This window comes from Numida meleagris, chromosome 2 (assembly GCF_002078875.1).
Source record: "Numida meleagris isolate 19003 breed g44 Domestic line chromosome 2, NumMel1.0, whole genome shotgun sequence".
Classification (NCBI taxonomy): Eukaryota; Metazoa; Chordata; class Aves; order Galliformes; family Numididae; genus Numida; species Numida meleagris.
In genome coordinates, this window is record NC_034410.1 from 86,184,792 (window position 1) to 86,252,013 (window position 67,222).

The 67,222-nt window shown below is 37.8% G+C and overlaps 1 long non-coding RNA gene across 2 annotated transcripts; it reads right to left on the bottom strand.

The window, feature by feature from the left end:
* Window positions 49,911-55,130, bottom strand: LOC110394927. 2 transcript variants are annotated; one of them, XR_002436030.1, is made up of 4 exons: window positions 55,094-55,123; window positions 54,953-55,023; window positions 52,301-52,411; window positions 49,911-50,208 (listed from the first exon to the last, which is right to left on the bottom strand). It is a non-coding gene; the product is annotated as an uncharacterized LOC110394927 (long non-coding RNA). The 2 variants fall into 2 exon arrangements; XR_002436031.1 differs by lacking the exon at window positions 54,953-55,023 and having other exon boundaries at window positions 55,094-55,130.

The following is a 67,222-nucleotide window of genomic DNA, read 5'->3' on the forward strand; positions in this document are numbered from 1 at the left end:
CAAGAAAGTATGGTCATATAAAAAAAAAAACCAAACAATTTGAAAATGGGCACATCTCAGTCCATACAACTGCTTCAAAAATCCTTCCAAATAAACTTTGGAAGAATTTACTGTAGCCCCAGAATGAAATTTCAAAGAACTCTGAAGAAGAGCATAATAGCTTCAGAACCAGTCCCAGAAAACAAAACACAGTGTATTTTAACTCTTTCAAGATTTGTATTTTTTTTTTAAATAAGAAACTAAAGAACATAATAAAGTCAGTTTGGTAGAATAAAATCAGGTCTTTTACAATGGAATGCACTATCAGTGGCCATAATGAGTAAAGATGTAAATGTCTCCACAGAACATCAGAACTTCCGGTACAATATCTCAAGGCATAAAAGTTAGAAACAATCACTTCTGTACTGAAGAGATTTGTTAAGAGCTCACTTGAGAAGACTGAGTAGACCACCTCATTTTTTCTGCTAGCAAAAAAGAGGAGAAAATGATGAATCAAGTGGAAGAGGCAACTTCATGACTTTTTTTGTTAGATTATGTTTGTGAGTTTATAGACATTTAGCAATTAACCCCATTTTTACATCTTGGAGAAAGCAGATCAAATTTGCCTGTGGTCATATAGGAAAATGAAGGAAGAGCTAAGAGCAGGACTTAAACCTCCTGAAGTACATATCACCCAGTCACAGTGCGCGCAGACTTCTGAGACTATGTGGAATAAAACTGAGAAACACCACAGCACCACAACACAGGAAGGAGGCTCAAGGAAGAGGTGGCATCACTAGTACCACAATTAACTACGTGCTACATGCAGAGTGGAGGTAAGTGAGATATGGCTAGATAGGAAGACCAGAGGTGATGTACACAGAGAGCTTCTGCGAGGAATCTACTGCATAATGCTGGATTGGGAGAAATGATGAGCATTTCCACCTTGAAGGGTGAAACAAAAATCAGAAACAATAAACAGCAATTTAGAGCTATTGCCAACAATTTCTGAAGATTCTGAAACACTCAAATAATGACCCCAAATCTAAGAGTATGTCTAATAGGAAGCTTTTCTAGTGTGTTGTGGTTTTTTTGTTTGTTTTTTCAAAAAAAATTACTGAAAAAAAATCACATTTTAATGCATCAGTCTTTTCTTGAAACCAAAGAAACCAGATTTACTGGTTCTCACTATCAGATTCCTCTTTCCCATCCATTATTCTCCATTAAATTTCCAACTGATAACGTGGAAGTGGAATTCAATAGGAAAATTGTGAAAATTCAAAAAACTCCAAAAAATCAATACTGGCAAAGAGAAATAAGAAGCAAGTGTTTTTCAGCTGCAAAGAAGTGAGCAGTGTGATGTGCTAGCCACCCTGCCCACCTACAGATCTCACAGAGTCATAGAATCATAAAAGTTGGAAAAGAACACTGAGACCATCCAGTCCAACCCACCCCCACCATGCCCACTGACCACGTCCCTCAGTGCCACATCCACACGGTTCTTGAACACTTCCAGGGGCGGTGACCCCACCACCTCCCTGGGCAGTGCAGCACCGCTCTTTATTGAGAAGAAATTGTTCCTACTATCCAGCCTGAACCTCCCCTGGCACAACCTGAGGCCATTCCCTCGCCTCATCACAGTTTGTAATTTTGTTTATTTAAGGCAGTGTACTGTGGCCAAAGGACACAAAGCTTGTTTCTTATCCAGCTCACAGAACAGTTTGTTCAGGACAGTAATTCAGCTCCAGGCGTTTTTGTTAACTCCAGCATTTCCTCAGCAATTTCAAAACACTTTTAGGAACTGTTAGTAACAAAGTAACTGTTTCACTGTTTTGAAGTGAAACAAGGCAGACTGTTTAGTTTCAGCTGCATTAGATGTTGTGATCACAGACTTTTTGTACTGGTGGCACAAGTAATACTAACAACCACAACAAAAAAATCCAGAGAAGCAAAGTATTCATTCGTCCGGGCAATTATATTCTGCTAATCACAGCAGTGGGAACAATTTAGAGATTTAAGATCAGGATTCACCACAATTCCTGTAGAAGACACAATGTAGGTGTCACAATGGTACAGAATCATTTCTGCATCCATAAAAAACTTGTGGTTGGATGAAAGCTGTTTTAAGTAAGACATCTGACCTTAATTTAACTACTTAGAGACAAAAATTCCACATTTATTGGTAGTATTTGCCAATATTTATTTTTTCTTAAAAATGTATGCATAGGTTCTGTTGTTTCCCCCAGCTGTACACACTGCACTTTCCACCTTTCGGATTTTGCGAGAATTGTGTCCGCTTGTTTCAGAAGCCCAGCAGGTAAATACTTCTGCCAATCAAAACAAGAGAGCATCGGAGGTGCTCTGTGCACCTTTGACATGAAAATCTCCCCTGAAACAAAACTTTTACATCATTTTGAAGATTAATTTTAATATCATGTTTCTCACATTTCCTGTTTTCCAAATAACACTTCGCTCATAGTTTTCAGGAACCTAACTGAATGTCTGTATGAAATATCTAAATTATATCTGAATTGAATTACCACACATATAGCACAATTAATTTTGTATTTATTATTACAATTCTAGATAACTATCCACTCACTGGAATTTATTTTTCTAAGATCAGATTTTGTGTACACTGTGAAGCACTCCACTGGTAAAAGAAAATTTTCCCTATTCAGTATGAACAAGCCCTGTGAGACATAACAAGGCAGGAAAAATCTCTCTGCTTCACTTAAGAAATGAAAATGTTCCCTAGTGCAATAAAAATCTTTTCTTGTGAACTGCATCAAATATTTTCTTATTTCCTTTAAAATATTTTGGTATATGTATAAAGAAACTCAAGCAATAGTTAAAGGTAATTAGACTAGAAAGCTTCAAGAAAAAAAAGAGCTCTTCCGCAGGAAGGCAAACTTGATGCTATTTCATCATATCAGCATAAGTGTGGTTTACATTAGAAAATTGTGGGCGTGTGCTTTCTGATTTTATGGGACAATCAAGTGAATTTGTTGAACCAAAATAATTTTAAGCTTAGATCATGATAACTTTGGAATGCTAACTTTCCAACTGGAATCTGTTTATTAATGGAATCTACTGTGTTACCCTTCAAATTAAAAAAAAAGGAAAAGAAAAAAGAAAAAAGAAAAAAGAAAAAAAGAGGAACACATTTTCCTGGCTCAGTTTCACTTTTATAAGGGAGACCTGTGAGACTTAATGTCGTTGTCAAATGTGAGTCTGCTGACTACTTCCAGGAGAACAGGACATAGCTATATGCAACTTTCTTTATGATCCTGGAGCACTCTAAGAGGCTTTTGTTTTTCACAGACTTAAATTCATTTTACAGTATTTACTGCGTACCCAGATTGGACTAAAAACTCTCTTTTGAACTCCTAAATATTTAGTTCCTTTCAGAACTTGTGTCTTAAAAAAATAAATCTCGTAAGTGTTGCTGAAAACTCTGGGAATCTATGAGAACAGTATCCTGTCCAAGTGTACTAGAGAAGTGTGATATATTAAACCTGACAGGATGATGTTCATTAATCTTTGAAATGTAGTCGGGACACTGGTAATTCCAAGAGGCATTACATTAAAATGAAAAGCCCCCTTATGGCAAATGAAGGTGGTTTTTTGTTTCCTGTCATCATCCATTTGTAACTGCCAATAGCCGCTAGTCAAATCAATGCACCTGATAAATATTGCTTGGCTGAGGAAATCTAAAGAATCATCATTTCTTAGCAGTGGGTATTTATCTTGTTTTCTTACTGCATTTATTCTTCAGCAGTACTGTATTCTGAAAACGCTCTCGTACCATTTGGCTTCTCAGCAATTAACGTTGGCCTAAGGGCAAATTGAGGCAGAGATGGTTTCAGACCAAAGCATACACCACAGCTGTTGCTTTACCACTCTTCCTCACAGAGGAAGAGGTTTCTGGACAGAAATTCATGATGTCTTTATTCACTATCTGCCTCTCAGCTGTATGGTAGCATTGGGGAGAAACTGGAACAGAAAAGCTTTATTTCCTTTTCAACTCTAGAAAAAAGAAAACAAAATGAAATACTGCATCTACAGCATGACTCTCAAAATGAACCCATATACCAGAAGCACGTGAAGACTGGATCTAGTCAACAATTCACCTCTCCCTCACATTTAAATTATTATGTTATAAAAATTCAAGGGGAAAAGAGGAAAGTGTTAAACTGTGTACTTTTAAACCTTTAACTTCAAATAATGACTACAAATCATTAGCTACAAATCATATGATTTGTAAAAGAAATGTAGACAAATGAATGGGGACAAAAGGTATGCATACTCAGTACAGTCTTTAAAATTTTCTGTTTTGGCCTGTAGCATATAAAATACAAAGTTTAAGGCTTATCCCTATTTCTCCCCAATAAGTATTTCTAGCTCTTGCTTATGAAAAGACAGTATTCTTCAGAAGGGCCCATTTACTTTGATTGCTCACTTATTTCACGTCTAACCTGTGATCCACACGCTAGGACAATCCAAAATGGGTGACCACATTTTATGAGTGGGCATATCCACTGGACAGAGCTTGCTCTAAATGAAAGTGTTAAGATAACTTCACCTAGCTATTCTATAATAACTGCTTCTGGCAGAGTTTAAAAATGCTGATATGCATTTGTGTATTTTTCTTTAATGGCAAGATTCCCAAAACATTTCCTTCAGTGACATGCAAAAACTTCTACAAGATGTGAACTTTTCATCAGGGGAAGCTGAAAAGTTATTCAGTTTAATAACAAAAAGAAACACTCTCTTGCAATTTATTGGTGGCATTTATTTGCCAGATACACAAAGAAGCAGAGAAAGCAGTACTTTGAATGCTGTTCTGAAGTATAAGATCAATGGCCTTCTCTGCCAGAAATTTCCTATTTGATCTTGGGCAAACCAATCTCAACACAAGTTATCCATTTATATAATGAGATAACAGTTTCACCCTATGATAGAGCAGTGGTGTGAATATACAGATATTATAGAACATGAGACCCACAGCTAGCAGCTCTGATATCTGTGAGACTACCAAAAATATAATACCTAAAAAAAATAATCACAGAATCACAGAATCGCAGGGGTTGGAAGGGACTTCAAGAGATCATCAAGTCCAACCCCCGACTAAAACAGGTACCCTACAGTAAGTCACACAGGTAAGCATCCAAATGGCTCTCAAATATCTCCATAGAAGGAGACTCCACAAACTCTCTGGGCAACCTGTCCCAGTGCTCCGTCACCCTTACCGTAAAGAATGTCTTAAGGGGAAGTTGTTTGGCAACAGAACAAGATATGATGTGCCAAATTTGCTAACACTCTCAGTCTATAGTTGGTTATATCCAATGGCAAATCCAACATCACTCTTCTGCCTCAAGATAAAAAATGCATGAAAACTGAGTTTTGCCTCATTATCACAAGTAGGTTTTGATCCTTGACCTCTACATCAGTTGAGCTGGACATGCTTTTATTCTGAGCTATACTTTAACTTGAGTTTTCACAAGCAGATGTGGCTGAGGTTTTTTACACATACTCCTAAAAAGGCTTCATATAGCAAAATACTCCATGCATAACTTGAATCATGAAAAAAATGTCATTGAACTCAATCCATATGCCTTCTATTTCAAGTTACGCCTATGTATGTGCCCTTTAACTGAAGACAGGGGTGCCCTTTCCTTTAATCCAGTTACACCACTCCATGGAGAAGGATAATATCTTGACTGAAGAACCAAGACCAAATATTTCAGCACACACGGTATGTTTTACCTGCAAGCAAATGGCAGGTTAAAGAAGGGCAAAGAAGACTACACTGTAGCCTGGTATCACACAAGCATGCAAGAGGAAAGCTGCCAGAGAACCATTTATGCTCTGCTTCCAATCCTGCACATCACAAACATAATATTAACATAGACAATATCGTGCACATGGGCCATGAAATAGCTATTGAAAGATATCCTACCACACTTAGAAAGAGGAGGAAGGAAGGACTCATGAATTTTATTAGAAATAACCAATATTAATAGCATATACTTATATAAATGCATCATATTTTAACATTGTTTGGCAAAGTCTTGCATTTTTGTCATTACTGCCTTTCAATGTGCTTTATCATACCAATGGCCAGGAATGCTATTATTATCTCTGCCATAAATATTAATTTATATAACTCTCTGTAGGAAGATTTAAGATCAGGCTTAAATACAAACAATACAAACTTACACCACTCCACTGCTCTCCCTGACTCTGTGAGAACTGGTGGCTGGCTCAGTGTCTCAGCAGCTGGTTTTAGTGAAGATGCCTTTAGAAATCCAGCCACAGCTGGATTGGCATCGACTATCTTGCTCACATCCTCATTTTCAGTCAGAAATAGCCTGCTCCTATGTTTGACAATATATATTTCACATTCGGTAATTATTCCTCATCACATTATCATAATGTACCATGTCCTAAGGGCAACAGTCCTTTGAGATTCAGTTATCTTGGCCTCTCCCATTAATACAGGCCTACTGGCTGTTTTACATGATTGAGGTTTGACTCACAGAAATACAAATAACATAAATTTAGGCCACTGGCTTTTTAATCTCCCCTTGGCTCCCCAGCAAGGCAAATGACAATATTCTAATCTGTTTTCCATTATAATTAAAGCTCTCATTTAGTTTATGGTTTTATAATTGGAGTACCACACCTCAAGAAAAATCACAGGTCCTTTCCAGTTTGCAAGCAAATCAGGGCAATTCTGCACATAACAAAAGAAGCTATCAGCAGTAACAGCAAAGATATTCATGTAGATGGAGAGGAGACAGGGCTCATAAAGACTCTCATTTCCAAGGTGATGAAAAGTACGACTACACAGTGCAAGTGAACAAATAATAGCACAGAGCAGACCCCAAATTAGCTCATATCTGGTGCAGTAAAAGAAAGCACTACCCCACAAGTGCAGCAGAAGAATCAGCATGCCCCAGTGTGCAATCCGGTTAGTCCTACTATCAGGGCAGCTCTGTAGCCAGCTCACCTGACACCAGCAATGGGTAACGAGGCCATGCTCCATGACATGATTTAAACATGCTCATCACAGTAAAAGTAGTTTGGGAATTTATCATAGCACTTCACTGAAACTGGATCTTTCCAAGAAGGTAAAGTTTTTATGTTGACTTTGGAGAACTCTTTGTTGGCTCTGACTGGGGAGATGAAGTCAGCTGAAAAGATGTCTCTTAACAACAGGGAACTATGAACAAGTGCTCTCAGCTGACAAAGACAAGCAGCAGAAATATGTCAAAGTCTGAGCTACATATCCTGTACCAAACAACTGTGTTTTTGCTCAGAATGAGGTATTTTAGATGTTAACAACACCAGGAGACTAAAGACTGTGTTTGTTCTTTCTGCTGTGAGTCATTAATGGTATTCCAAAACAGGAAAATTTCAGTCAGACCATTATCAACCTAAACACACAGTGCTGGTTAAACAGAACACAATCTGAAATATTCTAATCACCCACAAATAGGGTGACACAGTCCCAAAGAAGAAGAATGCAATAATAGAGACTTTGTTTTTCCAAAGTCCAAAAGGATCAGTAAAAGAAACTTAGGTAAGCAACAGCGAAGTGACACAAAGATACTCTGGTATATACTTTGGGAGAATTGAGGATGAGACTGAACTGTAGAACAGTAGTTAGGATTACAGTACGTGGCAAAAATAACCATCCATCAGCATGGGAAAAATGGGCATGGTAACAGCAGATAACAACACTCTGAACTGAAGTTAAAGGACTTCCAATTCTTTCAGGAGACTCAGAGCTCCTAGATTCCACGAGGGCCAGGACAAGTGTCTGCCAAGGGAAATACCATTGTATCGGCATCTCTGGGGGGATTTTCGACCTGCATTTTTTCAAGTAGCTGTGCTTTTTCCAAGCTGCTGATGTATACTCAAAGCTGGTGTTTAGTGAAGCAGATGCTATTATAAAAGACAGGTGAGCTAGTTTCTATGAGGGAACACTGAGAAGCACATCTTTATTAGAGTAAACCAGCCCCTGGTATCATGAGATTATTCCATGTATCAGAACATTGTCCCAGCAAGGATAATGATGGTGGGGTTTGTGCTGTATGTCTCTTCAAACCCCAACTTTAGAAACCAAGATATGACTGCGTGACATAGCAGCTAATTGCTGCTTACTGCCAAGCACACATTTTGACATCTAACATCCACACACCATATGTCATTTTCTATGCCCTTACTTTCTCACTTATTTTAAGTTTAAAAGAGATCATAGATGTCATTCCTTATCCAACTTTTGGTTTAGGCAAAATGTTTCCATATTTTTTTCCTTTTAGTTCTCAGTGGTATCAGTTTGGGTATTATTTACATGATGAATAATTATGAAAAGCTTTTGGAAGAAAGCTATTTCACTTTGCTTCAAGAAAAGAGATTAAAATCATTTCAACTCCAAGGCTGTTGGCCAACAGTCAAAGAACTACACTAGGAGTTGAATATGACTTTGTTGCCAGAGGAGCATATTTTTAAAAGAATTACACGAGAAATATACTACCTGCCACAAATACCATAGGAGGTGTCATGAAGATTGAGAATTTTCAAAGGAGAAATTAGATACATGTACCCACTGCACAAGAGCTGTCCACCAGAGAAAGCTGGTCTTGAGACAGTTCAGTGCTTCTCTGCAAAAAAAGTTATTTAATTTTTTCTAGGAATACTAAAGGAAAAAAGAAAAGATTCATCTTTTCAAATAGAAAATTTAACTATCTACCAATAAAAGTTAAAATTGGAATTATGTCACACAGACAGGAGAAAAGAGCCTTGAATTCTTCTATTCCCTTTTTTTTTTCTTGATTTGAAATAAAATAAAATAAATGAGAAATAAGTATTTTTACTTAGTTTATTTATTGTTATTCTGCAACTTCCTCAAACTGTAAGATGCTCTGAAATTGCAGAGCAGTAAAAGAAAAAAAGAAGAAATAGACTAAATCACAGATATTATCAATTTCATTGCAAGAAGAAAGATAAGGATGAGAAAATAACATGTTAGGCCTGCATAATTTTGATGTTCCCATTTCATCTGAGTCGGTAGTGTTTCCCTCAAATGGAAAAAAATATTAAAGATAAAAGTTGCTCTATTTATATCATGTTAAAGGTAAAAATTTTGAAGTTGTTTCTATTTTGGAGAAATTGTTCTGCCATTTTTCAACACAATCTACTAACATGTTATCTGGCTTCATCAAATGCATGAAAGAACTAGGAAGAGAAGAGGCTTTAACAGGTTTTCTCAAAAGCAGTCAAGTATTTCTGAAGACTGTGTATGTCAATAACATAAGCAATACTTACTACTTGAGTCAGAACAAGTGGCTGCAAATCAGCCTTTATAACCCTAAAATCTTACTACCAGCTACTGGCTGAGTGGAACCCTGTTAACTGAGTCAAACAGTTTTATTGAAGCTTAGAGGTTATATACCCCAGTGAAACTGCTCTCAGGCTCCAGTTTTTGCCAGACAGAATGTGATACCTCAATTTACCACTGAGCCAAAAGGAATTTAGAAGGGAAGCAAACTCCAATCATGCTAATTTTGTCACTGTAAAAATGTCATAGAAGCTGAACATCCTTCATTTTTTGTAACACATTTATGAAGCAATTTGCCAAACTTCACTACTGTTTCACAGAGAAGGCAGTAATTTGTACAAGCTAATTTACAATACAATCTGCAAAAATTACACACTTATTAAAGATTGTATGCAAATTATTCTTTTTTATTTAAAAAAAAAAGAAGGCAGCATGTTTATGTTTAAAGCAGAAATCGCTAGCTTTTGGAATAGAGTAGAAGGCAATCAAACATAAAATCCAATGTAAGTCGACAGTGCTTAATACCGAATATTTGAGCCATGAAATCTTAAAGCAGATGAGACAAAAAAAAACCCCACACATTACAACCCTGAAAAATGTAGACATGAACATGTACTTCAGAATTCACAGAACACTACTGTATCTGTAGAGTCTATGTTATAGGGATGGGATATTATCTGTATTTCGTAAAAAGCCTCATTAATGTAATTATCTTGTGCAACTAGGTGTGATATGTTTGGAATTAACTCATATGCAGGTAGTGGATGTCAACACTAGAAAGCCTCAGGATATCCTGAAAGTAGAGAACTTATCCGGTCAACAGTAACTTACTTTGTTGTAAAATTGCATAGAAGACTGGTGCAATAAATGGTTGCAGTATTATTTAAATCTTACACGGAATTTCAAAAATTTCTTATTAAGTCGAGCCAAAATCATAAGTAAGGTTTTACTAATATGTGGGCTAAGCTGAAGCACGTGAAGTACAGGAGTCCTAACATAAGTGAAAAACATTAAACACAGGAATTGGTAAAAAGAAATATCAAGAATGATGGCAAAAAGGATTATCTTTTCTATCTTCCTCTTTTTAAGGAAAAGAATAATTGGCAAATGAAGTAGCAATACAAAATAATTTTATGTTAGAAACTTGTCAGAGTTCTGGATCTATGTACATGTACATTTTGTAGGCAGTAAATAATTAAATAAATAAGTATTAATCAAATCTGGAGATAGATTTTCCATGGTAGAAACTTCTTTTTCTCCTAGGTTTTGAAATGTTACTTGTCTTCCTGTAAGGCACTGAGAAGAAATTGCAACACCAGAAGATACCAAAAGCTAAGCTGTTCTAAAGTGTCAGGGCTGGACATAGCCACCACATGTATAACTAGGAATATCCACCTGTACAATTTGTTCTCATTATACTGAAAAAAGGTCCACACATTTTTCTTTCTGGTTCTTTCAATATTTTGCTCAGTACATCCGAAAATGAATATAATCTAAAAACAGTCTAGGAAAGTAGTCAAGACATAATGATGCCTTGTATATCACTTCAAAAAGCCTTCTAAATGATAACTGACAATTACTCTCCTCAACAATTCCAGAGAAGTAAATACTGCTGTTTCCCTTTTTCTAGCTGGAGACAAAGGGGAAAAGAACGAGTGTCTCCCCTTCAGCCGCATCCCATATTAATGATTTCTCAAAACCTGATGAGGTGTCCAGTAGCTCACACAGCTTCTTCATTGCAATGATTTCAAACGTATATTGCAACATCAGAAACATGAGATTGATGTAGTGCATGGAAACAAACTGAAGAGAAAGCTCCACTCTAGTGGAAATATGACACAGACAATGCACAGTAAGTGGGGTTTTTTTAGATTTGAAAACCAGACAGTCATTCTGGCACAAACTTGTCATCTCCCAAGTCTAACACACTACTCCAGCAGTAGCCAGCACCAGATGCTTTGGAGAAAGATACAAGAAACCCCCACAGATGCAGGATAATCTCTCACACTTGAAGGTCTCATCCTAATCCCTTTAGTTATGGATTCCCTCAAATCCTGATGCATGAGGGGTTTTATCCCTTCAAATACTCTTTTTTAGTATCACTATCATAACTCTGGATATTCTTGTTATCCATATAAATGCCCCTTCCCTCTTTGAAGCTTGCAGAACTCTTTATTTTTCATATTCATCCAGAGTCAATGAGTTCCACAGTTTATACAGGCACCTTTTGCTAAGTGCTTCCTTTATTCTTAGGAGACAAGGAAATCTGCAGTCTCCTGATCTTTGTTCTCTGCTGTATCTTTTTTTTTTTTTTTTAAATCACATGTGTTATCATTGTACTCTCAGGTAAACCATCATATCAGCTATTTTTATGTCACCAAACCTGATTACTTTTATCTGAACCTGTTCAATTCTAGAATATTTTTTGTAAGATGGACTTCCTATTAATGCCCAATAAATCTGATGTAACAGCACACTGCTGGATGACTGTGTGTACAATTACTTTAAATTTATTCTTCAAAAAGAATGGTAACTCAGCATATGGTAACTCACACTTACCTAGTTTGACTGCATCCATGCAAAATTCAATAAGGCCTCTCCGGACTTGATTAACAAGTGACCTACGAAGAGGTGTTACTGCCTCATTTCTCCTTCCTCTTTCCAGATAACTAATAAGTACATTACACAGTAACAGACCTAGCACAGAAACTTGTGGCTATTAACCTTTTGCCACGATGAAAATGGACCATTTGTTCATGCTTTGTCTCCTGCCTCTCAGCTACTTTTTGATCCATGATATTACATTGCCTCACGGCTACTCGGTTTCTTTTAGCAGAGATATTATCAATCCCTACCTTCAAAAAACCATGCATCACTACCCACAGAATCACACGATAGCTTACAAATCATGACATATTAAGACATAATAACTGTTCTGTGTCTCTTCGTGTCTGATTTCTGAGCTAGACTGATTCACGACCATGAGCTTTAATTCCTGAGCTTCTGGGCTGCTTTTTTTTTTTTAAATCTTTTTTGCAAAAACTTCTCATTCCATTTCTTGACTTTCATAACGAAGAATTTAAAAGAAACAGAATCAGGTGATTTGGAGCTTAAAAAAAACCCCCGAGAGCTAGCAATGCTGAGTAGTCTCTCACCTACGACCCTGTCAGAAGCCTTTTGAAAGACATACTTAGCATCCCCTGTATCCATTTGCTGACACGTTCAAAGATTTTAGGACATTAGCCAGCCAAAATTTGCTCTGCAGAACTTTATGATTAACTATACATTATATTCCAACTCCTTTTTGTATTTTAATGTTATCGAAGCCAGTTTTCCAAGTACTCAGTAAGGTTTATCAGCAAGTAGCCACACAGAGCTCCTCCAGCAGCCTGCACTGCTTCCACTTAGCTATTTTTTAAGCAAGATGTCTGTTGGTTTGTTAGCAATTCGGCCCATTTACACTTAAAACTTCTTCAAAACTCTTGGATATATCCTATTCAGGCACAGTGACTTCTTTTGAAATTATGATTGATTTACTACCCTCTTCAGAAGTGTATGTTGAAGAAAACAGCCTGCACTGTTACCGATCAGAGAACCACAGAGAGAAAAATATGTGTAATTATCCAATACTCTTTGTGGAAGTATACGTGAATTGTAAAGAAGATGTTTTTGGAATGAATTGAAAAAAAAGGCAAAAGAGAAGTAGGGAAAAATAACAAGATATTCTGGGCAGGATTACCTCAGTAATTGCAGAAGCCATACTTATGACTACTTCTTTTTTCATTTAGTTGTACACACATTTCACTTCATATCCTTTAGCTATTAAACCCACCCCGCTGGAGAACAGGAGACATACTGTACTGAGACAATACAGTGCTCTCAGACCTAGATGAAATAGGAAGTTTTATAACATAGCTTACAAAAACTTACGCACTCTTTGAAAAGACTCACTTGCAGTTACATTTCTAATAAACGGTGAGGCTTCCCTCCTCAGTTATCCTCCTACTCCTTTGAATCTTCAGTGGTTGTGGGTGGATACAAAAGATCGCTGGGCAACATGAAAGTCCCTGTAAGAAATTAACATACTTCAGGTCTGAAAAATCTTACAGAATTAGATAGTGCACAAGATATAACTTAAGCCACTCTGCAGAATTCTGTTACCTGCAGCACCTAAAAGTGAATCTGTAAAAGTTTTGTGCAGACTATTACTGGTCATCAGCAGCCAGGAAGATAAACAGATGAAGAAAGCAGGCCAGAATTTAAAGGAGGGGGAAAAAAGCAACAAAAAAGATAAATAAACTCTTCAACAGAGTACTTGATGTGGAGAAGGAAACATGGTTCCTTTCCTAAATCACTAATACAAATACTGGCAAGAAGTTGGGAAACATAGCTTGCTTGTTTCACTTGATAAATAAAAATCTTTTGAGTACAAAGTTAAAGGTTTGTCTTGTGTTACTGTACTATTTCTACCACATATTTGACATGTGGGATCCAGAAACTCGAAGGTTCAGCTCATAATATATGAAAAGTGAGGTTTTAGAAACAAGAAAAACAATTAGGTTCTCTTGTGAACTTTTTGTTCACAAGTGAAGCAGTCTGCTTCACTTGTGCTTACCAAAGCACACCAGGCAAAGGAAATTCTGCAATTTCAGATTCTACCCTGATTGAGAATGCCCCAGAACTGGTCATTTCAAAAGCAAAAACTACAGAGCATAACAGAGCACACAGGCAAAATCTAGCCAGTTCTGTAAATCTCTTGAATTCGTACACTATGTTTTTATATTGTTATTGTGGTCCGACAAGGTCACCATGCAATGCCGTGCATGCTGCTGCTGCGGTGTTTTGAGAATCAATTGCTTAGTTCTCCTGCAACTGGAAAGAGCACCGCATGGGAAATACTGGCTTACATATAATTTTAAAGCAAAAGCTGATTTCCAATAAAGCCTGTAATTGCAAGAAAACAAGAATTTACTCACAAATGCCAGAGAGCACTTACAATTTTCCAAGATGTTTTTGGCACAACAGTTATATTATAGTGCCATCCACTGACTCTCTTCTGCAAGTACGAGCATCGACACACAGCTGCTGTTTTACATTGTGTTGGCTTAATTCCCACCGAAGGGCCAACCATCCCCAGACAGATATATTCCCAATTCATTTCCTCCTGCAATGATAACTGTGAAATTTACCCAGCTCACAAAAGAAGAGAAATAATTTCTGTAATAGCCTTAATGGGTTTTTAGAGACCTTGGCTAGCAGCCAAGAGAGATTTAGACATGGCTTTGCAGCCAGCGTGAATGCAGAGCTTACTTTCATATGTGTGTGTGTGTGCACGTGCGTTGTGTGCAGGGTTTTACTGTAAGATACGTTTCAGAAAAAAAAAGTGTATTAATTGAGCCCCATCAGCACTGATGCATCCAGCAATAGTTTTCCCTCACTGACATCAAGGAATATGAATGAAAACTAATTGTGCTTCAAAGAAAAGGCAAATCACAAGTCTGTTGTAGGATTAGGTTTTTCTTTAATTAAGATTGTTGAAATAAACAGTGAGAGAGCTGTTATGGACTTTTTCATGTATACTTTAGTTCCAATTTCTCTATTGAAATGTGAGACTATCATGTTATTACAAAAGAAGATCAAAGAAAAGAATATACTAGAAAAGCCTGAAAAGCTTTTGGGGAAAAAAAAAGAGATTTGCTAAAGTAAAATTCCCTGAAATAGTCTGCCAAAGAATATTTCACTTATAAGTTTTCCAGTAAACTCTTAGAATTAAAATTTCACAGTTATGCGCCTTAATAATGTTCTCCTGCAGTCAGAAGAGAGCACACAAAGACAGATTTTACAAGAAAGAACTCTGACAATTCAGGGGCTGTGTTTTACCACAGTAACATACAGTCATGCATTTTTGTTATAATACATATTCACGTATATTGTACATTGACTGGCACAGACATATCAGCATGCGAGAATGCATGGACACACCAGCATAACCACACTGCAGCAACTCTGCAGTGCTTTAGAAAGCCAAAAGAGGAGTATCCATTTTTGTGACAACTCTCACGCTTAGAAAATGGTAACCTGGCTGCAGTCACCTACATAAACCTGATTATAGAAAGTCATCTACTTAAACCCAAGCAAGTGTCAGACAAAAAAACTAGACTATTCTGAAGGAGAAGGGAAAATGAAATCTATTTTAATAAATTCAAGAATCATGAAGACTACATTTGCAGTCCCAAGACACTGCCTTTTTAACTATTCCTTTTAGTATTACTGGAATAGGGCAGTTCTACTTTAACTAAATCTCCTATCTGCAAAAACCTTGATTTTATCTTTTTTGTCTCCAAATACGTGAGTTATTTTTTCACAATGGCATGGGAAGCATGGAATAATCCTGTCCTCACAGAAAAGGAACAAAAGTCCAAATTCATCAGTTTTGCTTTACATGAGAATTCCTTCCCATACCTCTAGTCTCAGCATAGCAGAGATTAAATGATGGCTTAAGCTCGACTCCCTTGAGATATACACTTAAAGCTGTTTGAACATTTCTCCTTTATCCTTTTTCTAAGAGCTATAGTACTAGAAAGAATTTTCTTCCTCAAAGACTACTGAAGTCTGACAGAGATAATATTAAAAATTTGGTGGATTTTAGCACTCATGAAAGTTGGAGACTGAGCATATCTCCCAGAAGCAAGTCATAGATATGCATCTCCAAAGCCAAAATCACCACGTCTCCACAGGAATAATTTGTTACATATAATATTGTTTCCATCTGAAATCTCATCTTCTGTTTTTTCTGCTTTTTCCAACATCCATGAATGTCTTTTGCTACAAGCTTTTGCATATGTGTATATATATGTGTGTATATTAATTGGTTAATATATTGCTGTCACCTCTTGGGGGCCAGAAAACTCAATTTTTGAACAGCTGTTAAGTGCAGTAGACATCTTGCAGACATACTATACTATGAATGGCTGTTATCAGAACATAATATGTCACATTTTAGGTCTATAAACTTTAATATCACATCCTCAGTACTGCTCACTGTTCAGAACTATTGCTAAGATCCACAGTCTAGTCCTCCCAGATAAAAGTCTGGTGTCCACAAGTACACATAGACTGTCACTTGAAAGGAGTTCTCTTTTCAATCCCAGATTCACCACCTATATAGGTAGCGAACCAGGACACGAAGCCCCAGGCAAAGCAGAAGGCCATCCCCTAGAACATGTAGAAACCTATTTCCCTAAGGACTCTGGAAAGCTTTGTATGGTTAACACGCTGCCAGGCAGACCCAGGCAAGGTTTTCCTCAGCTGCTTGCAATGCCCAGGAGGTGGACAGAGTGCAGAACACAACATGTCACAACCACTTTTGAGGCCACCTGTCAGAGAAGCTGTATAGATTTAAGCAATAAAAATTAACCTTAAGTAACAAAATGAGTTTTTTCCCTTTTTTACTGATGGCTCATCAGATTGCTACTCTACCAATTAAGGTGTGTTCCTGTTAAGTTTCTTTATCTGCATTCCCCATGTAGCATTGCTGCTTTTGTTCTACCTGGATAAAACACAGTAGCAAATTAGTATAATACCTCTTCCAAAAAGATAGTGGAGAGACCAAAACCACACATATTTAGAGGCTCCAGTTTGGGTAATTGCCTCCAGATCATACAGGCAGGAGAACTTCTCATTTGTCATCTCACCTTCTCATTTAAGTTCATCCATCTCTAAGGCAACCACTCTTGCTTACAGACTGTACTTTCACTCTTCCATATGTTTGGGAAATGGAAAAGTGCTAACCTGCAAAATCTTACTAGGTCATAGTCACACCCTTCACAGGAAAACTTTAAACCTTTCCTGTTTCAAGCCAGTTTCAGAATTACCAGTCTTCTGTTAGGATCTCTACCTACATTACTTCTCCTTGAATCTAAAATTGTGATGTCATTTTCATCCTGTTTAAGCTAGCAGGAGATGTAGAAATGTTCTACCCAAAGGTAGAGGAAATCTGCTCCAGTGTTGGGCTCTCCCTGGCTGCAGCGCAGAGATCTGCCCCAACATCACATAACACTTCCTCATGTTCCACTGCTCTTGGTGCCCCCCCAGTCATTTCTGTTTCTTTCTATTCCCCTGCTCCCCTACCCTTTGCCTGTATGACATTTTGCCCTTTCTTAAACATGCTTCCTGAGGTGCTGCCATCTTGGCAGTGGGGCCCAGCTATGCTCTGAGGTGGGGCCACTGGGACCTGCTATCTTACCAGCTGCAGGAAACTGCTTCCTGGGTACCCGTGCCCTGTACAGTCAAAAAGGTACGGAGCAGAGATTAATGCATTTTAAGGCCAGAATGAGTTAGTAGAAGTCTCAGCCTAACAGAAAGCATTACATTTTACTCAGACATGATCTTCAATGTCAAAAAGCTTACACTGATCTACAAAGTATTTTCCAAAAGGTAGCCAGTCTTCGTTTGATGACTACGACTACATCATTCGTTAACTTAGTTTTTTTCACCATTTAAATGGTTTGCTTTAATTTTCAGCTGAACTTACCTGGTGCCAACTCAGTTTCTTGTTCTCATACACAACACTCCTGTACCAGCCTGGGCAGCTCTGAGTACACACTGCTTCGGGCATTTTGCAGCTCTTACAACATTCACTCCACTACATCTCAATAATAATAATTTACCAAATCTCTGACAGCATGACATTGGTCAGTGTTTTCTCATCTGTTTTCAATTTTACTATTTTTTCACTAGATTTGGTCAGCTGAAATAAAGCCTTCTATCTGCAGGGCTGTCATCTACATGCTCCTAACCTCTGACTTCTCAGGCAGTGTTTGACTGAATTCATCAGCCATCTTCTCTGAGGCTTTTGATTACATGCATCTGTTCTTTTTTCACTCACAGAGATTACAGGTCCGTGCATAGTAAGATGTATAATTTTCATTATTCTAATTTGTTTTTGAATTCCATACCAAGAACTTCTCTGAAGAGCACTCAAAAGTTGAAATGTCAAAATCCAGATCTAGTAGGGCAGAGGAATGACTCACATACACAGAATAATACACTGGCAAGCATGATGCTGTAGTGGAAATACTAAGTCACAGCCAGAAACAATGATGGAGCACCTGGTGGGAAGGCAGGGCCAACCCAGGGGAGCTCAGGTGCAAGCAATGCACCTGAGTGACCAGAAGGGGTGGAGCCAGGATCCACCCCCTCCCAGACCTCATTTAAAGGTTGACAGGGGAGGTAAGGGTTTCTTGTTAGAGATCTCTGCCTACCTGAGACCTTCTAAAGGTAAGTAGTTTCTTTATTTCTGCATCCACAGCTGCTGCATTTGAGCTTGTCTTCATATGCTACAGCCAAAGACTTTGCCACTATGCTGTTATCTCTATCCTTTCCATCAACTGAAGTGCAAATGAACAAGAAATATGGGCTGAACATTAAAAAAGCATGTTATGCTATAAAGATGAGGAACGTTAGGTCACAACAGAAGACAAGGCAGGGATCTAATCCAATTCAAATTTGAATAAACTTGAGTATATTGGAGATAAAGATTCTTGGGTTTCAGTGTTCCTCACACAAAAGTCTGTCTAAAATGCTGCCCATAAAGCATTATGTTTCTGGTGAAGTTCATGTAGTAGGTAGAAGTAATGCTGGTAACTTTATTATATCACTAAAACACAGTATCTCAATTATGTTCTGTTATTACACTGAAATATTATAGTATTCTTCTGTCCCAGGTGACTAGAAGGATACAAAAAAATGCTCCAATGTATATAGCAAGAAAACTAATTGGCCTCCAGATAAAAACTGTATCTGGAGAAAAGGGGAAAGGTACTGCAGATAACTAGGTCAGACTTGAGGGCTTCCTAAACCTGCTTTTGACCCATGATAGTTTTAACTCATGGATGTATTTACGGTAAAACTGTTATACTACAGAGGGAGTGTAGATTTTAAGGCCTTTGTTCATCATATCATTTGGGATTTTCTCACAGCTAACTAACAACAGAGACCAAAATTTTTAGAACTGAGAGTTAAAATAACATATATACACATATAATAGCATTGTACCTAAGCCTCATAACACTGTTTCACAGCCCAGAAGAGATGCTAATATTATTTTAATGGTTAACAGTATATGCCATGCTTTTGGGACTTCTACAAACACTAATGCATTTGTAATTCCAGATTTAATTAACTTGTGGAATAAATATATTTATCAAATCCTAAGCATCTCACTTTGTCCCTCTGCTCAACCCCCTCACCAGTGCAAGCTTATTCAAAGAAATTTAACAAGTAGAATTCAGTAAGCTGCGCTTGCTTTTCTCTGTCTTTTTTAATGAGAAAGTATAATAAAACTTTAATTGGGTTCTATGACTATCTAAGATCTAACACACAGCCAGCCTCCTTCCATGAGCAATTAGAAATGTGTCTATATTAGTGTTTTGCTCAACTGAGGAATGCACTTCCAAAGCAAGTGTCTCAATGCACTCAAGTTACTGTGTTTTCATTGTACTGTGTAGAAGTCTTGGGAAGTCTACTTGGAGTAAATTTAACTGAAAGATACTCCCCTGGAATGCACCTAAATGCACATCAGATGAAATCAGGCATTCAGACCACTGGAGCAGACTACAACTAGCTGAAAGTAAACCCCTCAAAACATGTACAGTATGGCCTTTGGAGTGTTTAGCCTTATCAGGATGCTCTTATTAGTCTGGACTAATTTAATGTGAATGTTGACATGGCCTGTGAAGGCGTGTCTATAGATACAGCTTCTGATGACAGTCCATCTTGATGTGCCTAACCTATATGCTAAATAGATTCATAAGGCTACAGTAGTAGATTATAAAGTATAACAACAGGACAGACTAGGCAGCCAGAGCCCAGAAAAGTATAGATCTATGTTTAAGTACCTTACTACTTAGATAGGTTTTATTATATCTATTTTATGTTGTACTTTAAATCTAGGTTCTCCACCTATGTCCACAAGCTGACTGTAGTTCAAACAGATTGTGCTGCATCGCTTGGATGCACTGAGTGCAGTCTGTCCCTCTCTAAAGCCTAGGCAAGACAGAACTGCACTAAGTAGGAAGGGGAACATGGAAAAGTCCTGGTATTTCACATCAAATAAAAGAAGAATGCTGAATAGTTGGGCAAGCATAGTCTGAACTGGCTTGGATTAATTAAACCTGCTGCTTCTCTGAATGCAGCAGTTTACCTAATGTGCATTCAGTATTGTAGTGAAACACTCAAATCTTGGAGCTCTACTGCTAAATCATGTAAAATCTCTTACACACACACACAGTTTTTTTTTAACTTGAAGGAGTTTTCTCGGACAGTACTCACTCCCCTGTCAATGGAGCTTGTATTATCCTGCTAGTTCACACAGCTCCTATCTCTCTAAATCTAGTGGACGGTGGACCAGAGGGATTGTGCCTCCCATTGATGCCTGTTTTTTTCATTGTTTCTGAATTTAGCAGGTGAGTGCAACAAGTCTTAACTCTTCCACATCCCAAACATCTTTCCCTAAATAGCTTTAGTCAAGACATTTTTTAAGAGGCTGAAGTCAGTCCCATGTTTAAGTCTGGTTGTTTAGATCCAGAGATGCTCTTGCTTTTCAGAAGTCATTAGGAACACAGTAGCTTCCACTGACTTCTTGGAGTTGCTGGATAGGTAGAAGCACGGACCATGTTGCCCCATAAATGACAGAGAATGATTCCAGAACCTCCTGGAGGATGTAGTTAGGTTGCCAAGAAAGGCCAGAGAAGAAAAGTCTACAGAGTATTATGGTACACAGCTGAAAGTAACAGATCACTTTTCTGTGGAATGAGCAGTTCTGTAACTTACTACTTAGAATGTACAGGTGGTATATAAGCTACTGCAAAATATGCACCATTCCCTAGTTTGCTGTATTTGCAAGAACTAATCAAACAGGTTTTGCATAAATCTTGTGTACCTTGAGTTACTGTAGTTGCTCATTGGGAAGACTTTGAAATCTCTAATGTGATAAAACTAGAACTGGTCAGGTAGTCTTTGTCAAATGCATTACAGCACTGCTTTTTGAGTTATTCATCAAAACCATCATTTATCAAATAGCTTTTAGCAGCATTTGATCAATTCTGTAGTTGGTTGAACACTGTTCACTGAGTAAATTAATGTAATGGTAATTTGTTGAATAATTTGAGGAACATTTTTTTCAAGTATTTGATAAGGTCCATTAAATACCAATAAAATTGAAGACACTGCCTAAGTAAAAATACTAACAGTTCTGTTTACAAAAATTGGCCTTATTCTTTGGTAAGCTGTACAATGCTTTATGGTATTTAACTATTTTGCAGTTCCTAGATAAACTTAGACAGGAAAGTAGACTCAGCTCAAAGAGCTTAAAAGCCATATTTTACAAGCCAAAACACATAGAGGCTATGTATATTTCTGTAACTATGATCTGCCAGATAAACAGATAAGATTTCTTTCAAAAGGTGTTACTTACATTTCAGGCCTTTGATACAATACATAAAATATTATGAGAACTAATTTTAATGAACTATCAGCAGTAATTAAGCTTTTATATATTTTTACTGTAACTGTCTTTCTGTAATTCCTTATATAGATAAGGAATTGTAACATTATATAAAATCTTATGATTTAAATATCTTGTGAGGTATGTACACATGTGCAAGTATAGTATAGATATTCTTGTACACTCATTGAAAGATAACATTGTCTACATGTAAATAATTTCCAATGAAATTACTATAAATTACTATATTACTAAATTACCACATTATTTAGTAATTGAAATCTCTCTATTTCACAGCCTATAGATAAATACTAATTAATTTTGGAGGGCTGCTCAAAAATTATGCCTCCCATTTTATTATGTTGGCCCACAACATCAGAAGTGGATGTTGGTGGTATGGCAGTAGAGGCTGAACCTTCCCAGCAGTATCCTATTACGTTTTGTTGCTGTGCGACAGATGGCAGCAGAGGGGCAGTCTGACATGAAAGTGCATATGAAGCAGGGGTGTCTCATGGAATTCCTCTGTGCAGGAACAAATGGCACCCACTGACATTCATCAGTGCTTGCTGAATGTTGATGAAGACCAAATAGTGAATGGGAGAACAGTGAGGCAGTGGGTGGTGCGTTTAAGCAGTGGTGACAGTGGGTTACCTTTGTACAGATTATTATGAGCATGCAGGCTCTTGTTCACTGCTGGAGAAAATGCATAACTAATGGCAATGACTGTGTTGAAAAATAGTGTTTGTAGCTAAGAATTTCTCTATCAAATAGTCCTGTTCTCTTTGGGTCTGTTGTAGTTTCCATGGAAATAAATAGGAGGCATTACTTTCAGAGCAACCTATGTATTAATATTTTTTTCAGAAGCCTGTGCCTCTCTTTGTCAGAAGTACTCAAGTATGAATGCATTTTTCTATCTTGTAGTTCTTTCATATATACCAGTAGTGATAAAAGCATTCTCTATTGCCTAACAAAAATTATGCAAATCACAAAGCATGTATATCAGTAAAATCTGGTTAGTTTTAAGGGAAAACTACGTATAAAGGTGAGATCTACTTATTTAATAGATCAAAATGATTCAGCCCTAAAAGAATGGTGAGAAGGCAGCAGAGGAAAGCGGTTCACAAGATTATCCTGTTGGAGGGATTTTCAGTACATGGGATTATCTGTAATGAGATTAACCACTAGGAGATCAATTTCTGAATGGATGCTTCAGGGAGACAAAGTACCCACTAAAACAAAAGAAGAGTGGGAGGTAAAAACTGTGGGATTTAAGACAATTTATGGTCCTAGAAGTCCTGTTGTTGGGGCAGCAATAAGAGGATGAAGGCCGGTTGGCTAACATTCAAGAGATGTCAAGTAGCTATCAGTAAAGGGCTAAAGTCAGTGTTAGAAGAAATGTTTCTACCGCACGAAGCAGTGTGGAAATGTGGTAAAATGTGGGTACTGTTATTCTGTATCAGTGTTCTGTTGAGAAATCCTATGTAAGCAGCAAGATGCTGCTGCAAACAATCATGATATGCATCACATTTTGTGTACAGTTATGGAGATGAGCTCAGACAGGATTTTAATTATGAAAATGGAGGACTGCATTGAAAACCACAAGACATCGAACAAAGTGGCAACGTTCATTCCTAAAAGTAATCAGGATATTAGAGGCATATTGGCAAAGTGTTAGTGTTTCTAGTAGATAGTCGGTAAACAAATTTTTAACTTCTTTTTGGTGCTGCAATATTTAGATAAAACAGGAAGTGATTTGTGGGAGGGAATTATCAGCATATCATAAAAATATATGGAAATGAATTGTCACTAAATCTAAGCTAAGGTCAAGACGAAAATCTAAATTTCCCAGAAGCCTCAGTCCAACCCAGCATTTTGCCACTTCCAATTAACATCAAGGTGTTCCTTGTGGGTAATGTTATATTTTTAAGTCATAGCCCAAAGAAGTAGTAGACATTGTACTTCTAGAAATGCAGCTGTGGCTTTGCCTCCCAAACCTTAGGCATTATGCATATGTTTTCCTATTCTTGTCAAAGAATTTTCTGCCAAAGACTCCTCACCTCACAACTGCAGCACATGCAAGTGGTAGAATGGGTTGTGAGCTCTCTGTTACTTAAAGGGTTTAAAGTTCTTTTTTACTGGAAAAGTTTGTTTCAAGGAATGTTTCAGGGGAATGCCAGTTAGTTAAATATGGTTGTGATAGATGTATATCTGTATGTGTTATATGAACACATTTGTTTTCATTGACTTCAGACATACAATTCAGCATTGTAGGTTTAAAATTTAAACAATACCTACTTAATACAGTTCCATGCAAACATGCTCTGTAAATCAATTCACAAAACTTCTGCCATGTACTAGTGAAATAAATTTTAATTTGAAACAGTCTACAGAATCCATGTCTATCAGATTTCTGCATTCTTAGCAAGCCTGTTTACTCAAGAAAATATTATTCTTACAGTTGTATTAGAGTGAACATAAATTCCACAGGTTTCAAGTAATTAAGATATGAAATGTTGTTTCCTAACACAACCCTTCTGAAGCTGCATGCTCTACCAAGCATCTCACTACGGTATTCTTGACAAACACTCTATATCCCATCTTTTTCATTAATGAGCCTTCAAGAGTGTTTGACACTTTAAAAAAAAAAAAAAAAGGTGTCTGGATCAGGTAAGGGTGGTTTTGTTTGCCAAATCAGAAGTGAACTCAGATGTTTGAGAGCAACTGTATATCATTAGATGGAGACAATTTATGATTTTCCTGACTTATGTTCTAACACACTCTGAAAAATACAAAATTAGTATTCAGATATTAGATGTGAATCCATCATCCCCATTTCTCCATCCTCAAACCTTAAGAATTTCAGACTCATCTGACATTCTGCATATAACTTTTAATAACTGGGACACATTCAAGAATCCTTCAACCTCATGAAGACTGTCTTAGGGTGATATACCTCAACACAATCTTTTATTTAATGTTGGGAAAATTAAATATTTCTGGGAACTTGAAAATTGCTGTGTAACCTAATAGAAAATGTTTAATGTTTTCTACATGATCAAATGATAACAAATCTATAATACACTTTGTTGTATTATGTACTGTATGAGTTTAGTATTTGGCTAGAAGCAATTATTTTCCACTATTAATGGTGAAGCATTTTCTTCCCTAAATTAACATTAGCATGGTAGATACAAAATGAAAAATTATCATAATAAAAAATTCTAATTTTCTTAAACTCATTACATTATCAAGATTCCAAATGTATTTGTATTTCTGTTTTTAAAAAAAGGATTAATTTTAGGATTAAGATTAAGGGTGGTCAGGCACAGGTTTAGGCTCCCAGGTCATGGCCCATAGCTGCTGGAGTTCAAGAAGCATTTGGACAACACCCTCAGACACAGGGTTTGAATTTTGGGTGGTCCTGCCTGGAGCCAGGTGTTGGACTGCATGATCCTTGTGGGTCCCTTTCAAGTGGGGATACTGTGTGATTATTGATTGTTGGAAACATTACACATTTTCATTGTTTTGAGGTATTAGTAGCAATAGAGAACTGTTCACATTTCAACCGGGTTATTTATTATTTCCTCATCTGAAAGAGGAAGTGGTAATTTTTGATGCTATACAGAATTTCTCCTTAAGCACAGGATTAGAGACTCTCTAAACTATGCTCACACATAGATGTGGGAGTGACTTCAGCAGCATACTTTTTCTGATTTTCTTAGTATCAATAATGTTTCAATAGTGTTCTTAACTACAACAAAACTAGCTTCACCATTTAGGTTTGTATGCTTTTCTCATCAAACAGTCTTTCATGAACAATTATGCAACTAGTTGTCAACAACTTCATACTTTGTCACAGCTGTTACTATGATGAATACTTCACTCATCCTTTCTGGGAAGTACTTCTCAAAAATAACCAAGCAAAAATAGATCACTCTTTCTGACTATAGTATTCCAAACAACTATAGAAACATCAAATGTGTATGGTATTTTGAAGTATTGGTAGCCCTCTAGTTTTCTTTTTGAAATTTTCTTCTGTTTCTGAAAGAAGTCTTGACAGAATACTCTTCTGAAAGTTACTGTCAAAATCTGCATGCATTCACATCTTAATCTACCAAGTAAACACATCTAAACACTTATGTGATATGACATAAAGCTGAGCCTGTGTGGGGTGTACTGAACTAGTGGTTAAAAGTATTGTGTTCTCTAAAACTGCAATAAATAGAAATAAGATAGCCCATGATAAATGTAGAGCATGCTACAACTCTTCTAAAAATACATTTCAAGTGTATCTTTCAGCATTTCAATAGCAGTGTTATTAACACCTTCACAAATTCTTTTCAAAGAAAAGAACTTATTAAAAATTTTGTACATAAGGATAAAGTATGTTAAGAATATGCATATAAAGCACTGATGTTTGGGAAGACTTGATCTTAAATCAGGTGTATCCCTCTGACTGAATGCTGATGATGCTCCTCCTTTCTTGTTCTGAGATCTTTTTCCTCAGGCAAGTCTGGGAGGTCTCTATGCTTTTTATATGGTCTCAGTAAATGAGTCTGCATTCAGCTTAAAGGAAGTTTTGCCCTACAATTCGCTGAAAAATTCAGCTCAGCCTTGTGGTAAGCTTAGAAAAAGCAAATTTCTTTTCCCAGTTATACATCACAGCTCAGAAACTGCTCTCTACAACTCCCTCAGCAGCAGTGTGGTAGTGAGTCTCCATAAAGGCTGAAGACTTCCTTTAATATACAGGCTGGAAAAGTTGAATGAGAATACAGAAAACTCTGGTAAGACCCTTGATTTTTAAAGTCACAATTAGAGCAGCTGGGCTTCTCTCTGCTCATTCAGTCTTTGCAATGAAATAGAGAGAAGACACAAACAGTAAACATATTTAATATGTCCATTAGCAAAGATTTCCAAAGGTTTCTTCCATGCACAGGCCTCTTTCTCTGTGTTGCAAAAGAGAAGATGATGATGTAATGGGTAAAATTTCATGAATTGACTCTGATTCATATTTTAAGCATCAATTCAGTGTACTTTTAGTTCAGTACAATCTTTTTCCTTTAATTTTTGAGCTTAACTTAAGACTCCTTTATGCTGCTTAAGATTCCTTATGTTCAATGCTGAAAATATCTTTAATCAATTCCTGCATTGTTCTCAAGTTTAATTGATCATTTCAGCCTTTCCCTTATTTACAGAACAGATGAAATAGAAGAGAAGCCTTAAAAATAAGGCACTGCTTGCTTTATACAGATGAGAAATTAAAGGAGTAGCGGACAGAGTAACTATATGCATTTTCTATCCTTATATCAGCCATGCCATTGTGCAGGTAAGAACAAGTAACTTGTGCCCTGGTTCATGCCCGATCCTGTGACTATGGATAGGCAAATTTATAGCATGCCTACTGGCAAAAATTGTACAGGAAACTTAAGTGCTGCTCACAGAGTTACTGCTTCCTGACCCATCGGGGAAGCTATCTGCACAGGTGAGAGCAAGTGTGAAAAGGCAAGGATGAAACAAGAACAGCAGGAACACTAAAAACTTTCATGTCAAACAGGAAAGCTGGTGAGGTTGAAGGTTTTTTGGACTTCAGCTTTGTTCTACAGTGTCCCAGCTTTTGCCTTCTTAATATTTGCCTAAGTACAGAAATTTCAGCTACTTCAAGCCAGATGTTTTCCAAAACTAGTCCTAGCGTATGTATATAACTCCTGGACAACACTACTATTGCACTTTGTCTTTAAAAGAGGTAAATTGTTTCTTTTGGTCATTGGATCAATGACTGAATAAATCACCACTAACAGTGGTTTATTTTACCACAAACTAATGCTATTACTTCTGAAAGGCAATCTTAACTGCCATCCCTTGCTAGGAAGTCATTCATGGTTTAGCTCCTGATGATTCTGTTCATCAGGTCAGCTCTTTAAAACAGCATACGGAAGACAGGCTTAATAACTGAAAAGCTGCCTGGCTGTAACAGTTGATGGCATTGTCCATTAAGTTAGTACTGCACACATCTGCTGTTCACATCTGCAACCTAATTATTTCCTTTTCTAACTGACACATGACTGGAATCCATCTCTTGTCCAAACTTAATGTAATGTTGCTTTCAGCAACGAGATGCTAAGCTGTCTTAAATTTGTACAGTTTCTGCTTAAGAAAATCTGTACTGTCATAGTGTTTGCCAGAAAGGAACAATTAACTATCTGCAGGGATATATAATTAATACCTAATAGCTACCACAAAGAACCATACTACCACATAACATAACTTCATAGCTCAGGCAGTATTGTTTTGATGAACAGAGAATGAATTACAATGAAAGATTAAGCAGAAGTAAAAACAGCTATACATCTTCTATTATTTGTGCTTCTTTTTAAGTATCTATTTTTCATTGTGGAGTTGCTCATTCCCTTAGGTGCAGCATGAACTTAAAAACAACCTAGATTCTTCACAGGACTTTTAGAGTATATGATGGATCAATAATATGTTGGTTTGTTTATGAAATATGCCAACTTACTGGGACAGAGTCATTTTTAAGATGAAAGAAAGATCAATAGATATGTGCATAGATTTATGGTTGGTTTTGTTACAAACAAAATAAGTCTTACTCTTTTAAGAACTCTAAAAAGGCAAGCTTGGCTTTTCTTTTTCATTGATGCACTGGCTTGAGCAGGTCACTTCAATTTTAAATGCTAAGAAATGGTACATGTGAACCTTTCATTCTGTTAAAATCTTTCCAGAGTTTACATAGAGTAAGTTCTAAAAACACAAGCAAGAAACCTAACAAGATTTTTGCAACTTTATGACCACTAAGATTTGTCCACTTCTTTAGATATGTCAAATGTTTGCATGAAATGATTAAGCTTATCCACTATTGCACATTTTCTTCCATCAAATCATACAGACAGAAGTCTTAGATCTAAAAACAGCATTAGATTCACTAGACAGGAGGAAAAGAGGGATTAGACTTCCCAGTAACCTCCAGTTTCCTGTAATCCACACACAGGTCCATAGCTTTTTCCTGGCTCTTGTACCAGGAACACATTCTTGATGCTCAGACAGACTGAGCTTAAGGAGGAGATCCAGGCCTCTTACCCTGCTACTGCAGGATTCAGTATCATGCTGTATGGACCATGTGCTATGGGAGTGAAAAATCTTCCTGACCACATCAGCCTGGAGTTAGCTTTCAGTACTCTCAGTGCTGTGCTACCCTCAACAATTTAAATATTGATTTCACCTGTACTCTTTTTGCTGCCAAATCTGAAGACACAGAGATACCTCAGGGTTCCAGTGATGCCAATACTGTTCTCTAAATTTCTGCTACCAGCCATGAGCAGAGCTACCCATCTCCTGGTGGCATGTAGCACCCTGCAGGCATTGTGCACATTTCACCTAAAATTTCAAACTGAGTGAGTTTGTATCAATCTCACCCCTAGGGTTCACTTTAGTTACTTTCTTATACTGGGAATCCACAAAAGAACTTGATGGTTAGAGGGTAATAACTGCACACACAGTACCTAGCTTCTATCCAGTAGACAGAGCATTTGTGTGGAATAGAGGTAAAAAGCCACTCTATCCCGTTCCTGGGCAGGACAGATGTTTGATGCTACCTCTCATGAGACTATTCTACAAAATAGTCCTAGGAAGAGGCATAGCATCTCCTTCTTAAACCTGCTGAGCAAACATTTTATGTATACAGCCTGGGGACTAGAACCAGTGTCTCCTATGCAGCCTACTGTAAGGTAGCCTATGAGTGATGTGAGTTATAACCTGTCTGTCATGAGCATATTCAGAATTCTTCAAACCCAGCCTGGTCACTTAGCATCTGTGATCTCACATTTGCAAATAAGCAGGATGTGCATACTGACTGAAGTACATTTAATCTTTCTGCATGTTTCTTCTGGAGGAGGTGGATTTGAAATAGAAAGTACAGCTCAATGCTAATCCCACAGCAGTCAGTTTTTCACTGAATACTAGTCACTAGATAGTCTCACTGAGTACAACAGATCTGAGATCCAGACTTCTCATGTGATCATGCCTTCTCTTTTGTTGCTGCTTTTATGAAGGCTTATTCAAGTTACTGAAAATAAAATACAGAACAAAGTGGTCACTGCCTCCCTTAGCAAATCTGTTCCACTTGTGATAGGAAAGGTCCATCTTTCAAATAATAGTAAATACTGTAATAACAGACACAAATTTCTGGTTTCACACTATATGTGCAAATGCTGAAGATGAATACATCTTATTACACACATACTATGTACTAATATATAAAACAAGAAAACTATTTTATTTAATGGGTAGATAACTGTACTTCTATCTTTTATGTTTCAAAATCATAGAATCATAGAATTAGCTAGGTTAGAAAAGACCTACAAGATCACCTAGTCCAACCATCCACCTACCACCAACAACCCCACTAAACTATGTCTCCCAATGCTATATCTAAATGTTTTTTGAACACCTCCAGAGACGGTGACTCCACCACCTCGCTGGGCAGCCCGTTCCAGCACCTGACCACTCTTTCAGAAAAGTAGTATTTCCTAATGTCCAGCCTAAATCTCCCTTGGCTTCAGCCCAGAGATCCAGCCTGTCCAGATCTCTCTGTAGGGCCTCTCTACCCTCAGGCAGATCAACACTTCCTGCCAGCTTGGTGTCGTCTGCAAACTTACTGAGGGTACTCTCAATGCCCTCATCCAGGTCATCAATAAAGATATTGAAGAGGACAGGCCCCAGCACCGACCCCTGGGGAACACCACTCGTGACCAGTCGCCAGGAGGATTTAACTCCATTCACCACCACTCTCTGGGCCCGGCCCTCCAGCCAGCTCCTTACCCAGCAAAGGGTGTACCTGTCCAAGCCACGGGCTGCCAGTTTCTCCAGGAGAATACTGTGGGAGACAGTGTCAAAGGCTTTGCTGAAGTCTAGGTAGACCACATCAACAGCCTTTCCCTCATCCACCAGATGGGTCACTTGATCATAGAAGGAGATCAGGTTGGTCAAGCAGGACCTGCCCTTCACAAACCCATGCTGGCTAGGCCTGATCCCCCGGTTGTCCTGCAAATGCCACGTGATCTCCCTCAGGACAATCTGCTCCATAATCTTCCCTGGCACCGAGGTCAGGCTGACAGGCCTGTAGTTCCCCGGATCCTCCTTATGACCCTTCTTGTAGATGGGAGTCACAATGGCAAGTTTCCAGTCTTCTGGGACCTCTCCAGTTGACCAGGAACACCGATAGATGATGGAAAGCGGCTTGGCTATCTCTTCTGCCAGCTCCCTCAGTACTCTCGGGTGGATCTCGTCCGGCCCCATGGACTTGTGGCAGTCCAGGTGGAGTAGTAGGTCTCTGACCATTTCCTCCTGAATCATGGGGGGTTTGTTTCTCTCCCCATCCAAGACTTCCAGGTCAGAGAGTAGAGTGCTCTGAGGACAACTGGTCTGGCTTTTAAAGACAGACGTAAAAAAGGCATTGAGAACCTCAGCCTTTTCATTGTCCTCAGTGGCCACATTCCCAGCCGCGTTCAGTAAAGAATGGAGATTCTCCTTGGTCCTCCTCTTACTGTTAATATATTTGTAAAAGAGTTTCTCGTTCCCTTCAATTCAAATTCAATGTCAAAAAATTCAAACAGTTCAAATGCTGTTGAATAGAATCAAAACTGATTGTTAGGGAAAAAATAAACAACTGCATATTTTCAGTCCCTTGTGGAGGTTAATTTCTCACATCGTTTGCCCATAATTACAGTGGAATTCCACAAATATTGCTTAGAAAACAAGAAACTACAAAATTGATTTTTACTGCTTGAGGAACTAAGCTAGTTATTGAACTTTCTATTCTCTGTGGTTTCAGATATCATTCTTAAAATATGCTAGAACGCTTGGTGGTTGTGTGTGGGGCAAGGGTAATATATAATAGTATATAGTGCAAGCCCTTTGCTGAATGCAGTTAATTCAACAATGCCAAGTTCTGTTCTCTACCCCACTGAACAGATTTACTGGAAGATTTTCTCTCTTTCTCGCTTTCCCTCACCTTGCTATAGCAGTCCACGATATCATTAATAAAAAATAAAAATTGAGGGAAAAAAAAGATTATCTATGAAAGAAATTCAAATTAACTACCAAAAAAGAGATAGTAAATAAATTCTTAAAAACAGTGTTGTTATTATTTTGATTATTTATATGAAGCAGGATGTGTCTCAGTGACAGAGTCTAGAAGTGTAACTACCCTATGTCTTCATTACTGCACCAAAAATTTCTAAACTTATCAGTTAAAATAGGGTATTCTAATAGCTTTAATTAAAACAGATGCCCAATTTATCTAGGAAATATATATTTCTTTGTTCTAAACTTAGATTACATTATCAACTGGAAATCTTAGACTAAAAGATTTCAAGGCATTTGGAGAGTTGCCTATACCTTCATAAAAAATAACCTGAGGAAATTTACCTTTCTTCTCTTGTTCTGATTCTTTTGCAGTCATGGGTGAAATTTCTAGTTGCTGTCCTACTGATTTAAAAAAAAAACAACACTAACAACAACAAAAACAACAAACTAAAATATTTACTTCTGTCAGGGCTGTCAAAAAGGTGGAGGAAACTATCCAGAGTTTTGGCTGTTCTTTGAATAAAATGAATTAAAAGAACACCTTTCTTTCCTTCTTTTCTTTTTCCCTTCAATGTACTTGTCCAAATTCAAACATAACTCCTTCTTGGCCTTTTGGTACTTTTGATTATGTTGCCTAGTTTTGAAATGAACTCGGTGCAACTAAAGTAGACTACATATCACAGATGAATACCCTGGATGTGAGTAACTACACAAGTGGTAGCCAACTTCAATACATAATTTATTTTGCTCTACCAACATGTGCCGTATAACAGGTTACATATTTCTAATCACTATTTCTATTATGAATAATGACCCTGTTAACTGTTGTAACTACAGTTAGTATCTAAGCAGTGTGAGACTGTATAGCAGACCTTTTAAAAGGGACTTGAAATAATACTTTATTAATAATTAATAATTACTTTTCCACCATTTTGTGCGGTACAGTTTAATTCACATATTCACTCAAGAGTTAAAAAATAAAAAAGCTGTGTCGTCCTAGAAAGCATATATCCAAGAACCTGTTATATTTTGTTCTTATTTATCTTGTAAGCTTTTAGATTAGTCCTGTTTGTTGAATTTGAGCTGATTAGGAAAGTACACAAAGATAAGTGTGTTAGGCCTCAACAATGCCTAGTTAATTGATGAGGCTACTTAAAATTACTAAACTGTTCACATTTGCCTGTATTGGAGATATTATTTTTGCATTTATTTTACACATAACTATCCAGTAATCAAAGGCAGCTATTACACTATTCACCTTTTTCCTCACTCCCTGTTATCTAGACAAAAATATTTATTTCAAGATGTTCATGTGTTCTCAAATATATTAACACTTTGTTTTTCCAAGTTTACACAACATGATCAAATAATTCCTAGTGATAATAATATGAATAATCTAATCTAATAAAAAACTATACTAAGATGCTGGAATTTTGCAACAACATCTTTCCACAAGTCTCCACTATGAAAACTAGAAACTAATCTGTAACATGCTCATCCATAGGTTTCATTAGTCATAGCTGAACCAAGTAGGAAGCCTAATTTTGCTATTTTTCAATTTTGGGGGAAAGATGTTCTATGACTGAGCAGTTGACTGTGCTGAATGCTAGAACTCCTGAAACAACAACTATTTTGTTCAAACCCTTAGAGATTAGCTTACACCTTACCTTCAAAGTCTCAAAGGAATGAAATTCATTACAATTGTGATCCCATTCTTTGCGCATGTTGACAATGTCTTGAGAAAAAAAGAATGCAGTGATTGAAAAGACCACACAAAACAATTTCAAAATGCTTTAGGCACAAACGACATGAGTGACAACTACAAATTTAAGTGCTGTAATTCTTTGATTAATATAACGAAAGTGATTTAGATTATTTTGATAACAGCCTTTAGGGAAAAAATGACACTTAAAGGAAAAGAAAGATTTGAGGGCTGAATTACTTGCCTAAGATGTGTTTTTATAAATAACCTGTGTCACCTATTATTTTGGAGGGAGAAGAAAAAAGGTGAATTATTGGCTTTTTTCAAAGTAAACTACCTACTGTATACTCCACAAGTGACACGTGCATTTTATCTTACCCATTTCCAAAACCCCAAAAACTTGAAACATGTAATAACCTATTACAGAACCAGAGTACGGACATGGTAAGAAAGCAAATTCAGAATTTACTTCTAGTTTGCTAAGAAGAGCAAAATGATGTTCTCTTCAAAATATGCTTCTATACCGAGGCTTCTCTTTATTAAGAGCAGTTTTGAAGACATGGATTAATTATGTATAGTAATTTACTGCCTCAAATATTTACATGAATTAAAATTATCTATTTTAAAAAGTGTATCTGAAGCCCATTTCTGCTAAGAGGTTCTACTTGTTTGCCATCAGGAAAGAGAAATCTGAGAATTTGGTAGATCTTCAAAGAAGATCCATGGAGCCAGTTTCCCAGAGAGGCTGTGTCATCTCTGTCTTTGACTGTTTTCAAGACAAGGCATAGTAAAAGACCTGAGCAACCTGGTCTGATCTTACTGTGCTAAAAGTAGAAGGTTGAGTGAGAGACCTCTTGAGGTCCCTTCTAACCTAAATTATCCAAGGAGCCTATGCTCTTATCCTTAGACTCCTTTTCATAGTAGACAATACCAAATATGCAAAATCCATATGAATGGGAGTATATGATGCTTTCACCTAAAATTTCATCAAGTAGTAATGATGATCTGAGCTTACCAGTAGACTGGACTTGGCTGAATTTTTGTCTTCTGATTTTGGATCTGAATATTCTTGCTATGTATATCTTTTCTTCCGAAGAGGAGAAAAAGTATTTTTGAAGCTTTGGTACTGGTAAATTTATTCTTCTTCCTCTTCTTATTTGACTCTGTGATCTTTCTGAGTTACTGAAAGAGGCCTGTGACTGATCTGCAGTTTTTGTTCTCCACTTGTCCTCATGCTGACAATGTTTCTTCCTATATCCCGTCAGACATTCTTTTGTTTCAGCTTATGCCCATTTTTACTTGACTGAATTTTTGTCTTGTGATTTTTACCATGCCCCACCAAAGAGCCCACTTCCATTTTCATGATAGCCTCTACATAGATACTGGAAGGCTACTCTTAGATGCCCCTGAAGCCTTCTCTTCTCCATTAAGAAAAAGCCCCATTCCTGCAGCATCTCCTCGTAGGCCAAGCGTGTCAATGTCAACCATCCTGGTATCCTTCTGTTGAACTCAATCCAGTTTATCAACATCTTTCTTGTTTCGGGGACCCAAAACTGGATATATTACTCTAGATTATATACCTAGATGAGAGCTATGAATGCTGAACAGGTGAGAATAATCATTAGCCCAACCTTCTTTGCTGCCAGGGCACACTGCTTTCTTATATCCAGCTTGCTGGGTGAATACCTGGGCATCCACCATGATGTCCAAGCCCTCTGCAGAGCTGCTCCCATACCACTCTGTTCCCAGCCTGCATTCTTGCACAGGGTTCTCCCTGCTCATCCACAGGACTGCTGAATTCCATGAAATACCTGTTGATCCATCCCTTCAGCCCATCCAAGTACCTTTGAGTGGCAGTCCTGTCCACAAGCACAATTGGTCACCATCACCCAGTGTGGTGCCACCTGCAAACCTGAGAAACAACCATTTGGTTGCCTTCTGCAGGTTATTGACAAACATGTTCTAAAGGACAGGTTCCAGAATAGAACACTGCAGCTCTTCTCTTGTCATTCAACTCCAGGTAGACTATGATCAACTAACCACGGTTCTCTGAGCCTGACAATCCCTCCTCGCCATGTCTTTTCAAAGTCACAAAATCCCAGAACAACTGAGGTTGGCAGGACCCTCTTGGTTCATCTGGCCCAGCCCCTGCTCAAGCAGGGCACTCAGGCTGACACCGAGGCATCTTCTGAAGAGCTCCAAGTAATAGAGTCTACAGCCTCTCTGGGCAGTCTGTGCCAGGGCTTTGTCACCTGTACAACAAAATCTTTGCATATCCGTCCACACTTACAAACATTTTTAAAAACAGTGTTGATCAGTGATTGTGAAAAGACATCACCCTCACTTGCTTTGAGAGTCAATGTTATCATTTTTAAATTAACATACAAGCTTACAGAAAACCTGTTCAGAGGACACAGGGAATAGTAGTACAGTGTAATCGTCAAGTACTGGAACACATGGTTGCTGCTGCATTTAAACATGTCAGAGCCAGAAGCAATTTATCTGACAGCATAATAGATAAAGTCCAGCATTACTCTTGTATTTCACACAACTCCATATAGGAACAGCCACTCAATAAGAGTGCACCTTTTCCATAAACAATTAACAGCACTGAATAGCAATCAAGCATTTAAAACAATATTGTCAATATATCGCCAGAACCTATAATGAAGGATAAATGAAGTTGGCCAAATCGATTCATTGAATTCAGTGGAATTTGGATCTGATCACAATGTTTAAATATTAGATAAAAAGTAGAAAAACAAGTACTTTGCTCAAGGAAATTACTGTTTCAGTCAGCCTGAAAATAGTAAACTAAGATAGGATATACATGGGGATGCAAATGTAATACATATTATATGCCTAACTATATATATATATAATTGTATTTACGTAACTAGTGATTAACAGGTTTTGTTCCCTCTTGCTTGAATGAGGATACTAGCAATGTAATGCTGTATACAGTCTACATTTCCTTTTGGTCAACAACATGGCAAAAAAAAAAAAAAACAGTAGTTTGCATGCATAAAACATATTCTGTAGTATTTCATAAGCACACCAAGAAGCCAGGTTTCAAAGGCACAAGGAGGTTTGAGAGTTTTGATTAAAAGATCAAATTTTGCTGTAATGTGAAAACCTAAAGCTATTTCAGCTAAAAAGCACAAAAGTTCTTCTGATTTGTTTCAGGAGAGTATTAAAACTGTTGTTTGGGTTTTTTTAAATTATATATACGCACTGCCAGATGATCTGTTGGTTTTGTACCAAAAGACTACTTTTAGGCTGCTGTTGGAAGCTAGATTTTTAGAACTGTGAAAACCAAAACATCTTTTTTGAAACTCCAAAAGAGGCATACAGAAGCAGTTAGTAAACATCCTATGAAACAGATCATGAAACTAAAGATCTGCTGGAACCTCATTTAATACACCAAAATTCTACTTCAATAAAACATCATCTGTAATGAAGAATTGTGCACCAGCTGTGCAACAAGTGAAGGTAAATCCATGAAGAAAACAAAATCAAAATCACCTCTGGTGTTAGGAACATTAATATATTAGTGCATTTTGGATTATTCACAACAGCTTCAAATACAACACTGGAAGATCTGTGCTATCAACTTAGAGACAACCCGGGCCTCATCTTTCCCATGCCTCCTTAAATACTTACGAGATAATAAAATCAAAATCCTTGTTCAAAGAGATTTTACTCACCCAATGATAGAATAATATAGGTCATCACAGAGTAATTTAGGTAAGAAGTAGCTATGGGAGGCTATCCAGTCAAACATATGGCTCAAGGCACATTTAACATCAAAACTAGATCAGATTGCTTAGGGCCTTTTTGAAGCTCTCCAAGGATGGGTGTTTCACAACCTGTCCAGGCAAACCATTCCAGCACAATAATTCAGTAGTGGTACTAGAAAAACAGTGCAAGCAACAGGAGGTGTCTGACAGCCTCTGGGACACTAAGGATTTCCGCTCCTTCCAGCGGTACACAGTGCATGGCTCCACATCATGCAGGTGTGCTTAGAGAGAGGGTTCCCAAGAAGTGGGCTGCAGGAAGAATCTGTGACACTTCTAAGATCACCAAAGGCAACTCTACAACTGATGCATACTTAGCTTTTTCCTTTTACTACACTTCCATTTCTCCATAACCAACTTCCTTTCGCTTCTGCTTCTGAACGATCAATCTCTTTCTAACATTAATTGCAGAACTGATGAGATGGATCCTCCCTGTAGTTAAGTTCTACATTCTTTGCAACTTGTCTATTTAGATTGTCAACTCTGTGTTTATACAGAGCCTAGCAAAACAGGGATTAACACGTGGCTGACCCTTAACCATGGCAATAATAAGCAGAATTGCTAATTTTTGGGTCCAAGACCACTAAAAGAAAAATAATTAATTGAGGAAGGATGAAAAGTAGAGTATAGTGGTTCAAATTACTCAGTTCTCTCCATTGCACATGTTGTTTAAATTCAGATTTACAAAACCAAATAAAGACACATTCTGCTTCAAACTTTTCTCACTTTTTTCACTGTATGACAGATAATCCACTCCTTCTATACAGAGAGCCATAGTTCATTCATCCTCCAATATCTGATATCCTTTACTTCCCAAAGTTACCTTCAGATCATTAAAGAATTTTATCAGCTAGACCTTTTGCACTCTGATACCCATCAAGAAGAAAAGGAACTTCCAGAGTCTGCACACTGATAAGAAGGCCCTGCTCAGGAAGAAATAAAGGACCATCTTCTGTCTTATTTAACATAGCTTTTTTTTTTTTAAAACCCTATAATCTGTACCCAAGGGTGATCAACTAACATTATTTCTGTTTATGCAAAACAAGATCATTACACTGTCCTAACATCTTCCTCACGTGTATTTAGCTGGTTATATTCTATTGTGCTTACCATAATATTACCTTATAACCATTTGCAAGCAAGAGTATTTTTCTACATGTTAACCAGGGCACTTCTATTGAAAGTACTTTTTGTAACTTAAAAATGAGAAAAATATTTTTTGTCTTATTTTTGTATTTAAACACTTGCATTATTTTTCTATCTGAAAAGATAGAGAGTGTTCAGGGACTAATACAGGTTCCTATGAGGTAAAAAGAAGTCCAAACCTGATAATCTCCTCCTCTTCTGTAAGCACAGAAGATTCAAATGAGCATCTCTTGATTGAGGATGAACCTCTGGATATCTCCCTTCTGCAATTAGGCGCAATCATTGCCACAACAGGCAGTTACTATCACCAGACACCAATATACAATTTCTTGTGCCAGTACTATTATTAAAATCAGAAGTGTAAGCAATAGCCATTCTATTCAAGCCTGAGTATATGTGGTAAAAGCAGTTACTCAAGAATAACTGTGTTAGCTCCTTGTAACAATTTTGCTGGAACTATTTTTCATATACTTTTTGCCCTCCACTGTTCAATGCATTTTCATCTCTCCTCTCTATACCCTGATCTGCTTGTGATGTATTCCTAAAAAGTCCATAAGTTCACAAATTGATGGAGAGCAGTGTCTCCCATGAAAATTACTATGACAGAGGGGTGATGGAAGCAGAGATTTAAGGAACACATACAGTTTAAATATACATGGAGAGTGTGCGTGGGGTGGGGGATGTAGAGGCAAGAGTCAGATCATCCTGGTCATCAGCTGGAGGAGATGCTCATTTTATAGCAGTTTTCTTTAATGCAACCAAGATTTTTTAAAATCATCCTCCACCAATCAAGTCATATTGAACTCTGCAAATATTTCACACTATGATGTTTTTCTTTCCTTCCCTATGGATGAGCAGGATGATCTTGATGTAGTGGAAGAAGAAAATAATAAAAGCATCACCGATATCATCAGAAGCATGTGAGAGCACTCACACTAAGAGACTTATGTTGAATATTCAGGCTCATGGATGAGATGTCCGAGTTTGAAGTGCATCATGCTCAGAGAGGTCTCAGACACTTAGAAGCCAGCACCTTCTCCAGCAGATGATTCTGATGATTTTGCTGTACACGTAGAAGAGGGAAATCAGGACCTACACAGCATGGTGATTTGGAGAACTAGCAAGTAGAAGACCAGTAAAGCTAAGGAACCAAAATTTGAGCATCTGACAGAGGAAAGAACTTCTAGCCATACTGTTAAAAATTTTGATTTTGTTTCATTAAGAATGATCACCAGTAGCAGTATCAGCTAATAATAGAGATTACTTAGTGTAATGTCTCTGTGCAATTTATTTAAGTAGATTCTTTCTTGAAGTATGAAGTAGTCAGGCCAGTTACATTTGGTTTATGCATATAACAATGTTGTTACATTAAGTAAGATTGTATGAAACAAAGTGTACTTCGGGAGAAGTATCACAGTGCTATTATGATCAGAAGCGTAAAAAACTGCTGTGATCTATCTGCCCGAGTCTGATAGCATGTCTGCTGCAGTACATCTTACATGGCTTTGCACATTTAGTCATTTCCACTGGTTGCTGTAAAGAAGGGATGCAAACACCTAAAAGCTTCCATAGAACTTGCTCCGCTTTCTGGAAAACATTCTAATGCAGTCTCAGAGAGGAGGATGACCATATTCCTACTGAATGCAAGGACTGTGATTCAACTTTGTCTTTGCTATTGTGGCTGAGTGGCAGGTAGTTGCATTACCCTCCAGCTGTGCCTTCCTTAATGTTCTGAGAATACTCCTGCCTCCAGAAAGTCTGTAGTCTTGAAGTCCTGAACACTCAGCAGTCAACACCTTACACAACTAATATTCTGATTTTTAAATGTAAAATAGAAGATTCCTGACAACCATTCGGTCTTGAGGTGGTAAAGTATGCCCAGTATACGCCTATCATGAATTACCCAGGTATCTCACAAGATCATGAGTCAACCTGTGCTGCACGTTCGTAAGGGTCAACTCTGCCCAGCTCTACCAAACAGAAAAGACAAAGCATAAAATGACACTGGCTGGACAGAACAAGTATTATTGCCTGGGAGGGCTTCTCTTTCTCATGTTGTCAACATAAGCTCTAAACTCTTGTTAAATAAAGTGTGAAGGAGAGTCCTGGATATGAAGCCTGAGGAAAAGCAAGTTATAATGAGTCCAATATTAGCTGTTAAAAACCTCACTCAAAACATAAGATCCAGGATTCTGCAGCAGTGCTCAATGTTTCGGCCTTCATAAAGGCACATATTCAGGGTTTTAATTAGCACTGTGACAGTTTCGAAACTGCTGTCAATCAATCTCTGGGAAGAAAAAAAAAATCACTTGTCAAGTTTGCATGCCCAGGGAGAGTTAAATTGAAATTAAAGTGAATTTTAGAAGATGGGAAATAATTAGGGCACCAAGAAAAAGAAGTCAGAGAAAAAGAAAACCATGAGAGGAAAAGTATGGTACTAATTATGCTTTTTACTTTTTCTAATTAATCCCCAATACAGTCCCAGCCCACCTTTAATAAAGTTAATGAATGATTATACAGGGAGTGTTCAATATTTGGTTATGCAGATTTGCCACACCATGTGCACACATAAAAGCAAGCCAAATGACCGAGTATGTGCCCATCGGAAATACAGCAGAACAGTCTGCACTATACAAATGGGATTCCAAAACTCCTATGTACAGCTTATTAGCATATTCACGTAGCCCAATTTCAAGTGCAAAAGCAAAGTTGTGTATTCCCTAAAGTCTGCTCAAGAAGATTACAGAGGATGTTTGCATAGAACAAAAGCGTATCAGCATCAAACACTTCCATTCTTGTATGCAAAATGTGAAATCTAGGAGGACTGGAAACATTAGCTTGTGAATGAGAATTGTGGGAAAGAGAAGATATAAAACAACTGTGAGACAGGCAACCAAAACCATAAGCTAACAGACTGCACAAAGAAAAAGCAAAAAGGGAGGGAAACATGGAGGAAAACCTATCATTGTGTTCTTCAGATGGATGAAGAGAATACACCATAAGTCCTAACTTCTGAAGACAAGCCGGACTTTACTTCATTGAAGCAGAAATTGTCAAGCAATGTCATGCCTCCCGAGGCTACTGCATTCTTATACATATACATATATGAGAGTCAGGGAATGTGCACACACGTACTTTATAGATAGAAATATATGCAAAATATACAAAATGTCCTGTGTAAATATAGACAAGAAACCCTTTATCTGCAATATTTTTTTCTGGCAGCCAGCTGTTGAAGGAACATACCTGAAACACGTGTCTTTGCTTTAAGGTAAAGGTCCTGGTGCTACTGTCTGTGCAGAGGTCTATAAACAGAACTAAATCACAGAGCCAGTGAACAGCAATGATACTTATAATTGCAGTACCTGTCTTAAATTGTGGTTAATCCTCTGACATGTCTGACTCACTCTAAGCAAAAGAGACATCTTTCTTGTAATGCTTTGTGAACTTTTACCTCAAAGTTAAGTGGCAAGTAAAACAAGACAAGAACTCATCTCACAGTCACCTATCAAAGTGGGTTCAGTTCCCAGTCACTGCCCTACTTCAGAAGCCCTAGCTTTATCACTAATGGAATACATAAGGCTGTTCCAAAGTGACAGTGCATAAACCAAATGCCTTGAAAAACAGCCTTTGACAAGAGCACTATTTATATTACAAGATTTTGTACTATAGACTCAGATGAGCTGCTTTTGAATGTGTAAGAGTATTCATGGGGTTCTACTTTTGGGGAAAAACTAAAGAAGTCTGCGTGCTCACCATGTTCTCTCATAGCCTAACATTCCACTAGGAAAGCAATGTCCTTCCCAGCTTTTTCCATTTCTTCTCCTAGAAATCACTAAGAGTTAGGGGTTGCTTAAATATGAATAAAAATGCTATTCTAAAATGTTGATATAAGTAAGAGACTTCCCTTCATACTTAAAATCTTACTGAAGATTTTAAGATAACAAGAAAATAAATCCAGGACCTCTCCATGGCTCATTATATAATAGCTTAATAGCTCTACAGCTCATCCGTGAGATGAATGGACAAGCCAAATTGGCTCCCATATCTTCCCTCTTTTTTTTCCTAAGAGAATTGTGTTATCCGTCCTTTCTCTTCTATTTCCCATGGTAGAGATACTAGACATTCAAGGAAGAGAAACAACTGCACAGGCTCCTGCAATGCTCTCAGTGAAATCATATTTTATCTCACTTTTTAAACAATTGCTTTTAACATGCACCTAAGACATAAATAGCCCGAGTCCAAACTCCTTTTTTCCTCAAGAACCATGCTGAAACAAGGTCACTGCATTAAAATTGTATTTAGCGAAAATGATTACTTATTTCCAAAAAAGGCAAATGTCATTGTTAAGAGGTCTTGGCAGGGATGTTCCATCTCCTTCAGAATGACTGCTCTTAAACATTTTTGCAGGTATATAATTAGATGCACCACAACATTATACTCAGTTTCACAAACAGGTAGTGCTAGAGCTGCTAATACTTAAAAATGCCGACAAAAGCAGCTTTCTATGACCCCATCTGCCTCTATGTATGTACAGTTCTGCTGGAAAATACATAGTATCTGAAAATGTACTGTAAACTGAAACGATATCAACTACTTAACTCAGCCTGTGCAGTAAAGCTATATTTGCTGCTACTTTTAATATATATACTGTTAGAAATATGTTTTGAAAATGTCTGCTGTTTTAAGAGACATGTCACTGAAAACAATTACAGACAAATATTGTGGCACCTGAGTTCTTCATTAGAACAAATACTTATCCAGACAGTTTCTCTTTTGTGTGTAGAGAGTAAAGCATCAGATAGCTTCAGAAAGTCAATTAAAAAGAGAGACAGTGCATCTTAATCACAGGGCTTTTCCTATCTATTTTTTCCAGTAGTTGCTTAAAACCACTAACTTGAAATCACAGTCACATGCCGTCTTCAGAAGTTCACTCAATCAAAGGGCCAAGCTCAGAGTAATCAAAGATCTTAAATCACTGAAGCTCCCAACATCAGCCACAGGAGGATTAAAAATCCAGTAGCCAGAACTCAATTCTTCGATCTAGCAAGCACCAGCACATTATGAGAAGTCCCTAAAGCCCTAGATCACAGCCCAGCCTCTGCCTACTGTGGAGCTAAGTGGAAACCGTGTTTAATTCCTTAGGAGATCCTATCTGGCAAGATGAAAATAGATATTGGCCTCTGTGTGTAGGATGATTAGAAGAATGGAAGAGGATTAAACAAGATCTAAGGGGAAAGGCTCAGAGTGGCTCATTTACATGGCATTACGGCTGACAGATAGGTGTTAACAGAACAGAGCAACCTAAAGGCAAAACTGTATCTGAATTAAAGCTGTATTTATTTACTGAAGTTATAAAGGGATTAAGACCTGTTTATTTTACCACATCCAGGACTGTTTTATCTATTAAGTATTTTGATGCTTACCCAATTGTTCTGTGTCATGCACTGCACAGCTGTTTGGGGATGTGTTTATCTTCATTTAAAACAGAAGCTTTTAAATGTTTCAAACATAAAATATAGATGCTAATGGCAGGTTAAACATGCTCAGTTGTCTTCTTGTCTCCCAGAATGGAGACGTTTTTAAAGCAGACAATAGGAGAAGTAAAAAGCACATTAATAAATACTTTGCAGGTTGCTGACAGGAAGAACCAGGTACAGAACAGCATGACACACACATAAGTGAACAAAAAGGTAGTGTCACTAACACTAAATCACTGCATTTCTATTAATTTATAGTCATTCAAATAGCTTTAAGTTAGGCAGGGAAATAGTTTAGCAAAAAATTCCAGCCAACCTAGATGACCAGTCTCTGGCAATCAATACAAAAAAGCCAGCTTAATGTGTCATAAAGTAGATCCCTTTTTATTCTGGCTGGAGCCCAGTAACAGCTGCTCCCAGGTGATTCAATTCTCAGGGTACTGCAGAAACTTTCCCTTCTCCTCCAGCAACACCAGAAAATCAGTTATTTGTAAGACCCAGTCTCAGTGCTGCTTGACTGCTCTTATATCCTTTATCTGCCTCATTTACCATCCCAAGCTTGCACATGATCTCTGACAGTCAGTCTTCCCATTTTTGTTCATCCAACTTTCCAAGTTCCTCTTTTGCTCCTCATCAACCCAGCCCTCACTTATTACCCTCTGGGAACTGAAAAACTCCCTGAACCACTTACCTTGCCCTTCTCTACTTGTGCTCCAGCAGACCAACCTTCTCTCTCCTTCTATTCCTGCTCGCTGCAGGAATACCACATTGCACAGGAAGGCCTAGCCTGTGTCACAGCCCAAACCATGCTTAACCATTTTGCGCAAAGTGAGAATGGTTAGAAAACAGGAGAGAATGAAGACCAAGGCATAAGCAGTCTTTCAAAGTCTCACTTTTCAGTCTCATACAAGACTACTACCACTCAGTGTTATTATGGGTTTGCCCTTGTTAGTACTCTCCACAAGAATATGTTTACCAAGACATCACTTGAATGCAATCCCAGTCTTATTAATCCAGTCAGTGACATCCAGACTTTTGCCTTCTGATGCTATGTGTTCTGGTTCCAGCTGGGGCAGAACCAAAGTGGTAAGAGGCTGTTGAAATAGGCTTTTGCATGAATTTTTTCAGCAGAGAAAAAGAGCAGGTAAAAATAATAACCACTGTACCAAATTGTACACAAAAAAAATAGAAACGTTTCTACAATCTGAATACTCAGCTCCCTAAAAAACCACGGTTAATACAACTTGCCATTGTACTCTAGAGTCATTCCAGGTGAAACAGAGCAAAGCTAGTGACTAGGCAGGAACAGCTTCCATAAATTGCTAGGAAGGACTGTGGTTCTTTTCTTAGTAAGGCATGACACTCTCCTTTGTTGAAGGCTTCTGGCTTATAGGAAGCTATCAACGACGGCAAGTGGAGGTCTGCACAACTATATATGCAGACAAGCCCCATGTTCCAGAAAGGTTATAATTAAATGGGCAAGAAAAAGAAATGCACAAGCACCCCAACACAAAACAACAACAAAAATGGGCAGAAGACATGAGCAATAGATTCAGTTCTTCCTTCAGAAAACACCTGTGAACCTTCATGTCCTGTTTGGTAACTCCCTGTTTATTTATAAAAAGGTCTAGCAGCACATCTGTAGCTGGATTCATGTCTCCATGTTCGTCACACCCAGGTCCTCCTTCCAGTCACCTGACTGTCACCAACTCTCTCAACATGCTCCTCAGGCAGCCCAAGCACTTTCTGCAGTAATGTTCTCAAGTTTGCTTGCAGTTGAAGCATGACCTACTTACACTCAATTTTGAAAGATAGTGTGACCCTGACATTGTTGAAGATTTTCTCTCAGAAGTGCAGTTCCTTGTATTCTCCTACAAGATCAGACTCTGCCATTAATACTTCAGATGTGAATACTGGCCCTGTTACGTCAGATACGCTATTATGCACAAAGGAAACAAGATTGAAGTAAACAAGATTTCCAGGCATTAAATAATAATAAAAGAATCAGAGACTTTAACTAGCCTTTTTAGAGCTTCAATGCCTCTTAAAATAAATAGGTCAATGTTTATAGAAAGATCGGGCTCTGATTCATCCTCCTATATTTTCAGAATACTTTCCAACATGCAAGTACAGTATGAAGAAAAACCACAGGCCTATCTGTTCATGCTCCTCTAGCCTTAGTATTGATATTAATGCCAACAAAATTAGTAATTTGACAATTAGTTTTCCACTTACCTGAAAAGACATGAAAGGCAGAGAGAAAGTAGTTTAACTAGATTATAATGTGGCTGTGACAAGTCAGGTTCCTGTCATGTTATAGCCTTCCAACTTTAACATTTTCATGTCTGCTTGGCAGGTTATTAAAATAAATGAGGGTGTGTTGGACTGCTGTTGCACTTTTCTCTAATGGGAGTTCAGGAATTTGCAAGCCTCTACTGTAAATTGACCGATCGTGAAGTCTGAAAGAAGTTGGATAAAGTGGACAATTAGGAGCATTTCTCCACAGCTGAGTGAAATATTCCTTGTTATTTTAATAATTCAGGCAGAGGCTAATTTTCGGAGGCTGAGTTTGTCAAGATAATGTGCCTTGTGCTTGTCTGCTTGTCATTTTTAACTCAATCCCACATGTTACAGGTGCAGTCTAGCTTACAAAACAGGCAAATCACTCACAGTGGAATTTGCATATGGAATATAGATATATTGTACTAAGGAAAAACAGACCGAGAAGTCAACAGATAGCTGTGATAGGAATGCATATGATACAAAAACTTTCAATGCTTCATAGCTGTTGTATTCCTCTTCATGCTGATATAATTAAAGGCATTATTTGGCAGCATGCATACACAAATAAGTATAACATAAAGCATCGTGTAGGTTTCTTCAGTAAAGCAAGATGGTAAGACTACAAGATTCCCAAGTGGCACGCAGATGTTCTGGGTAGCCTCAGTTACTTTTTTTCAAGTTAGAATATCTTGATGTCAAAAAATGTGAAACATGCAGGATTCAACTGAGAGGGTGAAGTCTCCTTTATAAAAGATGAAGGAGGTTCTATAGACATTATTGCGCCCAGCTTCTGGATGCAAAGGCTACACTACTGAAGGAAGATTTTGAAACCTCCCACCCTCTTTTCTTCTCTACATCATTTACTAGTTGCTCTTCTCTGAGAGGCAGAGGGAATGGTCTTCTTACCATGCATATCTCTCTCATTTTCTCCAACTGGACTTCTTACATAACCCGAGCACATACAGAGGGGCAGTGAAGTTCTTTAAATTTCTACAAGCTTCCCCTGCAGATTTAAGGCTTAGAGATGAGCCAGAAAAATTCCTTCCAAGACAAAACAACTGCAAAGTTGCAGTGGATGAAACGTTTCCAGGACATAGAGTCTGGAAGGTCAGCTTAGATCTCTAAATACCAGCCTATAATCTTCACACTGCAGCAGCCTTGGGGAAGGCATGGAATACTTTAATTGACATACCTTGCTAGCTCCATAATCCCAGCAGCCTCTTACAATGACCATCAAGGATGGCATATAGGGAAGAAACACTATATAATGAGAATGTGGTTAAGATATTTACACAGAGGGCAAAGGATTCCAAATTATTTATGAAAGCTGGAGAGTAGCTGCATCTTAGTTTTCTCCACCATGCTACATACATATAAATACATGCTCACAAATATATGTGAACATATATTTTCTGACAGAAACTTTTTTTTTTAAAGGCAGATTCAATTAATTACTGACTCACACATTAACAAATTTCTCCTTTGAGGCCATGCAAAAGACCTCTTTGCTAGAAGACAAAGCAACACAGCACTTTGAGCTCATAAGTCAGAAGGGTCATGATGCCATGTGATCTCTGGTGTTGCCATTACCCCTGCATATTCAGGTAATAATGGTGCGACACTACCATCTCCTAGTATAAAACAAAATAGAAGGCCATTTTACTAAGTGAGTTGAGGGATGGAGGACACAGATCCTCAATAGCAACAAAAAAAGAGCCCATTAAAATTTGCATGACCATGAAAGATCTCATGATGGGAGAGTGTACTTATGCTTAGCAGTGATGTGGCTTGAATGCTTAAAATAATACAGCACGAGAGCTCCTGTTCTAAAGCCAATAACAAGAACAGTCTGAATTCTGATATTTGCATGCAAACCAGGCTATCCATGTGTGGACATGCACATTTGTCATATATTATTCATTTCCAATTCCATTTTGAAAGTTTCAGTCAGGACGCAAACCCAGTCCTAGGCAGCTGCAGTGGTCACTCACTCAGCATGAAGAATGAACAGCTGAAGCAAATACTTCAACAAATCACTCTCAAAGATTATTCTTGTAAAATTGCCCATTTAATAAAGCACATCTGTAAACAATCAACTTGCACTCACAACAATTTGGAAACAGAATTCATGGAATGAATTATACGTTAGAAGTTAGTCTGAACAGCTCTGGTCTTCATACACAAGGAAGAAAAGTCTTTATGTCAGAGCTAAAACATTGCTAAATAATGAAATAGTAGAGATAGGGATTTGTAGCAAATGTACAGTACCCCTTTCCAATAATTTCACTTAGAAGCTTTGGAAAGGCTGCCATGGTTGCTGCATCAGAATTGAGGGAGAAAATGGTCAACATATGAGTCAAAGATCATTCTCAAGAAACCTGCTGTCCATGCAAGGGAAGCAATGAACAGTTAAGGCAGCCAGCAAAACTCATGTCTGTTCAAGTGGGGTACGAAATGCCCAAAGATAACACCAGATCAGAATCAACACAAATGTCAGGCCTCTAGTTTGACAGGTGCCTTCAACAAAGAATAAAGTGAAGTCTACAAATCACAGTACTGCTGAGATGGTGAGAAAAGTGTCTACAGTCTCATACTCACAAGTACCATCTACGGCACATCAAGTTAAAAAATTAAGATCTTTTTCAGGAGAGGCAACAAAATGAGTAGAAGAAAAATGTAAGCTGGTGGCTTCACTCCCTCTGCAAAGGAACAACATCTCAACATGCTACTAATGCCTATTTACTCTTTTATTTCACTCTCTCTCCAGCAGATTTTAACAGGAAGCTTCTCCCCTTTGAACTCCCCAACCCTCGCAGAGGAGAAATGAGAAAGAGGAGGAGATGGCTTTCTTATTTATGTGTCAAGATATTTACGTGATACATTGTGTTCCTTTACATAAGGTTGCAGCATCAAGAAGGGTGACGTACCTTCTCATAGCACAGACCTCATGCACTTTCAGGACTAACATGTAGTTAGCAATGAGAATGATTGAAAGATTTCATCTGTTTGGGGTTCAAAAGCCATATAAAATCATAAAAAAAAAAAAGAAAACAAAGTTATTTTTGTTATACAGGCATTTGATTCCAATGTGTGCCAACAAACACTGCATATGGAATTTAAAATGTCAAGAATATTACAGCTGACGTTTTAAAAAATGTAACAACAGAAATATCATACCTGTTTGGTCCTTGGAATACATTTTAATGGTCAAAGGGAAGAAATGAAATGCTATTATCAGCAAAGAATTGAGACCAAAAACTAACCACAAATAACTCTGCAGTATTTAGAGTTTAAGGAACACATTTACAAATGTTAGCATTTAATTGTTTATGTGCCTACTATTGGGCAAATCTAAGCTCACATACCTTGTCTCTTTGGCACTTAACATTTAAAGATTTGAAAACATTACCTTGCAGAATGAGAGCATACTACTGTGTATGAATGCAGACAGCCCCTGTGTGAACATGCAAATGTAATATTTTAATGAAGATGCAATGAAGGCCTTTTTATAAACTTAATCTTAAAAATAATTTAATCTTAAAAACATTACATTAAAATATTTGCATGCAGAACTAACTTTTAGACACTATAGGTTAACTTATGCTCTGTATTCTCAGCTTAAGATCTGCAGTTCTTTTGCAGAATCATACAATTGTTTATGCCCGCATTTTACCACAAAGTTGCAGATGCAGAATCCTCAATTTTTCCATAGAACAGAGCAAGTACATTTCAACTGTCATGCTTCCCCCCATTTTTTTTTTTTTTTTTTTTATTCAGCAGAATTACCAAACAACTCTATTGTCTGAATTGCTTGTGCAGCTTCACTTGGGATGTAGCAAACAGAGACTTAAACTGGCTGAAAGCATCACCTGCATGGAAGAAGACACAACACTTCTTTTTCACTGAAGATTTTCATTTCGTTTTCATAGATTCACAGATTTATGACTGTACATAGAGACGTGCACAAGTCCAAGCACATTTAATTCTACACTGCTACACATAACGAAGTCTGAAATATTTAACAGAGAATTACAGTCTGACATTTATAAATAGATTTTAATATTTACTGCATAGCATGATTTACCTTGTACACTGTATGTTTGTAACTGAAACGTTAAGCCTAATTAACAGATGGGTTAAAGAAGCTTTGGTCCAGTTTTCTGAGATACAAACGTGGACAGAAAAAATTACAAAAGTTTAACGATTTTCCTAATTCATTATTTATTAAAAAGGAAATATCAATGTACAATCAAATATATACGAGGTTTCACGAAAAAGTTAACACATCTCAGTGTTTGAGATTTTCTCTACCTCAGTCCATTTTAAAAATGGTCCTCTAACTTCTAATATGTGAGACTGTGAAAAATATAGAAATATGCTGAAATATATTTCCTATATTCCACATGAACCCTCAATGAGACTGCAACTTGGTTCAGAGTTGTCAATCCACAGTTTAAACACAGCAAACAAGTTGAGTTATGTCATGATGCATTATATCATGATATATGCAGATGATAATATGCAACTACACCAGTATACAATTATATAACTACACAAAATGGATATGAAACTACACATAAACATTAAAAAGAAATGTTCTACAAATAACTCTTCTATTACCATCTTCTCCCCTTCAGGAAGCTCTTAGAGAGAAACCTGCCCTTTACAGCAAAATTACAGTGATTAGTTCCAGTAACTTGGACAGCTAAATAAATATTTACAATATGAAAACACACAGTACAAACTCATTTGCATGGACTTAGGTGACCTCATAAGGATTATCAATTTTTGCAATTAGTGTGTAAATAAATAAATAGGATTTTAAAAAGTCAAGGATACTGCATCACAGTGTTCTTTGTTCATTTACTTTGACAAGCACAGTTTTGTTTTAGTTGGGAATAATAATGCTACCAATCATCTTAACGTATTATGGGATGTTTGATAAAAAGAACACACTGTGAAAATACATCTGCAAGGTTACAACTCTCTGTAATGGAGATAAGTTCAAAAGTAATTTTGATCCAATAATATCTGTATTTTCAAAAGGAGCTTTAACTTCCTTTTCTTTCATTTTATAACAAAATTTCATTATATGTTTTAGCTTCAATAAACCACGAAATGTGTTTCCAGTTATCAGTTGCTGAGGCAAAATATTATTTTTTTTTAGAAAATTTCATGCTTCCACATACTTTTTCCTTACTTTACTCTTTTTCCGGTGTTTTCAAGGGTACTAACTTAGTTGTGTAATCTTGGGCAAAGCAGATTCTCCATGCTTTGGCTTAGCCACCTATAAAAACTGTGTAAAATGTTGATTCTGCAGAATTAGTACGATGTTTAATCAATGTTCATAGAAGCACTTAGCTTCAGAAAGATAGTAGCATGTGTGTAGGAAGTATCAACACTGACAATTTCCTAAATTTGCAGCATCAACAGGATGGTAAAAATGAGTTAATTCCACTTTAAATGTTAAACCTATTAATGAGTCAAGCTTTTCACAATCTAGAAAAAGAATATGCTGTTATTTCTCCAAGTCAGAGCTGCCATTTTGTAAATGCAGCCTAGCATACGCTGGAAGTGTATTAGGGTATAATTGCAGTGCTCCTGAGGCAGAAGGACTGCCCAAGTTTTTCAGTAAGTTCCATCTTATTTTTCTTCAGTGTGTAAAAAATGTTAATGCTTAAGAACAAGACTTGCCATACGTCAAACTGTCCTTTTATTGTTCTCTAGTCCGAGCTGTATTCCCTATGACCAATTCTGTTATCAGACTCCTAAAGCAGCATCCACTTAAATAACTGTTAATGATTAATCATTATTCCACAAGAGATCCCAGAACATATAAAATGCTAGATAAACTTTATAGCAAGGCAGAAACTGTGCAGCCTTCCACCCTCACCTTCCTCCTCCCTCCTCCCCAAATCACATAATGTGAGAAAGTATTGAGAAATGTTCTTAGTTCATTACCTGTGAAAGTCAATGGACAATTGATCGGGCTGTACTCTTGCTACTAGAGGTCATGTTTAGAAGGTCTGTAGCACCACTGCTTAGAAAGGAGACCAATTGTAGTGCAAATCCCTAGTAAGGAAAACAGCATGTTTTACTCATCATTAGCATTGTTTTTATCTGCTTAAATGTATCTCTTTAAATAGATTTGTTGGTTAATAATATTTTAAATTAATGTCTCATGTTGATCCTTAAAGAACAGATTGGAAACTGAAGTAGCTGTGCCTAATTAAGTAACTATTACTACTTCAGTAATGGGACACGTGAAGCATTTTATCTGCTTTCTTAGCAGATTGTTAATTTAAATGGCTGGCATAGTAATAAACCAGTTAGAGTTAATCAGCTGAACAAAACAGTGCAAAGACAATGTAAGGATCATTTTAATGCTAACTTGGAAAAATACAGCTGTGAAATATAGTAATTAATAATTAATTGAATTGATGAGAAACTAATTTCTGAAAAACTGGACATCATTCTAAAACTACTCATGGGTAAAATCTCTGAATTTCTTCAGCATAACGGTCTGAAAAGGTTCCACATTCTAATGAGAAGAATTGACTTCTAGCAAAAGAAGCTGGGATTTCTCAATCTCTGTAACAAAAGCAACCACAATGGCCACGTACAAGGCTGTAGCCATTAAGGACTACACTTCCAACAGTAAAAAAAATGCACAGAAATGTGCTTTGTGTGCTTTCAGAATCAATGAAAAAAATACCACTGAATCATGAGAACAGCTTTTTCTTATATTGTGAGAACAGCCTTCCACATAATTTGAGCAGATATAAGCTGAAGGACAGGAGGCTTGTATAAATGTAAGCTCAAGAAGAGAATGCAGAGGAGGCTGTAGAGCTTGTCATCAAACGAAGATAAGAAAGTAGAATAGATATCCTGTTGTTGAAGATAAGATGGCAAAACAGATGCCTCAGCTCAACGTAACATCAGTGGGAATCAGTTTGGGGTACCCTCCATTAGAAAGTTGGAAGTTTACAGTGAGAATGCATCCAACGACCACCAGAGATGTTAATTATTTCTTGGAATTTCTCTCCTTGGAATGTAATGAATATGTATATGCTATACCTTTAAATACGTAGTTACTGCTTCTCTTGGTGTGCATGTTGGTGGAGCAATCCCCATGCACCCAGCACTGTAATAAAGGGAATACCTGCTTGATATAACTCATTGGTGCTTCAAGTTACTTTGTCAGTTTTCTCAGCTTCACCATTACCACCTAACTCAAGGTTTCAGTTGTCTGTGTGGTCTTAATAAAAAATACAAAAAAAATGTACTCCCAAATTACCCATGCTAAGTAGGTTGTGGTTCTTTCGGGTGGTGGTAGTAGTGGCTTTTGTTTTTTCCTGTTTACTTGCTTGGGGTTTTTTTTTTTTGGTGTATACAAGCTTTCAACTAATATACTCAAACATTAACAGAAATGTGGGGAGGTTTTTTTTTTTGTTTTTTTTTAGCGCAGTCAGCCAGGAGTCATTTTGTAGCAATACAACTTGAAGGATGAGGACTATGGCCCTGCAATATTTATTAATATAAACTTATTTGTAGCGTTTCATCAAGGTTTGAAAAAATTTCCTACTCCTCTTTGGAGCAGGGAGAGCAGGAAGACAAATCTCCATATTAGCACCTGATTTTGTAATCTTGGTAGACATCACTGAACAATCAAGGGTGTTAGATGCTCAGTGCCATATATTCCCTGGGGACCTCTGCATATAAGATCACCACAATCTATTAATCACATGATCCTACAGCTTTTAGTGATGTCCCCAGACAGCATTTCTATATAAGAATGTGTAGAAATCAGATGAAGAAGTATCTGTTTTTAACAGTCACTGCGGGCTGTACAACCCTTATGGAGCTTCATTCACATTGTGACCACCATAGCTACTTGTCCAAAAACAACTCTTGAACAACACACAATTTGGTCCCAAATTCTTACATCTAATTTGTTCAGTTTTAGACAGACTCTTTAAAGTTATTGTATTGTAATCTGATTTCTCAGACCCATACAGCACAAAGGATTACAGTCAGTAAACATAGTTTCTAGGTTAACAGATGAGGATCTCCAAGGGAAGAAAATATTACACAAAGACACAGAAATCAGTAGGACTGAAGAGCAATAATGGTCTGCTGAACGTTAATCAAGTTTAACAATGGCCTGGATTTAAGAATAAATAAAAACCACTTTGTTTGGAGTTACTCTGCAGGGTATCCCACTTCAAATCCTTACAAAACCTGGGACAAACAGTTAAAACTACCACAAGATGAAATTTTTAATGCGAACAGAGAACAGAGCACAACTCGCATGCTAGCAGTTTTGATGTTCCATAGATGTGTGCTAGAGAAGAGGATTAAAATGTATTTAATGAAATTATAACAATAACAAATAATCAATTTCTTTAGAAACTACAGGAAACAATAGCAAGGTTCTTTTATTATCATACATTTTATAAACTTATGCTTACAGGAATTGAGAAAAAAAGGCAGCTAGCGTATGCTTTTGCACAGATCTGCAAAGTGGAAGGAGCAGTTACCTATGTTAACATGTAGTCATGAAATATATTTATAAACAGGTTTTTTTAAATATGACCTATCAAAGATACTTACAAAGATACACACCAGGTCACTGTAACACAATGGAAAACGCAGCAATGACAAAAGAGTAATAAGGCCCCAGGCTGCAACAAGAGAGGATTTACCCAAATGCAACAGCAATGTGCACAAAAACAAAAGAAAGAAGCAGCTTACCTTCAGAAGGCCTCAGGTACACAGGGATCTCCAACAAGATACCCTTGTCTCTACTGCCAGCCCTTAAATGAGGTCTCAGAAGGGGTGGATCCTGGCTTCAGCCCTTCCAGTCACTCAGGTGAATTGCATGCACCTGAGCCCCCTTGGGTTGGCCCTACCTTCCTACCAGGTGCTCAATCATTATTTCAAGACGTCTTCTCAATCCCTTCTCAACAATCTTCTCAAGATCAAAAAAATGTTTAAAATAAACTAGGAGGGGAGGAAAACTAAAAGAGCAGGTAAGCCAAACATTGTACTTATCTGCCTTGTCAGCCTCCTTTGAACTAGCATGCAGACTAGCCATGAACCAGCACATCCTTAGAACGCCACAGAAATGCAGATGTCTTGGTAATGTCATCATCTTAAACATCTGTGTGGGCAAACACAGAAGGAGCGTTTTTTGTCTCACCAGCCCTTTGCTGGTCTGACATTGATGTAAAAATCACCATTTCCATGAAAATGCCAGCCCTTATTCAGAGCTGTATCTAAAGTACCGGTGAGCACAGAGAGCTCCATATTCATTATATGCATGTTGTTTGTGTCATGTAACTGGACTACTATTTTAAGTTGATAGGCTTTTTTGCTGACATACTGTATACATATGAATGCATTATTCCTCTTTCTCAGCAAGAAACCACATTTTATTGGGAATACTTTTTACAATTATCAGCAAGAAAACCATATATTGGGTGAATCATCATTGAAGACAGTAGGTGTGACTTATCCTTTGAGTCCTATGGCAGCTTTGTTTTCATTCAGGAGTCACTCAGATTTCTCAACCTCTTAAAAAAATAATCTTTTTATTCTTCTAATCCTCATAACTTCACAGCAGTATTGAAATGCCTTCCTCGACAGAGTAAGTCAGCTGCTAGACATCTGCAAATACCAGACAGACCAGTAAGTGCTGGCACATCCCCTGACCAGGCAGCTTACTGGATGCGGATACAGACAGGGGCAATCACTCCACAGCTCCCCACCCTAATGATACTCCAGAAAGCTGCAGAGGAAAGTGGGTCTGTGGTCCCATTCCTGTTCATTCACTGTGGTGATGAATAAGGCTAGCTGATGGAAAAAACAACACTAGAACCTGCTAAGTTGTAAAGAAATGGTAAAGAAGCTTTAAGAAATAATATATAATAACAAACAACTGAACAACAGAAAAGAGTCATCCTGAACCATGCCTGACGCTTCACAGTACAGGTCACTCCCAATAAAAGGAATGTTTAATCTGTAAATTTAACACTTACTTACTTGTCCTGCATTGATATTCCTTTTCCCCTTCAATTCAACAACTGCATACACAAGTGATTTCTCCTCTAAAAAAGTCTAAACAAAAGGATGAATAAATATTAATTTCTCTCTCTGGGAATATCTTCTTCTCTTAGTTCTCTTAATGGAAGCATGGTCTATCTCTTCATAAATAACATTAGTCATTTCCAGAACTTACATAAAAATAATTATTATCAAAGAACATCACACTCACAAATAGAAAACTGTGAGAAGAATAAATTACAAATATTGAAGTCTGTGAAGACTAGCAGAAATCATTTGAGAAGAGACTTCCAATCTTTCTGTACTCAAGCCATATTTGAGAAACTTAGATACAGTCTGCTCTTAGAATCAAAGAATCACCAATGTTGGAAAAAACCTCCAAGGTCACCTAGTCCAACTGTTCACCTACCACCAACATTCCCCCACTAAACCATGTTGTACAGCATCTAAATGTTTCTTGACCACCTCCAGAGACTGTGACTCCTCCAGCTCCCTGGGCAGCCAGTTCCAGCACCTGACCACTCTTTTGGGGAAGAAATTTTTCCTAATATCCAAACTGAACTTCCCTGGTGCAGCTTGAGGCCATTCCCTCTAGTCCTATTGCTAGTTACATGGAAGAGGAGGCTGACCCCCACCTCACCACAACCTCCTTTCAGGCAGTTGTAGTCTATAAGGTCTCCCCTGAGCCTCCTCTTCTCGAGACTAAACAATCCCAGTTCCCTCAGCTGCTCTTCGTAAGACCTGTGCTCCAGAACCCTCACCAGTTTCATTGCCCTTCTCTGGACAATCTCCAGGACCTCGATGTCTTTTCTTGTAGTGAAGGGCCCAAAACTGAACACAGTACTTGAGGTGCGGCCACATCAGAGTAGAGTACAGGGGGATAATTACCTCCCTGCTCATGCTGGCTGCACTATTTCTGATACAAGCTAGAATACCATTGGTCTTCTTGACTACCTAGGCACACTGCTAGCTTACATTTAGCTGAGTGCTGACCAACACCCTCAGGTCCATCTTTTCCACACAGTCTTCCAGCCACTCTGCCTCAAGCCTGTAGCATTGCCTAGGGTTGTTTTGGCCAAAGTGCAGGACCCGGCACTTGGTCTTGTTGAACTTCATCCCATAGGCCTCAGCCCAGCAATCCAGCCTGTCCAGATCCCTCTGTAGGGCCTTGCTACCCCCAGGCAGATTGACACTTCCTCTCAACTTGGTGTCATCTGCAGACTTACTGAGGGTGCACCCAATCCCCTCATCCAGATCATAGGGAGCGTATGAACAGAAGGGGGATCAATTGTTTGTGAGGGTAGATAGTGATAGGAAAAAGGGGAATGGTTTTAAGCTGAGACAGGGGAGATTTAGGTTAGATATTAGAAGGAAGTTTTTCACATAGAGGGTGGTGATGCTCTGGAACAGGTTGCCCAGGGAGGATGTGGATGCCCCGTCCCTGGAGGCATTCAAGGCCAGACTGGACGTGGCTCTGGGCCTGGTCTAGTGTTTGGCAACCCTGTACTTAGCAGGGGGGTTGAGACTTGATGATCCTTGAGGTCCTTTTCAACCCAGGCCATTCTATGATTCTATGATCATCAGTAAAGATATTAAACAGGGCTGGCCCCAATACCGATCCCTGGAGAACACCACTTGTGATCAGCTGCCAGCTGGATTTAACTTCATTCACCACCATATTCTGGGCCTGGCCCTCCAACCAGTTCATTACCCAGCAAAGAGCATACCTCTCCAAGCCATGGGCTGCCAGCTTCTCCAGGAGAATGCTGTGGGAAACAGCATCAAAAGCTTTGCTAAAGTCTAGGTAGTCTACATAGATGGCCTTTCCCTCATCCATCAGGTGGGTCGCTTGATCATATAAGGAAATCAGGTTGGTCATCCACATGGAGCGATCCTTGGCTCTTCTTCCTTGCTGCCTCAGCCTCAGTATGGCCACTGTGCCTTCTATACCACTACTAAGGAATAGTACCTTACCCAATGCCATCTCATAAACTGAGACACTGACTTCCCTAGTGAGGAACTGGTACTCTGCAACATTAAGGGAATTGATCCTTAAACCATTTATTATACTAGTGCAGCTCCAAAGCGAAACAAGCATCCAGCATAATAATATAAAATCCTAGCACACACATGGATGCTAATAAACTAAAAAACTTGCCTTATTGGAATGAATGCACCTATAAACACATAGAAAATTATAGCAAAAGAGTATGAATGTGTCATGGTTTTGTGATTTTCAGTTATTGGTATTCCACATCATAACATCATGTAGTGGATGTACCTAGTTCTCAGAAGAGAAGGACTACTACAGTCCCCACGGTACTTTGCTCCTCTGTTACCATTTCCAGCCGGAGGGAAAAGATAAAAGCTCGCAGTATAAAAACTTGCAGATCACGAGACCTCGTCCCTTTTTCCGCCGTCTCTCGTCTTGGCAGCACCTCGCTCTCCAGCCGTCTTATCATCGGTAGTAGAGTAAGGCCTACCTTGATTTTGGGATATTCTCTCTCTCTGTATTGGATTTATCAGCTTAAATTGTAATTATATTGTATTATAGTGTGTTGTTTTGCATTCCGATATTTTATTTAGTAAATTAGTTTGTTTCTCCTCAGATTGTTGCCGCTGTTCTTTGCTCTCAGGGCCATCTCCCTACGCTTTTCCCCTTTCCCCAGGACGTGGGCCCTTGGGTCCCCCGTCCCCTTCGTCACGGAATCGGGCCTAACGCCTGTAAACCGTTGACAGAATGTTTGAATTGCTTATAGTAATTACCATGTTTTATAAATGTTAATAATATTTTAGTCAGATTTTGTTAAATAGCTCAATTACTAATCAATTCTCTAATTGCTGTTATCGTAAAAATTAAGGGATGAGGTTTGCAGGTATCCTTATTGATAGAATAAATAGAATTAGTTGAAATCATGACGTTAAGTAAAAATGATAAAAAAATGATCAAAATTTTATTACCAATTAGTAGAAATGCATTAAATTTTTGCTTAAAAAAAAAAAAGCATCTTGTATTTCAAAGCTACATTATTACAGGAGCAACATACCCAGTTCTCATTCAAAGATCAGCTAAATCTCTCTGTAGCAGATATTCACCTAACCTTCTAATCTAAAGCTTGTGCTTGCTACTTTACAGCCAGCTTTTATTCAAGCCAACTTGTCAAATACATGGGTCACGCATTCCAAATGTCAGTGATAATCTACATTACGATCACCCATGATGCTTTATCTTGGGGAAGCAAGGGGCACTATTGTTTTCTTGTATTAAGAAGATAGAAAAAGGTCTTCAACATGACAAGTCGCAGATCTCTGAGACTTGGCTAGCCCTGCAAAGTTTCACTTATCAGGACTCACAATTTCCCCATCAGCTTGGACTCTACCCTCTCCTTTAGAAGAAACCCACCTGCCAGTTCTAGCTTCCTCTGTGTTTCCCCAGAAACCTCTTCTGGACAAAGAAGCTCTTCCCTAGTTCTGCCATGTCCCTGAAGCAAAGAACTTTGCCAAAGTCTCACCAGAAGGATCAGTGGTAGGCTGACAATAACACTGGTGAGAAAAAACAACAGCAACTACATTGCCAATTGTTGTTTGAACTATAAGGAAGCTTGAACACTGCAGAAATTGATGGCCAAAGATTCAGAACAGGTGCTTATTTTTAAGATGGCCTATTTTTAAGATCACCTCTGTAATAAATGTGAAAAGTTCACTGTGTTTGGATCATGTGCTAGAAATTTAACATTGTCTGTTAGATAATACAGTGATTTTTCAGATCTTATCTAAGCACGGGATAGAGAAGATGCTGCTTCAGCTTTTATGTTCTCTCCAACGTTAGCCTTTTCCTAAACTGGCACAAATTTGAGGAATTATTCTACCTGTGATAATTGCTATCAAATTATTCCATGTATACAATATATGCAACTGATTCCTCTTAATATTCTATCATAGAATGTATAATCTAATGAATTAATTCAGGTTAGTTGATGCTTAAAATGATGGAACTTGCCAAATTACACTGACTGGGGTTGTTTTAAGAACGTGTCTGAAGTTAAAACTAGAGTCTGATGATAGATTATGAAGCATTGTGTTAATCATTCACCTTAAGATTCCTCCACCTCCTTATCTGCCAGTGCCTAGAATAGTGTTGAATACCTTACAATATTTCTATAAAAAGGTCCTTGCATTATTAATCACATCCCAAGAGCAATGAGTGACTGACAAAAAAAGGCTCTGTGGTGAGATCACAGGTTTGTGGGACAACAATAGTCGGGAACAAAAAAAAAAGTGAATTGACCAAATGTGCTAAAGAAAAAAAGACAAGTAGAGACCTTTTCCTTTGGATGTGAAATCTGATAGGATTTGATATCATATATTAAATATTTCTCTTTTTTTTTCAATCAAATTATTTTCAAAAAAAATACCCAAAGCTTTCTAAGTTTTATTGTTGAAATCATTCCTACCAGATCCTGAGCTCTAATTCTCTCCTTTAAAAAAAAAAATAATGAAATGTTTCCTCTGGATATCTTTGTTTTAAAAAGACACACAGGATACTTTTGTTTCATGAAAGTTACAAGCAGGTGAGAACTTAACAATTAATTGTATGTTTTTCATACTAGTAGTGCCAATTATATGCTGTTTAACCTATTATCTAATTGCATGCTAGTGCTGGCTTCAGAGATGGCATGACATTAAGTCAGACTTGTGCTGCATTCCCCAGCAGTGGAATATTCAATTATTTGTTCTGACTCATGTAATTCCCTGTATTCCAAGCTTGTTAATGTCATTACAGGGCTGAAATAAAGTGATTACTCTAAATGAGTATTTATCCGATAGGCAATGCAATTCCTGCCCCCTCCAGCTGACAATAGATGATTGTTCTCCACTCCCTCCCCTGCACCTCCCCCTTCCCTGTCAAGGAGGAAACCATAACATTGTGGTGCTGTGTGAAATACTGTCAGATGGCGTAAAATATATATAATAAAATAAAGGAAGCGCAACCTTCCCCGGCAGAGTAAAAGCTAATGACCACTGCTTCCACTCCCAGTCAGTGATGACAGGTTGAACTAACTGATAATGGCATGCCTGCTGTTGAGCTGGCCACTTATGTTATTTCTCTTGACATGGTTCTGGGGAAGGCCTAATTTTTTTGACATTTGACCATGCAAATTTGAGTCCTGATACATTATTCTGCATTTACATCCTCCCAGTGTTGCTGTTTAAAATGTGCTACAAGCTCCTTGAGCTCAGCTAATAAAGGCCACAGAATGAAAGAAAGTTAAATATGAATGTAAGAGGAGACCTAAATGAAGGGCTAGCTTGTACATCTCAGAGATGACCTTCTGGAAATGAGCAAGTGGAAAATCCTTTCTAAAGCAAATGGTAAAAAGTGTAACACTGATTTTTTTCTTCTTAAAAGAATTTTTTTAAAGATTCTAAAATATTCACAAAAAGGAAAACATTAAGTTTTACACAGACATTTCTTCAGTCAGCAATTCAGCTGAGTGTATTTTAAGCCCAGGTTCCATTAATGACTCTTAGTAATACACCTTTCCCAAAGAGCCAGAAATTCATAGTGCTTCATTAAATATAAGGAAAAAATATGGCTCTCTCTCCCTTTTTTTTCACTTGCTCTTAAATTTTTCACATTGTTGAAGTCTGAATGTATTACCTGTGAGCAAACTCAACTTTTTTCCATCTCTTAAAATTAATTTGTATGAATGTACTGCTTATGAATGGCACCAGTTTGACAGCTCTGAGAAAAGCACATCTCTTTTTTAGCTACAGAACTGGTATAGGTTAGACCAAAGTTTTAAGGCTTTTACATCAAATCCAATTCATACAGAGGGAAAGGTCAGCTTTCCACTGGCCCTCTACATGGTCTGGAGTCATGAAAGCTATGGTAAAAGTGCAATTCCCAGGTTTTTCTCTGTTGTCTTCTCTCTTATTGACTGTTTATTAAGTGAACGTCTCAGTACATAAGCCAATATCCCCTGAACTCAATAGAAACTTTTCTGGCTTCTATGCTCGGCTTCACTCTCACATAAAAACTCCAATAATGAGATAACTGCAAGAGGATTACACTGCATGCAGCCTCCAGTGTCTGGCATGTAGTTAGCACCTGCAAGGTATCAGACTTCCCCCAGTCACTCACCCTGCAATATACCACATTTTAGAAAGAGCATAAATCAGCACTACTAAGCACAAAGAAAGCAGTAATCTGCCATGAACAAGAAAACTTTGACCACTTTGCAATCTGGGCTTCCCAGTAAACCATCCACTCTAAAGCTGCCACATCTTGTTTGTTAACAATACTTACTTATTCATACACTGCTTAATTTCCGTGCAATTTACTGTGATTTTCACAACTAAAAACTCTGCAACACAAAAGGAAAGGCACACTTTGTATGATATTGCTGATAATGCACTATATCTCATTATTACATTATATCATCATACTTTTTATCACCTGGGATATTAATCTACAGAAAAAGCAAAGTAACATCAAATGTTTTATTCCTTTTATTTATTTATTTATAATATCTGCTGCCATTAAGATCCAATTTTCAAATGCCTTTTTTGATGAATATTTTAAATGTGTAACATAAATCTCTTTTAGTCTAACCAACGCTGGGGCAAAAATCAACAATCTTGTTGTTCACTGTCCCCATAAATATGAAGATACTTCCTTCAGTTTTCAAGTAAGTGTTTCTTTTGCAAGACCAGCACAGGTGTCACACTGATCCAGTTATCTTGTGGTCGCACTGAGGACAAGGAACATGAATGATTTCTTCATTCCTCTAAACGGATGGTCTCTCCAGAAGACTCACTCAATTTGCAGACTTTTTTAATCCTTAATATCTCTCCTTCTATCCTGATCAACACAGAATAGCTCCATGAGAAGAATCCTTTTGGTTTATCAGCTCCCCAAGACTAATGAAGAGCTACTGAACAGCCTTTTCCCCTGTCTCTGTGGCTTACACAGGCAAAAGGGTAATGTCCTCCCTTGTTTTGTGAAGGAGCAAGTGATTAGCAGCCAACTACCCCCAAAAAAATATCAAATAGAGGAGTACAGCAGTCCAGTGTAATTGCTCATATTCTTATTTTACCAAAGAAGTGCCACTTCTCCTGTGATACCTGCTGTTTATGAAGTGTTTCTTCAAGGTACTCACAATAACACAGTTTATCCTTTCCTCCATTTCTTAAGAAATCTAATTTAGAATAAGTGGTAGAGACATAGTTCTGTACCAAGCAGATTTTGCCTATTGTTCAACAGAAGAAAAAAAAAACAACAAAAAACAGAAACAAACTGGAGTATATATTCACTATGCTAGATGGTGTGAGTGAATACTGTGCGGTCCTGTGTGGAGCCAGGAGTTGGACTCGATGATCCTCATGGATCCCTTCCACCTTGGGATATTCTATTATTCTATGATTTTGTGAAAATGAAGGGAGGATGGAGACGATAGGATTTTTTTTTTTTTTTTTTTACTGAAGTAAATGCTACTGACATTTGAATAGCCAATAAACTAACTGAGAGATCAATGAGATTACTAGAAGCAATCTTCCACTTGAGTAAATATCAGTATCTTCATTTGGTCAGAAAGTGGCTGTAACAGCACCAGCACCTTAAAAAAATCCTGTATATTTTTCTTCTGTACAACTGTATAAAATACATTCTCATCATGCTAACACATTAATCATCTTGAAAATCCCCCCAGCTCAAGCTTCTGTTTCCTCCCTCTGCAGCTGAGGCTGTGAGGGAAGCCATGTGAAAGAGCTGGCTATGCAATATCCTCCCACCAATTACTGCAGTTAAACTATAGACAATACAATCTAAGGCATATACTCCAAATCAAATAGCATTCTCCTCTGCAATACTTTAATTCCTCCAGGACTGATACCTGAGATAAAATGTCAGCATCTACGTTAGATACCAATGTTGCAATTTTTAAAATGACACTGTAGGCATGGGAAGTCCCAAATTTGCTTTCTTTTGAAAACTTAACAGATACCTGCAACATTTGCTTTCCTAAAAGGAAATCACGTTTTAGCACTGTATTTTCCTAGGAGAAAAAGTCAGGAACATCCCCATATTCATCACCAGTCTGTTTTAGTAATCCAGTAACACAATAACCATGAATCCAGTAATAACAGAAAATAAAATCTCTGAGGCAAACAGTGACCAGCTTTTCAAAAAACTGTATTACAGGCATATTTTAAACACTGCAGTGCCTTTGTCTAGGGGGAGAAAAGATCCAAAGGCACAGTGGAAACTGGAACAGGGAAAAAGACATTGACCAGAGATATAAACACCTTGAAGACCAAAATTCTTCCTCTTTCACCACTGGAAAAAAAATTCCACTGAGTGCAAATGCTGCTCAGTAGTTATTTAGTTTGAAATGTTGATGTCCAGCAATGTAAGCTCAGGGGTTTCTTGATTTATCCAAGCTGTCTCCATTTCACTACCAGTATTTCTCACCTAAGCACTTCCTGGGGAAATGAAGAATTAAAATAAATGCTAAGAGATGACAACAGGATTGGATCCTATTAACCCTTTTGTGAGGAGTAAAAACATATTATTTTCTATTCTCATTCAAATATATAAGGCCCCTTCGCAAGACCAGTCTCTTACACATCTCCTGTACCAACAAAAGAAAAACTAGAACTTGCAAATACCTTAGAGTTCGAATTTAACTTGTATACCACATTACAGCACTTCAAAATTGCAGGGTCTATATTCACACAGATTCAATGCAGCCTATTTCTACAGCAAAGCACTTTAAATATTAACATTTTCCCGTTTCCATCCCACAAAAAAATTAATTGTAAAAATACTGATATGGTTCATCTTAAAGCATTAAATACATGTATCTATACTATTGCCCTCTGCAGAATGGAATTATGCCACCTTGCAATACACTCTTTCAAGCCACAGTATGTTTTTAAAATATTTACAATAGACTTACAAGCTTTGAACTGCTATATGTGAACAGGATGCCATGCAGAGAGACCTAGACAGTCTCGAGCACTGAGTCCAGGTGAACCTCATGAGGTACAACAAAGCCAAGTGCAAGGTCTTGCACCTGAGTTGTGGCAACCCCCACTATCAGTACAAGCTGGGGGATGTAAGGTTAGAGCACAGTCCTGCTGAAAAGGACTTGAGGGTACTGGGGGATGGGAAGTTGGACATGAGCCAACAATGCGCCCTCACAACCCAGAAAGCCAGCTGTATCCTGGGCTGCATCAAAAGAAGTGTGATCAGCAGGCTGAGGGAGGTGATCCTGCCCCTCTGCGATGGTGAGACCTCACCTGGAGTACTGCATCCAGATGTGGCGCCCTCAGTACAGAAGAGATGTGGACCTGTTAGAGCACACCAAGAGGAGGGCCACAAAAGTGATCCAAGAGATGGAACACCTTGCTTACAAAGACAGGCTGAGAGAGCTGTTCAGCCTGGAGAAGAGAAGGCTCTGAGGTGACCTGATAGCAGCCTTTCAGTATCTAAATGGGGCTGTAAGAAGAAAGGAGACAGACTCTTTAGCAGGGTCTGCTGTGACAGGACAAGGGGAAATGGTTTGAAACTAAAGGAGGAGAGAATTAGATTGGATATAAGGAAGAAGAAGATTTTTACAATAAGGGTGATGAGGCACTGGAACAAGATGCCCAGAGAGGGAGTGGAAGACCCACCCTTGGAGACATTCAAGGTCAGGCTGGAATGGGATCTGAGCAACAAAGTCTAGCTGTAGATGTCCTTGTTCATTGCAAGGGAGCTGAAATAAATGACCTTTATGGGTTTCTTCCAACTCAAAAGATTCTGTGATTCTGTGAACTCACATAGTCATAGAATAGCTTGGGTTGGAAGAGATCTTAAAGATCACCCAGTTGCAAGTCCCTGCCATGCACAGGGACACCTTCCACTAGACCAGGTTACTCAAAGCCCCATCCAACCTGGCCTTGAACACCTCCAGTGATGAGGCATCCACAGCTCCTCTGGGAAACCTGTTCCAGTGCCTCATCATCCTCTGAGTGAAAAATTTCTTCCTTACATCTTATCTAAACCTATCTTTATTCAGTTTAAAACCATTACACCTTGTCCTCTCAAAGCAAGTATAAAATTTATCCTTTCCCAAGATAGGACTCTGTTTTATGACATCACATTACACCCACGCAGATTTTCACATTGCAATGGAAAAGTATTTAGACAGTAGTTGCATCTTTAAAAACATGCCTTGAATTACTGGCTACTTATTAAAACATCGGTAAAACTCCCAAACTGCAACCGTTATCAGTAGAATGTAAGGGCTATTACAAGGATTTCAAATAAACTCATAAAACTCACAGATAAGTAAGTAATAAAGCTTAGCTCTCTGCTTAACCAGGTTATCAACAAGAAAATCAGAATAACAAGTTCAGTTAATGCCTAAGAGGAGAAAACTGCTCTATGCAGAAGAAGTGGGTAGATCCTTCCCAAAGACCTCTATTTCTCAAAATCCCATCTCTTTACAAGATTAACACAGGATTAATATCAGTGCAGCTGTATTTTTGTCACTTTAGCTAACCACAAATATTCTGCTTCTACATGACATTACCTTAATGCTAGCTAAGTATAACTTGCCATGCTCTGAGGTTATTTGCTGTTGCAATTTTAGCTTGCGTTCATACTTTGTCCCAAGAAATAAAAAAACCTACCCTACCTGTCTAAAATAACTTTTGCCAGAGCCCTGCTTGTCTGTCCCTACTTGCAATTTCTGCTATCTTTGCAGTTTCTGTTATTAATATATATAACCTCGATTAAGCAACAGAGTTAGGCTACAGGCTTTCTGCTCT